The sequence below is a fragment of the Pelodiscus sinensis genome, unplaced genomic scaffold (genome assembly GCF_049634645.1).
Source record: "Pelodiscus sinensis isolate JC-2024 unplaced genomic scaffold, ASM4963464v1 ctg186, whole genome shotgun sequence".
NCBI lineage: Eukaryota > Metazoa > Chordata > Testudines > Trionychidae > Pelodiscus > Pelodiscus sinensis.
In genome coordinates, this window is record NW_027465905.1 from 1 (window position 1) to 66,805 (window position 66,805).

Sequence of the window (66,805 nt, forward strand, 5' to 3'; positions counted from 1 at the left end):
GGCCCAGCCCCCCTTCCCCGGGGAGAAAGGCCCCCAGCCAGAGCCGGCCCAGCCCCCCTTCCCCGGGGAGAAAGGCCCCCAGCCAGAGCCGGCCCAGCCCCCCTTCCCCGGGGAGAAAGGCCCCCAGCCAGAGCCGACCCAGCCCCCCTTCCCCGGGGAGAAAGGCCCCCAGCCAGAGCCGGTCCAGCCCCCCTTCCCTGGGGAGAAAGGCCCCCAGCCAGAGCCGGCCCAGCCCCCCTTCCCCGGGGAGAAAGGCCCCCAGCCAGAGCCGACCCAGCCCCTTCCCCGGGGAGAAAGGCCCCCAGCCAGAGCCGGTCCAGCCCCCCTTCCCTGGGGAGAAAGGCCCCCAGCCAGAGCCGACCCAGCCCCCTTCCCCGGGGAGAAAGGCCCCCAGCCAGAGCCGGCCCAGCCCCCCTTCCCCGGGGAGAAAGGCCCCCAGCCAGAGCCGACCTAGCCCCCTTCCCGGGGAGAAAGGCCCCCAGCCAGAGCCAGCCCAGCCCCCCTTCCCCGGGGAGAAAGGCCCCCAGCCAGAGCCGACCCAGCCCCCCTTCCCTGGGGAGAAAGGCCCCCAGCCAGAGCCGGCCCAGCCCCCCTTCCCCGGGGAGAAAGGCCCCCAGCCAGAGCCGGCCCAGCCCCCCTTCCCCGGGGAGAAAGGCCCCCAGCCAGAGCCGGCCCAGCCCCCCTTCCCCGGGGAGAAAGGCCCCCAGCCAGAGCCAGCCCAGCCCCCCTTCCCCGGGGAGAAAGGCCCCCAGCCAGAGCCGGCCCAGCCCCCCTTCCCTGGGGAGAAAGGCCCCCAGCCAGAGCCGACCCAGCCCCCCTTCCCTGGGGAGAAAGGCCCCCAGCCAGAGCCGACCCAGCCCCCCTTCCCCGGGGAGAAAGGCCCCCAGCCAGAGCCGACCCAGCCCCCCTTCCCTGGGGAGAAAGGCCCCCAGCCAGAGCCGGCCCAGCCCCCCTTCCCCGGGGAGAAAGGCCCCCAGCCAGAGCCGACCCAGCCCCCCTTCCCCGGGGAGAAAGGCCCCCAGCCAGAGCCGACCCAGCCCCCCTTCCCCGGGGAGAAAGGCCCCCAGCCAGAGCCGACCCAGCCCCCCTTCCCCGGGGAGAAAGGCCCCCAGCCAGAGCCGGCCCAGCCCCCCTTCCCCGGGGAGAAAGGCCCCCAGCCAGAGCCGGCCCAGCCCCCCTTCCCCGGGGAGAAAGGCCCCCAGCCAGAGCCGACCCAGCCCCCCTTCCCCGGGGAGAAAGGCCCCCAGCCAGAGCCGGCCCAGCCCCCCTTCCCCGGGGAGAAAGGCCCCCAGCCAGAGCCGGCCCAGCCCCCCTTCCCCGGGGAGAAAGGCCCCCAGCCAGAGCCGACCCAGCCCCCCTTCCCCGGGGAGAAAGGCCCCCAGCCAGAGCCGACCCAGCCCCCCTTCCCCGGGGAGAAAGGCCCCCAGCCAGAGCCGGCCCAGCCCCCTTCCCCGGGGAGAAAGGCCCCCAGCCAGAGCCGACCTAGCCCCCCTTCCCGGGGAGAAAGGCCCCCAGCCAGAGCCGACCCAGCCCCCCTTCCCCGGGGAGAAAGGCCCCCAGCCAGAGCCGACCCAGCCCCCCTTCCCCGGGGAGAAAGGCCCCAGCCAGAGCCGGTCCAGCCCCCCTTCCCTGGGGAGAAAGGCCCCCAGCCAGAGCCGGCCCAGCCCCCCTTCCCCGGGGAGAAAGGCCCCCAGCCAGAGCCGACCCAGCCCCCTTCCCCGGGGAGAAAGGCCCCCAGCCAGAGCCGGCCCAGCCCCCTTCCCCGGGGAGAAAGGCCCCCAGCCAGAGCCGACCTAGCCCCCCTTCCCCGGGGAGAAAGGCCCCCAGCCAGAGCCGACCCAGCCCCCCCTTCCCCGGGGAGAAAGGCCCCCAGCCAGAGCCGACCCAGCCCCCCTTCCCCGGGGAGAAAGGCCCCCAGCCAGAGCCGGTCCAGCCCCCCCTTCCCTGGGGAGAAAGGCCCCCAGCCAGAGCCGGCCCAGCCCCCCTTCCCCGGGGAGAAAGGCCCCCAGCCAGAGCCGACCCAGCCCCCTTCCCCGGGGAGAAAGGCCCCCAGCCAGTGCCGGTCCAGCCCCCCTTCCCTGGGGAGAAAGGCCCCCAGCCAGAGCCGACCCAGCCCCCCTTCCCCGGGGAGAAAGGCCCCCAGCCAGAGCCGACCCAGCCCCCCTTCCCCGGGGAGAAAGGCCCCCAGCCAGAGCCGACCCAGCCCCCCTTCCCCGGGGAGAAAGGCCCCCAGCCAGAGCCGACCCAGCCCCCCTTCCCCGGGGAGAAAGGCCCCCAGCCAGAGCCGACCCAGCCCCCCTTCCCCAGGGAGAAAGGCCCCCAGCCAGAGCCGACCCAGCCCCCCTTCCCCAGGGAGAAAGGCCCCCAGCCAGAGCCGGCCCAGCCCCCCTTCCCCCGGGGAGAAAGGCCCCCAGCCAGAGCCGACCCAGCCCCCCTTCCCCGGGGAGAAAGGCCCCCAGCCAGAGCCGACCCAGCCCCCTTCCCTGGGGAGAAAGGCCCCCAGCCAGAGCCGACCCAGCCCCCCTTCCCCGGGGAGAAAGGCCCCCAGCCAGAGCCGACCCAGCCCCCCTTCCCCGGGGAGAAAGGCCCCCAGCCAGAGCCGACCCAGCCCCCCTTCCCCGGGGAGAAAGGCCCCCAGCCAGAGCCGACCCAGCCCCCCTTCCCCGGGGAGAAAGGCCCCCAGCCAGAGCCGACCCAGCCCCCCTTCCCCGGGGAGAAAGGCCCCCAGCCAGAGCCGGCCCAGCCCCCCTTGTCTGCTAGGGCCTGGAGCTGACCCCCTTCCACGTACCACGGTGCGGTTGGGGCGGGCGAGCGGGCGGGGCAGCCGGACCTCGATGGCGACGCAGCGGGAGGAGGCGTAGGTGTGGGCCGAGAGCAGCAGGGAGCTCAGCAGGGGCCCTGGGAGACAGGAGCAAAGGGCTGTGAGTGGCGGGGGGGGGGGCGCCGGGCCGGTGCCACCCGCGCTGCCCACGGGCCCTCACCGCTGTCCAGGTGCTGCGGGGCGTCCGTCCTGGGCCCGTCTCCGATCCCCTGCCCTGCCGCCACCTCCTGGGGCCCTGGAAGAGAGAGAGCCGCTGCCCAGCTGCGCCCCACAGGCGCCCAGCCAGGCCCACTCACCCCTCTGGCACCAGGCCAGGCTGGGGGCCCAGGGCTGAAGCGGGGCGCGGACAATGCTGCCCTGGGGGCACCGCTCTGCCCAGCGGCTCTCACCCAGCACAGCCAGCTGCACCTCCACCCGCACGCAGGGCGAGCAGTCCCAGGCCTCCGCACAGCGCACCACGGTCTCCATCCTCATGCGGGTCGGCACCAGCACGGGCCCCGAGGCCGGGACCTCGGCCCCTGGGCTGCACAGCGCGTCCGCCTCTGCCAGGGAAGAGATCCCGCCTGTGGGCACGCCCAGGAACACAGCAGGGGCCCTGCGCCAGGCCTGGCACCGGCGGGGCCCTGGGCCCACGCGCCAGACACAGGGCTGGGCGTGGGCCGAGAACCCACCTTGTTAGCATCTGGGGGCAGGGACTGAGGCTGACGCACCCTCGTTCATCGTTATTTGGTCTGTCTGGCCCCCACTGCCTATTGTCTCTGGCCAGTGGGCGTGGGGGCGCCTGGCACACTCCCCCCGTGGCCCTGGGGTCGCCTGACACACTCCCCCCGTGGCCCTGGGGTCGCCTGGCCCACTCCCCCCGTGGCCCTGGGGTCACCTGACACACTCCCCCCATCGGTGTGGGGTCACCTGACACACTCCCCCCGTGGCCCTGGGGTCACCTGACACACTCCCCCTGTGGCCCTGGGGTCGCCTGGCACACTCCCCCCGTGGCCCTGGGGTCACCTGACACACTCCCCCTGTGGCCCTGGGGTCACCTGACACACTCCCCCCGTGGCCCTGGGGTCACCTGACACACTCCCCCTGTGGCCCTGGGGTCACCTGGCACACTCCCCCCGTGGCCCTGGGGTCACCTGACACACTCCCCCCGTGGCCCTGGGGTCGCCTGGCACACTCCCCCCGTGGCCCTGGGGTCGCCTGACACACTCCCCCCGTGGCCCTGGGGTCACCTGGCACACTCCCCCCATGGCCCTGGGGGCGCCTGGCACACTCCCCCCGTGGCCCTGGGGGCGCCTGGCACACTCCCCCCGTGGCCCTGGGGGCGCCTGGCACACTCCCCCCGTGGCCCTGGGGGCGCCTGGCACACTCCCCCCGTGGCCCTGGGTCACCTGGCACACTCCCCCCGTGGCCCTGGGGGCGCCTGGCACACTCCCCCCGTGGCCCTGGGGTCACCTGACACACTCCCCCCGTGGCCCTGGGGTCACCTGACACACTCCCCCCGTGGCCCTGGGGTCGCCTGGCACACTCCCCCCGTGGCCCTGGGGTCACCTGACACACTCCCCCCGTGGCCCTGGGGTCGCCTGGCACACTCCCCCCGTGGCCCTGGGGGCGCCTGGCACACTCCCCCCGTGGCCCTGGGGTCGCCTGGCACACTCCCCCCGTGGCCCTGGGGTCGCCTGACACACTCCCCCCGTGGCCCTGGGGTCGCCTGGCACACTCCCCCCGTGGCCCTGGGGGCGCCTGGCACACTCCCCCCGTGGCCCTGGGGTCACCTGACACGCTCCCCCCGTGGCCCTGGGGTCGCCTGGCACGCTCCCCCCGTGGCCCTGGGGGCGCCTGGCACGCTCCCCCCGTGGCCCTGGGGTCGCCTGGCACGCTCCCCCCGTGGCCCTGGGGTCGCCTGGCACGCTCCCCCCGTGGCCCTGGGGTCACCTGGCACGCTCCCCCCGTGGCCCTGGGGGCGCCTGGCACGCTCCCCCCGTGGCCCTGGGGTCGCCTGGCACGCTCCCCCCGTGGCCCTGGGGGCGCCTGGCACGCTCCCCCCGTGGCCCTGGGGGCGCCTGGCACGCTCCCCCGTGGCCCTGGGGTCACCTGGCACGCTCCCCCCGTGGCCCTGGGGGCGCCTGGCACGCTCCCCCCGTGGCCCTGGGGTCGCCTGGCACGCTCCCCCCCGTGGCCCTGGGGGCGCCTGGCACGCTCCCCCCGTGGCCCTGGGGTCGCCTGGCACGCTCCCCCCGTGGCCCTGGGGTCGCCTGGCACGCTCCCCCCGTGGCCCTGGGGTCGCCTGGCACGCTCCCCCCGTGGCCCTGGGGGCGCCTGGCACGCTCCCCCCGTGGCCCTGGGGGCGCCTGGCACGCTCCCCCCGTGGCCCTGGGGTCGCCTGGCACACTCTCTAGGTAGCAAAGTCTCCAAGGGACTCTGCCTGTCTGCAGGCACCGGAGCATGGAGCGGGGAGCCAGCCCCTTGCTGTGGGGCAGGAGGGGCAGACACCGGACAGGGTCCTGCCTGCCCCCGCCCCAGAGGTGGCGCTGACACAGGGCACTTACCCAGCAGCCGGCAGGACAGGCCCTGCAGCGGAAGAAGAGAAAGATCAGGAAGAAACCAGGCCCTCCCCATTGACACACTGCCTCGGCAGCATGGAGCCCCCCCGCCAGCGCCCGCTGCTGGGACCCCCCCACCAGGGCCCTGCCCCCCGCCAGTACTCACTGCTGGGACCCCCCCCCCAGGGCCCTGCCCCCCTCCAGTACTCACTGCTGGGACCCCCCCACCAGGGCCCTGCCCCCCCCGCCAGTACTCACTGCTGGACCCCCCCACCAGGGCCCTGCCCCCCTCCAGTACTCACTGCTGGGACCCCCCCCCCAGGGCCCTGCCTCCCCTCCAGTACTCACTGCTGGGGACCCCCCCACCAGGGCCCTGCCCCCCTCCAGTACTCACTGCTGGGACCCCCCCACCAGGGCCCTGCCCCCCTCCAGTACTCACTGCTGGGACCCCCCCCCAGGGCCCTGCCCCCCCGCCAGTACTCACTGCTGGGACCCCCCCACCAGGGCTCTGCCCCCCGCCAGTACTCACTGCTGGGACCCCCCCCCAGGGCCCTGCCCCCCTCCAGTACTCACTGCTGGGACCCCCCCACCAGGGCCCTGCCCCCCTCCAGTACTCACTGCTGGGACCCCCCCACCAGGGCCCTGCCCCCCTCCAGTACTCACTGCTGGGACCCCCCCCCCAGGGCCCTGCCCCCCCCGCCAGTACTCACTGCTGGGACCCCCCCACCAGGGCCCTGCCCCCCTCCAGTACTCACTGCTGGGACCCCCCCACCAGGGCCCTGCCCCCCTCCAGTACTCACTGCTGGGACCCCCCCCCAGGGCCCTGCCTCCCCTCCAGTACTCACTGCTGGGACCCCCCCACCAGGGCCCTGCCCCGCTGCTAGTACTCACTGCTGGGACCCCCCCACCAGGGCCCTGCCCCCCTCCAGTACTCACTGCTGGGACCCCCCCCCAGGGCCCTGCCTCCCCTCCAGTACTCACTGCTGGGACCCCCCCACCAGGGCCCTGCCCCCCTGCTAGTACTCACTGCTGGGACCCCCCCCACCAGGGCCCTGCCCCCCTCCAGTACTCACTGCTGGGACCCCCCCCCAGGGCCCTGCCTCCCCTCCAGTACTCACTGCTGGGACCCCCCCCACCAGGGCCCTGCCCCCCTGCTAGTACTCACTGCTGGGACCCCCCCCACCAGGGCCCTGCCCCCCTGCTAGTACTCACTGCTGGGACCCCCCCACCAGGGCCCTGCCCCCCCTGCTAGTACTCACTGCTGGGACCCCCCCACCAGGGCCCTGCCCCCCTGCTAGTACTCACTGCTGACAGCGCCCCCCCACCAGGGCCCTGCCCCCCCGCTAGTACTCACTGCTGGGACCCCCCCACCAGGGCCCTGCCCCCCCGCCAGTACTCACTGCTGGGAGCGCCCCCCAGCCAGCACCCTGCCCCCACAGCACCCCCTGCTGGGTGGGGCAGGAGCTGCAGTAGGCAATGGCTCCAGGCAGCACAGACTCTGGAGGGAGGGGGCTCCGCGGGTGCCAAAGCAGGGGTCAGCATCACCCCTGCTGCTCCCCCACAGAAGGCAACTGAGCCAGGGGTAGCCTGAGCCCCACAGCCTGGCCCTGGCCCCGCGGACTCCCCGCTCCAAGCAAGCTGCCTGCATCCGGCCCCGTCTCCATGGCCATGCTAGCAGGCCTGGCTGGATTGTCAGCTGAGCAAACAGCCCCCCCGCCCGGAGCACGCACGGCCCCCCCCGCCCAACCCCCCCGCCCAGTGCCCGCACAGCCCCCCACCCGGAGCACGCACAGCCCCCCCGCCCAGCCCCCCCGCCCAGTGCCCGCACAGCCCCCCACCCGGAGCACGCACGGCCCCCCCCGCCCAGCCCCCCCCACCCAGTGCCCGCACAGCCCCCCACCCGGAGCACGCACGGCCCCCCCCGCCCAGCCCCCCCCACCCAGTGCCCGCACAGCCCCCACCCGGAGCACGCACGGCCCCCCCCGCCCGGAGCACGCACGGCCCCCCCCCGCCCAGCCCCCCCCTCCCAGTGCCCGCACGGCCCCCCCCCGCCCAGCCCCCCCGCCCAGTGCCCGCACAGCCCCCCCCGCCCAGCCCCCCCGCCCAGTACCCGCACAGCCCCCCCCGCACAGCCCCCCCGCCCAGTGCCCGCACAGCCCCCCCGCCCAGCCCCCCCGCCCAGTGCCCGCACAGCCCCCCCGCCCAGCCCCCCGCCCAGTGCCCGCACAGCCCCCCCCGCCCAGCCCCCCCCGCCCAGTGCCCGCACAGCCCCCCCGCCCAGTGCCCGCACAGCCCCCCCGCCCAGCCCCCCCCCCGCCCAGTGCCCGCACAGCCCCCCCGCCCAGCCCCCCCGCCCAGTGCCCGCACAGCCCCCCCGCCCAGCCCCCCCGCCCAGTGCCCGCACAGCCCCCCCCGCCCAGCCCCCCGGCCCAGTGCCCGCACGGCCCCCCCCGCCCAGCCCCCCCGCCCAGTGCCCGCACGGCCCCCCCCGCCCAGCCCCCCCGCCCAGTGCCCGCACGGCCCCCCCCGCCCAGCCCCCCCCGCCCAGTGCCCGCACGGCCCCCCCCGCCCAGCCCCCCCCCGCCCAGTGCCCGCACGGCCCCCCCCGCCCAGCCCCCCCGCCCAGTGCCCGCACGGCCCCCCCGCCCAGCCCCCCCGCCCAGTGCCCGCACGGCCCCCCCCGCCCAGCCCCCCCCGCCCAGTGCCCGCACGGCCCCCCCCGCCCAGTGCCCGCACGGCCCCCCCCCGCCCAGCCCCCCCGCCCAGTGCCCGCACGGCCCCCCCCCGCCCAGCCCCCCCCGCCCAGTGCCCGCACAGCCCCCCCGCCCAGCCCCCCCCGCCCAGTGCCCGCCCAGCCCCCCCGCCCAGCCCCCCCCGCCCAGTGCCCGCCCAGCCCCCCCCGCCCAGTGCCCGCCCAGCCCCCCCCGCCCAGTGCCCGCACGGCCCCCCCCGCCCAGCCCCCCCCGCCCAGTGCCCGCACGGCCCCCCCCGCCCAGCCCCCCCCGCCCAGTGCCCGCCCAGCCCCCCCGCCCAGTGCCCGCACAGCCCCCCCCGCCCAGTGCCCCCACGGCCCCCCCCGCCCAGCCCCCCCCGCCCAGTGCCCGCACGGCCCCCCCCGCCCAGCCCCCCCCCGCCCAGTGCCCGCACGGCCCCCCCCCGCCCAGCCCCCCCCGCCCAGTGCCCGCCCAGCCCCCCCCGCCCAGTGCCCGCACAGCCCCCCCGCCCAGCCCCCCCCGCCCAGTGCCCGCACGGCCCCCCCCGCCCAGCCCCCCCCGCCCAGTGCCCGCACAGCCCCCCCGCCCAGTGTCCCCACGGACCCCCCGCCCAGCCCCCCCTGCCCAGTGCCCGCCCAGCCCCCCCGCCCAGTGTCCCCACGGCCCCCCCGCCCAGTACCTGCCCAGCCGCCGCCCGCACAGCCCCCCCCCTCAGTACCTGTCCAGTGCCTGCACAGGCCCCCCCCACACACACATAGGCCCGGGCACTCACGGGGAAGGGCTACCCGCTGACACAGACCCCCACAGGCCCGGGCACTCACGGGGAAGGGCTACCCGCTGACACAGACCCCCCCAGGTCCGGGGGTGCTCAGGCGGGGGGGCTACCCGCTGACACAGACCCCCCCAGGTCCGGGGGTGCTCAGGCGGGGGGGCTACCCGCTGACACAGACCCCCACAGGCCCAGGGGTGCTCAGGCGGGGGAGCTACCCGCTGACGCAGACCCCCCCAGGTCCGGGGGTGCTCAGGCGGGGGGGCTACCCGCTGACACAGACCCCCACAGGCCCGGGGGCGCTCAGGCGGGGGAGCTACCCGCTGACACAGACCCCCCCAGGTCCGGGGGTGCTCAGGCGGGGGGGGCTACCCGCTGACACAGACCCCCCCAGGTCCGGGGGTGCTCAGGCGGGGGGGGCTACCCGCTGACACAGACCCCCACAGGCCCGGGGGCGCTCAGGCGGGGGAGCTACCCGCTGACACAGACCCCCCCAGGTCCGGGGGTGCTCAGGCGGGGGGGGCTACCCGCTGACACAGACCCCCCCAGGTCCGGGGGTGCTCAGGCGGGGGAGCTACCCGCTGACGCAGACCCCCCCAGGTCCGGGGGTGCTCAGGCGGGGGAGCTACCCGCTGACACAGACCCCCACAGGCCCGGGGGCGCTCAGGCGGGGGGGCTACCCGCTGACACAGACCCCCACAGGCCCGGGGGCGCTCAGGCGGGGGAGCTACCCGCTGACGCAGACCCCCACAGGCCCGGGGGTGCTCAGGCGGGGGGGGCTACCAGCTGACACAGACCCCCCAGGTCCGGGGGTGCTCAGGCGGGGGGGCTACCCGCTGACACAGACCCCCACAGACCCGGGGGCGCTCAGGCGGGGGAGCTACCCGCTGACACAGACCCCCACAGACCCGGGGGTGCTCAGGCGGGGAGCTACCCGCTGACACAGACCCCCCCAGGTCCGGGGGTGCTCAGGCGGGGGAGCTACCCGCTGACACAGACCCCCACAGACCCGGGGGTGCTCAGGCGGGGAGCTACCCGCTGACACAGACCCCCACAGACCCGGGGGCGCTCAGGCGGGGGAGCTACCCGCTGACGCAGACCCCCACAGGCCCGGGGGCGCTCAGGCGGGGGGGCTACCCGCTGACACAGACCCCCACAGGCCCGGGGGCACTCACGGGGAAGGGCTACCCGCTGACACAGACCCCCACAGACCCGGGGGCGCTCAGGCGGGGGAGCTACCCGCTGACGCAGACCCCCCCAGGTCCGGGGGTGCTCAGGCAGGGGAGCTACCCGCTGACACAGACCCCCCCAGGCCCGGGGGCGCTCAGGCGGGGGAGCTGCCCGCTGACACAGACCCCCACAGGCCCGGGGGCGCTCAGGCGGGGGGGGGCTACCCACTGACGCAGACCCCCACAGGCCCGGGGGCGCTCAGGCGGGGGGGGCTACCCGCTGACGCAGACCCCCACAGGCTCGGGGGCGCTCAGGCGGGGGGGGCTACCCGCTGACGCAGACCCCCACAGGCCCGGGGGCGCTCAGGCGGGGGGGGCTACCCGCTGACGCAGACCCCCACAGGCCCGGGGGCGCTCAGGCGGGGGAGCTACCCGCTGACGCAGACCCCCACAGGCCCGGGGGCGCTCAGGCGGGGGGGGCTACCCGCTGACGCAGACCCCCACAGGCCCGGGGGCGCTCAGGCGGGGGAGCTACCAGCTGACGCAGACCCCCACAGGCCCGGGGGCGCTCAGGCGGGGGAGCTACCCGCTGACACAGACCCCCACAGGCCCGGGGGCGCTCAGGCGGGGGGGGCTACCCGCTGACGCAGACCCCCACAGACCCGGGGGCGCTCAGGCGGGGGAGCTACCCGCTGACGCAGACCCCCACAGGCCCGGGGGTGCTCAGGCGGGGGAGCTACCCGCTGACGCAGACCCCCACAGGCCCGGGGGTGCTCAGGCGGGGGAGCTACCCGCTGACGCAGACCCCCACAGGCCCGGGGGCGCTCAGGCGGGGGAGCTACCCGCTGACGCAGACCCCCACAGACCCGGGGGCGCTCAGGCGGGGGGGCTACCCGCTGACACAGACCCCCACAGGCCCGGGGGCGCTCAGGCGGGGGAGCTACCCGCTGACGCAGACCCCCACAGGCCCGGGGGCGCTCAGGCGGGGGGGGCTACCCGCTGACGCAGACCCCCACAGGCCCGGGGGCGCTCAGGCGGGGGAGCTACCCGCTGACGCAGACCCCCACAGGCCCAGGGGTGCTCAGGCGGGGGAGCTACCCGCTGACGCAGACCCCCACAGACCCGGGGGCGCTCAGGCGGGGGAGCTACCCGCTGACACAGACCCCCCCAGGTCCGGGGGCGCTCAGGCGGGGGAGCTACCCGCTGACGCAGACCCCCACAGGCTCGGGGGCGCTCAGGCGGGGGGGGCTACCCGCTGACGCAGACCCCCACAGGCCCGGGGGCGCTCAGGCGGGGGGGGCTACCCGCTGACGCAGACCCCCACAGGCCCGGGGGCGCTCAGGCGGGGGAGCTACCCGCTGACGCAGACCCCCACAGGCCCGGGGGCGCTCAGGCGGGGGGGGCTACCCGCTGACGCAGACCCCCACAGGCCCGGGGGCGCTCAGGCGGGGGAGCTACCAGCTGACGCAGACCCCCACAGGCCCGGGGGCGCTCAGGCGGGGGAGCTACCCGCTGACACAGACCCCCACAGGCCCGGGGGCGCTCAGGCGGGGGGGGCTACCCGCTGACGCAGACCCCCACAGACCCGGGGGCGCTCAGGCGGGGGAGCTACCCGCTGACGCAGACCCCCACAGGCCCGGGGGCGCTCAGGCGGGGGAGCTACCCGCTGACGCAGACCCCCACAGGCCCGGGGGCGCTCAGGCGGGGGGGGCTACCCGCTGACGCAGACCCCCACAGGCCCGGGGGCGCTCAGGCGGGGGAGCTACCCGCTGACGCAGACCCCCACAGGCCCAGGGGTGCTCAGGCGGGGGAGCTACCCGCTGACGCAGACCCCCACAGACCCGGGGGCGCTCAGGCGGGGGAGCTACCCGCTGACACAGACCCCCCCAGGTCCGGGGGCGCTCAGGCGGGGGAGCTACCCGCTGACGCAGACCCCCACAGGCCCAGGGGTGCTCAGGCGGGGGAGCTACCCGCTGACACAGACCCCCACAGGCCCAGGGGTGTTCAGGCGGGGGAGCTACCCGCTGACACAGACCCCCCCAGGTCCGGGGGCGCTCAGGCGGGGGAGCTACCCGCTGACACAGACCCCCACAGGCCCAGGGGTGCTCAGGCGGGGGAGCTACCCGCTGACACAGACCCCCCCAGGTCCGGGGGAGCTCAGGCGGGGGAGCTACCCGCTGACGCAGACCCCCACAGGCCCGGGGGCGCTCAGGCGGGGGGGCTACCCGCTGACACAGACCCCCCCAGGTCCGGGGGTGCTCAGGCGGGGGAGCTACCCGCTGACGCAGACCCCCCCAGGTCCGGGGGTGCTCAGGCAGGGGAGCTACCCGCTGACACAGACCCCCACAGGCCCGGGGGTGCTCAGGCGGGGGAGCTACCCGCTGACGCAGACCCCCACAGGCCCGGGGGCGCTCAGGCGGGGGAGCTACCCGCTGACGCAGACCCCCACAGGCCCGGGGGCGCTCAGGCGGGGGAGCTACCCGCTGACGCAGACCCCCACAGGCCCGGGGGCGCTCAGGCGGGGGGGCTACCCGCTGACGCAGACCCCCACAGGCCCGGGGGCGCTCAGGCGGGGGAGCTACCCGCTGACGCAGACCCCCACAGGCCCGGGGGCGCTCAGGCGGGGGGGGCTACCCGCTGACGCAGACCCCCACAGGCCCGGGGGCGCTCAGGCGGGGGAGCTACCCGCTGACGCAGACCCCCACAGGCCCAGGGGCGCTCAGGCGGGGGAGCTACCCGCTGACGCAGACCCCCCCAGGTCCGGGGGTGCTCAGGCGGGGGAGCTACCCGCTGACACAGACCCCCACAGGCCCAGGGGTGCTCAGGCGGGGGAGCTACCCGCTGACACAGACCCCCACAGGCCCAGGGGTGCTCAGGCGGGGGAGCTACCCGCTGACACAGACCCCCACAGGCCCAGGGGTGCTCAGGCGGGGGAGCTACCCGCTGACACAGACCCCCACAGGCCCGGGGGTGCTCAGGCGGGGGGGGCTACCAGCTGACACAGACCCCCCCAGGTCCGGGGGCACTCAGGCGGGGGAGCTACCCGCTGACACAGACCCCCACAGGCCCAGGGGTGCTCAGGCGGGGGAGCTACCCGCTGACACAGACCCCCCCAGGTCCGGGGGCGCTCAGGCGGGGGGGCTACCCGCTGACACAGACCCCCACAGGCCCGGGGGCGCTCAGGCGGGGGGGGCTACCCGCTGACACAGACCCCCCCAGGTCCGGGGGCGCTCAGGCGGGGGAGCTACCCGCTGACGCAGACCCCCACAGGCCCGGGGGCGCTCAGGCGGGGGGGCTACCCGCTGACACAGACCCCCCCAGGTCCGGGGGTGCTCAGGCAGGGGAGCTACCCGCTGACGCAGACCCCCACAGGCCCGGGGGTGCTCAGGCGGGGGGGCTACCTGCTGACACAGACCCCCACAGGCCCGGGGGTGCTCAGGCGGGGGGGCTACCCGCTGACACAGACCCCCACAGGCCCGGGGGCGCTCAGGCGGGGGGGCTACCCGCTGACACAGACCCCCCCAGGTCCGGGGGCGCTCAGGCGGGGGAGCTACCCGCTGACGCAGACCCCCACAGGCCCGGGGGCGCTCAGGCGGGGGAGCTACCCGCTGACGCAGACCCCCACAGGCCCGGGGGTGCTCAGGCGGGGGAACTACCCGCTGACGCAGACCCCCCCAGGTCCGGGGGTGCTCAGGCGGGGGAGCTACCCGCTGACACAGACCCCCACAGGCCCGGGGGTGCTCAGGCGGGGGAGCTACCCGCTGACACAGACCCCCACAGGCCCAGGGGTGCTCAGGCGGGGGAGCTACCCGCTGACACAGACCCCCCCAGGTCCGGGGGCGCTCAGGCAGGGGAGCTACCCGCTGACACAGACCCCCACAGGCCCAGGGGTGCTCAGGCGGGGGAGCTACCCGCTGACACAGACCCCCACAGGCCCGGGGGTGCTCAGGCGGGGGAGCTACCCGCTGACACAGACCCCCCCAGGTCCGGGGGAGCTCAGGCGGGGGAGCTACCCGCTGACGCAGACCCCCACAGGCCCGGGGGCGCTCAGGCGGGGGGGCTACCCGCTGACACAGACCCCCCCAGGTCCGGGGGTGCTCAGGCAGGGGAGCTACCCGCTGACGCAGACCCCCCCAGGTCCGGGAGTGCTCAGGCAGGGGAGCTACCTGCTGACACAGACCCCCACAGGCCCGGGGGCGCTCAGGCGGGGGAGCTACCCGCTGACGCAGACCCCCACAGGCCCGGGGGTGCTCAGGCGGGGGGGGCTACCAGCTGACACAGACCCCCCAGGTCCGGGGGTGCTCAGGCGGGGGGGGCTACCCGCTGACGCAGACCCCCCCAGGTCCGGGGGCACTCAGGCGGGGGAGCTACCCGCTGACACAGACCCCCACAGGCCCAGGGGTGCTCAGGCGGGGGAGCTACCCGCTGACACAGACCCCCCCAGGTCCGGGGGCGCTCAGGCGGGGGGGCTACCCGCTGACACAGACCCCCACAGGCCCGGGGGCGCTCAGGCGGGGGGGGCTACCCGCTGACACAGACCCCCCCAGGTCCGGGGGCGCTCAGGCGGGGGAGCTACCCGCTGACGCAGACCCCCACAGGCCCGGGGGCGCTCAGGCGGGGGGGCTACCCGCTGACACAGACCCCCCCAGGTCCGGGGGTGCTCAGGCAGGGGAGCTACCCGCTGACGCAGACCCCCACAGGCCCGGGGGTGCTCAGGCGGGGGGGCTACCTGCTGACACAGACCCCCACAGTCCCGGGGGTGCTCAGGCGGGGGGGCTACCCGCTGACACAGACCCCCACAGGCCCGGGGGCGCTCAGGCGGGGGGGCTACCCGCTGACACAGACCCCCCCAGGTCCGGGGGTGCTCAGGCAGGGGAGCTACCCGCTGACGCAGACCCCCACAGGCCCGGGGGTGCTCAGGCGGGGGGGCTACCCGCTGACACAGACCCCCCCAGGTCCGGGGGTGCTCAGGCGGGGGGGCTACCCGCTGACACAGACCCCCCAGGTCCGGGGGTGCTCAGGCGGGGGGGGCTACCCGCTGACACAGACCCCCCAGGTCCGGGGGTGCTCAGGCGGGGGGGGCTACCCGCTGACGCAGACCCCCCAGGTCCGGGGGTGCTCAGGCGGGGGGGCTACCAGCTGACACAGACCCCCCCAGGTCCGGGGGTGCTCAGGCGGGGGGGGCTACCCGCTGACACAGACCCCCCAGGTCCGGGCACACTCAGGCTAGGCCCGGCCCTGGGAGATAACTGGGGTGTTCTCAGGGGGGCCGGCACAGCAGCCCCAGCCCCCCGGCCCAGCCCGCACGCACCTGGGAGCAGTTGACGGAGCTGGGGGGGGCGTGGGGCCCCACTCTGGGCAGGAGCAGGAGGAAAAGCCCGACGCCCACAGCCTGCATTTCCTGGGTCTGCAAGGTCAGCGCAGCGCCAGGGGCTCCTGCCGGCTCCCTGGGCCTGGGGTCCTGCAGGGCACGGCCAGCCCCACAGCAGGGCGCCTGGCTCGGCCTGCCCCACAGCCCCAGCAGAGCCCTGGGCTCCCAGCTGGCTGCGCGGCTCCGTGCTGGGCCGGCCGCACCCTGGGCGCAGTCCCCTCCCCTGGCAAAGGGCAGGTGGGTGCACGCGCTTCCTGCTGCGGCTCCGCACACCTGGGTCCTAGTGCAGCCGGGGCCTGGCCCGCAGAACAAACGCACGTTGCCAGCTGCCAGGGCCCATCCCCGGCCTGGGGGGCAGCTGGCGGGTGACAGGCTGCTGTGGAAAGCCCCACGGGGGAGCAATGATCTCGGGGCCCCCAGCCCCAGGAGCGCCGGGCCCCGCTCGGCTTGTCACGCGCGTGGGGAGCCCTGCAGCCTGCCGGGGGCGCTGAGCCAGAGGCCCGCCCAGGTGGGCAGCGCACTCGCTGATTGCTGGTGGTGTGGCACGTGTGACCCCGGGCCTGCCTCAGTTTCCCTGGGCCCTGCGCCAGTAGCGAGGTGGGCTGGGGATGTCCTAGTGTCTCCCCCACTACACAGGGGCGTGGCCAGCCCAGGCCTTCTGCCCGGAAGCAGGACAAAGGCCAGAGGCGGGGAGGCTTGGCTGCCTATGGGGGCAGAGTGGGGGGCGGGGCCTGGGGTGCCCCACACTTCTCAGGGGGCCCACTCTCCCCTGGGGGTGCCGCCCCCCCTCTGGGACGGTGCCTCTCAGGGCCTCCAGCCGCCTGGCTCCGCCGTGAGCCCCTCGGGGGGTCCCCTCCCCTGGCTCCAGAGCCTCCCCTCCCAGGGGCCTAGCCCAGCCCTGCTCCCCAGCCAGAGCGACCCCCAGCCAGCGCCCAGCAGGAGGGCGATGGAGCTGTGAACAGCAAAGGGGCCCTCAGCCCAGCTGCTCTGAATCTCCCTGCAGCCAGCCGAGTCCTGCCTGCTCTGCTCAGCCCCCCAAGAACAGCCCCAGAACCCCCAGCAACAGCCCCTCCCCCAGCCATTATCTTCGCCCCAGGTAAGAGAGTCGCCTGGCCCCCCCTTCCCCTCCCCTCCCCGTGACCAGCTGGGCCAGCCATGTCCTCTGAGCAGGGCTGCCAGCACCAGACGCCGACTCCAGTTCTGGGCTGTTCTCTGAAACAACAAACTCCCCTCTTTGTCGCATTAACTAGTAACATCCGGGCACTGAGCCCCCCTGCATGCAGCCCCCCCAAACTCCTAAAACCCCCTCCCCCTTGTCACATTGAACCAGTAACATCCGGGCACTGAGCCCCCTGCATGCAGCCCCCCCAAACTCCTAAAACCCCCTCCCCCTCGTCACATTGAACCAGTAACATCCGGGCACTGAGCCCCCTGCATGCAGCCCCCCCAAACTCCTAAAACCCCATCCCCCTCGTCACATTGAACCAGTAACATCCGGGCACTGAGCCCCCCCGCATGCAGCCCCCCTGAACCCCCAAACCTCCCTCCCCCTCGTCACATTGAACCAGTAACATCCGGGCACTGAGCCCCCCCTGCATGCAGCCCCCCTGAGCCCCCCAAACCCCCTCCCCCTTGTCACATTGAACCAGTAACATCCGGGCACTGAGCCCCCTGCATGCAGCCCCCCTGAACCCCCAAACCCCCTCCCCCTCGTCACATTGAACCAGTAACATCCGGGCACTGAGCCCCCCCTGCATGCAGCCCCCCCAAACTCCTAAAACCCCATCCCCCTTGTCACATTGAACCAGTAACATCCGGGCACTGAGCCCCCTGCATGCAGCCCCCCCAAACTCCTAAAACCCCATCCCCCTTGTCACATTGAACCAGTAACATCCGGGCACTGAGCCCCCTGCATGCAGCCCCCCCAAACTCCTAAAACCCCATCCCCCTTGTCACATTGAACCAGTAACATCCGGGCACTGAGCCCCCTGCATGCAGCCCCCCCAAACTCCTAAAACCCCATCCCCCTTGTCACATTGAACCAGTAACATCCGGGCACTGAGCCCCCCCGCATGCAGCCCCCCTGAACCCCCAAACCTCCCTCCCCCTTGTCACATTGAACCAGTAACATCCGGGCACTGAGCACCCCCCTGCATGCAGCCCCCCCAAACTCCTAAAACCCCATCCCCCTTGTCACATTGAACCAGTAACATCCGGGCACTGAGCCCCCTGCATGCAGCCCCCCCAAACTCCTAAAACCCCATCCCCCTTGTCACATTGAACCAGTAACATCCGGGCACTGAGCCCCCCCGCATGCAGCCCCCCTGAACCCCCAAACCTCCCTCCCCCTTGTCACATTGAACCAGTAACATCCGGGCACTGAGCCCCCCTGCATGCAGCCCCCCTGAGCCCCCAAACCTCCCTCCCCCTTGTCACATTGAACCAGTAACATCCGGGCACTGAGCACCCCCCTGCATGCAGCCCCCCCAAACTCCTAAAACCCCATCCCCCTTGTCACATTGAACCAGTAACATCCGGGCACTGAGCCCCCTGCATGCAGCCCCCCCAAACTCCTAAAACCCCATCCCCCTTGTCACATTGAACCAGTAACATCCGGGCACTGAGCCCCCCTGCATGCAGCCCCCCTGAGCCCCCAAACCTCCCTCCCCCTTGTCACATTGAACCAGTAACATCCGGGCACTGAGCCCCCCTGCATGCAGCCCCCCTGAGCCCCCAAACCTCCCTCCCCCTTGTCACATTGAACCAGTAACATCCGGGCACTGAGCCCCCCCCTGCATGCAGCCCCCCTGAACCCCCAAACCTCCCTCCCCCTTGTCACATTGAACCCGTAACATCCGGGCACTGAGCACCCCCCTGCATGCAGCCCCCCTGAACCCCCAAACCTCCCTCCCCCTTGTCACATTGAACCAGTAACATCCGGGCACTGAGCCCCCCCTGCATGCAGCCCCCCTGAGCCCCCAAACCTCCCTCCCCCTTGTCACATTGAACCAGTAACATCCGGGCACTGAGCCCCCCCCTGCATGCAGCCCCCCCTGAGCCCCCAAACCTCCCTCCCCCTTGTCACATTGAACCAGTAACATCCGGGCACTGAGCCCCCCTGCATGCAGCCCCCCCCTGAACCCCCAAACCTCCCTCCCCCTTGTCACATTGAACCAGTAACATCCGGGCACTGAGCCCCCCCTGCATGCAGCCCCCCCTGAAACCCCAAACCTCCCTCCCCCTTGTCACATTGAACCAGTAACATCCGGGCACTGAGCCCCCCCCCTGCATGCAGCCCCCCCTGAACCCCCAAACCTCCCTCCCCCTTGTCACATTGAACCAGTAACATCCGGGCACTGAGCCCCCCTGCATGCAGCCCCCCCTGAACCCCCAAACCTCCCTCCCCCTTGTCACATTGAACCAGTAACATCCGGGCACTGAGCCCCCCCCTGCATGCAGCCCCCCCTGAACCCCCAAACCTCCCTCCCTCTTGTCACATTGAACCAGTAACATCCGGGCACAGAGCCCCCCTGCATGCAGCCCCCCTGAGCCCCCAAACCTCCCTCCCTCTTGTCACATTGAACCAGTAACATCCGGGCACTGAGCCCCCCCCTGCATGCAGCCCCCCTGAACCCCCAAACCTCCCTCCCTCTTGTCACATTGAACCAGTAACATCCGGGCACTGAGCCCCCCTGCATGCAGCCCCCCTGAACCCCCAAAACTCCCTCCCCCTTGTCACATTGAACCAGTAACATCCGGGCACTGAGCCCCCCCCTGCATGCAGCCCCCCTGAGCCCCCAAACCCCCTCCCCCTTGTCACATTGAACCAGTAACATCCGGGCACTGAGCCCCCCTGCATGCAGCCCCCCTGAACCCCCAAACCTCCCTCCCCCTTGTCACATTGAACCAGTAACAGCCGGGCACTGAGCCCCCCTGCATGCAGCCCCCCCTGAACCCCCAAACCTCCCTCCCCCTTGTCACATTGAACCAGTAACAGCCGGGCACTGAGCCCCCCTGCATGCAGCCCCCCTGAGCCCCCAAACCCCCTCCCCCTTGTCACATTGAACCAGTAACAGCCGGGCACTGAGCCCCCCTGCATGCAGCCCCCCTGAGCCCCCAAACCCCCTCCCCCTTGTCACATTGAACCCGTAACATCCCGGCACTGAGCCCCCCTGCATGCAGCCCCCCTGAACCCCCAAACCCCCTCCCCCTTGTCACATTGAACCAGTAACATCCGGGCACTGAGCCCCCCTGCATGCAGCCCCCCTGAACCCCCAAACCCCTCTCCCCCTTGTCACATTGAACCAGTAACATCCGGGCACTGAGCCCCCCTGCATGCAGCCCCCCTGAGCCCCCCAAACCCCCTCCCCCTTGTCACATTGAACCAGTAACATCCGGGCACTGAGCCCCCCTGCATGCAGCCCCCCTGAGCCCCCAAACCTCCCTCCCCCTCGTCACATTGAACCAGTAACATCCGGGCACTGAGCCCCCCTGCATGCAGTCCCCCTGAGCCCCCAAACCTCCCTCCCCCTTGTCACATTGAACCAGTAACATCCGGGCACTGAGCACCCCCCTGCATGCAGCCCCCCTGAGGCCCCAAACCTCCCTCCCCCTTGTCACATTGAACCAGTAACATCCGGGCACTGAGCCCCCCCTGCATGCAGCCCCCCTGAGCTCCCAAACCTCCCTCCCCCTCGTCACATTGAACCAGTAACATCCGGGCACTGAGCCCCCCCCTGCATGCAGCCCCCCTGAACCCCCAAACCCCCTCCCCCTTGTCACATTGAACCAGTAACATCCGGGCACTGAGCCCTCCTGCATGCAGCCCCCCTGAACCCCCAAACCCCCTCCCCCTTCAGTAACATCCGGGCACTGAGCCCCCCTGCATGCAGCCCCCCCTGAACCCCCAAACCTCCCTCCCCCTTGTCACATTGAACCAGTAACATCCGGGCACTGAGCCCCCTGCATGCAGCCCCCCTGAGCCCCCAAACCCCCTCCCCCTTGTCACATTGAACCAGTAACATCCGGGCACTGAGCCCCCCTGCATGCAGCCCCCCCCTGAACCCCCAAACCTCCCTCCCCCTTGTCACATTGAACCAGTAACATCCGGGCACTGAGCCCCCTGCATGCAGCCCCCTGAACCCCCAAAACTCCCTCCCCCCTCGTCACATTGAACCAGTAACAGCCGGGCACTGAGCCCCCCTGCATGCAGCCCCCCCAAGGCCCTCCCAACCTTCCCACTGCCTCACACCTCTCCCTCCGCATTGAGCGGGGTCACAGCCTGTGGCCTGGGGAAGCTCGGGCCCCCGCTCCAGGATAAGGCATCGGCGCTCCCCCTAACACGGACCCTGCTGTGAGATGCGGCCCACACAGCCGGGGCTGCGGCTTTTGAAGGGCACCCCGGGGCCAGCGCCCTGCTCTCTGGCCGTGTGGCTCTGCTCCCAGGGCAGCAGCGTTTTGCTTAGCCCCGCGCCCAGCCCCGTGTGGGAGGCTCCGTGAGCCCAGGGCGGGTTTGCTCCAGTCCGGGCTGACGGCACCGGGCCCTGGCTGAGGTCTTGCTCAGCGTCCCCAGCGCCCCCGGGTCCAGACCCCCCCCTGGCCCGGCCCTTCCTGCCCAGCCCTGGCAGGGGAGCGGCCAGGCGCTAATGTGGGGCACAAACCTCCAGTAGCACCCGGCCCTCCCAACGGAGCCTGGGCCTGCCTCTTGGTCTGGGGGGGCCGGTCCGAGATGGCTTCCACCTTGGCCGGCTCCGGCTTCAGCCAACCACTCCCCCCTTGGAGCCCAGACACCTCACCTCGGCCAGGCCCACCCTCCGGTCAGCCCGGCCCCTTCACCTGGGTCACGTGTTCCCCCCAGGACGGGCCAAAGACACCGGTATCATCAATATAAGCCAAAGCAAAGTTCTCCATCCCCCCCAGGAACTGACCCCCCAGGCGCTGGAAGGGGCCGGGCCCCTTGCGCCCAATGGCAGGACCAGGAGCTCAAAGAGCCCCAGTGGGGTGATGGAGGCCAACTTCACCCAGGCCTCTGGGTCCAAGGGCACCTGCCAGTCCCCTGTGGTCAGGTCCATGGCCCCCCCTTGTCTAGGGTCCATGAGTCCTGGCCATGGGGTCGGCACTGGGCACGGGGGGTCGCTGAGTTTCCGACAGTCCACGCAGAACCGGATTGTTCCGTCCTTCTTGGGGACCAGCACTGGGGGGCCCAGGGCTGGAGGGGGCTGGGTCGCCCCAAGAGCCAGCGTGTCCCCCACCTCCCTCTCCAGGGCCCAGGCTGCTTTCCGAGTGATCCAGAATGGGGTGCGCCGGATGGGGGATGGGCCTCGTCTCCGCCCAGTGCACTGCCGGGTAGTGAGCCCGGGCCGGGAGGAGAACAGCTGCTGGGGGACGCTGCCCCTCCCGCTCTCTGCCCGTGGGCCGGGTCAGCTGGGCCGAGAGGGGGAGTGACTCCAGCGGGGCACCAGCATGTCCATCAGATGATCCCCCCCCGCCCCACACGGCCAGCACCAGCCTCTCCCTGCCCCGTCCGGCGCCTCAGGCTGCCACGGTGTCCCGCTGGCGGTGGGCCCGGCTGGGCAGCTCCACTCCAGAGCTCACCCGTTACCTGTCTGACGCCCTGGAAGGGCCGGTCCCAGGCCTGCAGCGTGTTCTTCCTCCCTGGGATGAGGAGCGTCACTTGGTCCCCGGTGGCGTAGGCCGGCCTGCGCCGAGTGGTCGTACCAGGCTTTCTGCCTTCCTGCCTGGGCCGGGTTCTCCCTGGCCGGCCCACGAGCCCAGCGAGCCTTTCCCGGAAAGCCAGGACGTCCCCCACCAGGGGAGGCCGCCCCCTCCCACTCATCTCTCAGCAAGCCCAGGGGGCCCCTCCCCTTCTCCTGCACAATGGGGAGAACCCGGTGGGCGCTTGGGGCACCCCCTGTGCAGATAGCCGGGGGCAGGGACTCGTCCCAGTCCTGCGGGTGCCGGTGCATGAAGGTCTCCAGCGTCTGCTTCAGGGTCCCATTAAACCTCCCACCGGCCCGCTGGACTGGGGTGATACGCCGAGGCCCAGGGGTGCTGGACCATTTCTCCCACAAGCACCGGAGCGGGGCCGACGTGAAGCGGGATCCCTGGTCCCTGAGGACCCCCTGGGGGAACCCCCCTGCTGAAAAGGGCCGGCAGCGCGTCTGCCACCGTGTCTGCCTCGATGGATGGCAGAGTCCCGGCCTCGGGTCAGTGCTGGGTCTCCAACCGTTTTACACCCAAGATCACTTTTTAAATGTTAGGACAAGCCAAGATCTACCCCACCCCTTCCATGAGGCCCCGCCCTCCCTGTTCCCCTTCTCGCCATCACTTGCTATCCCCAGCCCTTACACACTCTAAGCCTGTGTCTAGACTGGCAAGTTTTTCCGCAAAAGCACTTGCTTTTGCAGAAAAACTTGCCAGCTGTCTACACTGACCACTTGAATTTCCGCAAGACACTGACTTCCTACTGTCTGAAATCAGGGCTTCTTGCGGGAATACTACGCTGCTCCCGTTCGGGCAAAGTCCTCTTGCGCCAAAGGGCCAATGCAGACAGCTCAGATTTGTTTTGTGCAAAAATGGCGATCGGGGCTTTTCTGCACAAAAGCGCATCTAGGTTGGCACGGACGCTTTTCCACAAATGCTTTTAACGGAAAACTTTTCTGTTAAAAGCATTTGCGGAAAATCCTGCCAGTCTAGACGTAGCCTCAGGGTACCGCTACACAGCCGCTTGTTTCCAATCCTTGTGCTGGAAGAGGTTTTTCCGACATCTGGCCTGTCTAGACTGGGCCAAATGTCGGAAAGCCCCTTCTTTCGGAAGCCCCCTTATTCCTCGTGGAACGGGGCATACAGGGGCTGTCAAAAGCATGTTTGCTGGAAAAACTCCTGCAGTCTAGCCGGACCCTCCCTGGGCTGAGACGGGATGTGTAGGCTCCGGGTGGGAATGAGGGATTTGGGTGCGAGAAGGGGGGAGAGGTGCAAGCTCTGGGAGGCAGTCTGGATGCAGGAGGAGGTGGAGAAGGGGACGCTGGCTCGGGGAGGGGGAGGGAGCTCCAGGCCGGGCAGTGTCGGGGTCAGGTGGAGGGTTGGGGTGCTGAGCAAGCCACAGGCTTGTGGATGTGAGGGAGCAGGAGTTTGGGCTGGGGTGTGTGGGAGGCACAGGGCAGGAGGCTGGCAGTATGATGGGCGCAGGACACACACTTGCCATGTGGATGGTGCAGGAGGGTTGTGGCAGTAGACTGGAGATGTGGGGGTGCAGGAGCCTGGGGATGCGAGAAGCTCAGGACAGGGGGTTCCAGTGTATGACAGGCTCAGATCTGGGGTCAGGGTGGGGGGTACAGGAGTGCTACGATGCTGTGGCCAGATGGGGGCTTGGCCCCAACTGGGGGTTTGTTGGCCAGGCTTCATTTTTAAATAAAATACTGTGTCAAACACACAAAGTTTCTGCATTGTCTTTATTTCTGAGGGGCGGGGGACCTGTTTGGAGTCGGGGGTCACTGACTCACTGGAAAGTCAGTCAGGGCCACAGAAAGGAGATACAAACACACAACCCCTCCAAACCCCTCAAGCTGCATTTCAGGCTCCTCAGGTCCCCGGGGGGGGGGGGTTGTCCAGGCCTGGCATTCTGGGGCCCCCCGGCTGGGCTTCCTGGAGTCCCACTTCCAGGGGTCTCCGGGTGACTCCCCTTCAGGGACCCTGCTGTGGGTCTCCCGCCTGTCCCTGATCTGCTGGCCACAATCTCGTCCGCCAGCGCCCCCGCCCTGCGCAGTCTTTGGGCTGCCGGTCGGCCAGCCGCCCCTCAAGGTCTGGGGGCAAACATCCCACAGCTGCTCCAGCCCCCCTCAGAGGTCAGGTCCTCAGTGGCGGTGGCCCCCGTCCCCGCTTGTGGGGATATTCCCCAGCACGTCGGCCACCTGGGGACGTGCGCAGGCCCCGGAACTGTGTCCGGTCGGCCTGGGGGTCAGCGCCCCTCAGCAGCAAGGCCGGTTTGAACAGCCCCCAGTCCCCGACTCCATCCCGAGGGGTCGGGCTACGGAGCGTCTGCAGGGCCGATCGGGTGCAGGTCACAAGCCCCTCCCAGGCTGGGAGGTCGGTGTCCATGTCATCCCCCCCAGACGGGAGGAGCAGCTCGGAGTCCAGCTCCCCCAGAGCCGCCATCTCGGGGCCCTTCCCCGCGTACCCCTGGACATGCCCCTTGGCCCGACTCTCCTCCAGCTCCAGCCTCCATAGCTCCCCCAGGGAGAACCCGGGTTGGGGCTCCCCTGCGCTGGCTGGGGGGTCCGACTGCCCCCTACTCCCTGGCTCTAGGTGTCCCGCTGGGACCCGGAGCCTGTAGCTCTGACTGGCCGAGCTGTCAGCTGCCCCCCCGTGAGCCCCCGCTCAGCCCCTGCCCTGCCCAGACGGACCAGGTCGCGCTGCTGGAGCTGGGCACAGGCCATTCCCGGCTGGGTCCTTCCCCACCCCTGCTTGTTGCTGCCACCCCCTCACTGCAAAGCACCTTCACCCCCAGCCAAGGGCCTGCAGGGCGCACTCCAGCCACCCGCTGCTACCCCAGAGCCCCCGGGCGGGCAGAGCCCCAGGGAGCCACCCAGTGCGACCCCTGCCCAAGGCAGGACCCACCCAACTCCATCCGCCCAGCCGGGACTTACACACCCTGGGGCTGGAGACTCCGCCCCCTGCCTCGGGCACTGTGATGGGGCGACCCAGCCCCCACTAGCCAAGGGGCGGGCAGGCCCCTCCCCCGCAGCAGGGCTGGGCATGCTCCAACTGCGGGCCAGGTATAAAGGCCAGGGAGACGGCTCAGTCGGGGCAGACGTCCGGAGGGGGAGGAACTCCTGCCTGAGCACGGGAGCAGCCGGCGCCGGAGCCACGGACACCCCACCGGTCACTGCTGCCCCGCCACCCACGGCTTGCAGCCACCCTAGCCGCTGTCACCGTGCCAACCCCAGCACCCCTGCTGCACCAGCCCCCGGACCAGCGGCCTACGCCGGCCGGGGGAACGGGGTCGGGAGCAGGGGGTGCCCCGAGGGCTCAGCGCATTCTGGGGAGGGCTCCCCGCCAAGCCAGTGGTGGGAACCACCCACTAGTGACAGGGCCCTGGGCTGGGGCCTGGTGGAGAGGGAGGGCCCGGGCCCCCCACCCACTTTTCCCAGCTCCTGGACTAGGAGCTGATCCTGAGAGACTAGGCTGCAGGGCCTGGTTGCGAGAGGCTGGGACTCAGGGCCTGACGGACAGTGACCTTGTGGGGGGGATTGCAGGGCAAGGCGCCGCCCCCCACAACAGCCCAGCCCAGCGCGTCCGCACCCGCCTAGGGAAACAGTTTTTCCTAAAATCCAACTTAGACCTCTCGCATTGCAACTGTGGTTGGTCTGCCAGCTGCCCCACTGAGAACCGTCCCCTTTGGACCCCCTGCAGGGAGTCGCAGGCTGCTCTCAAATCCCCCTCACTCTTCGCTTCTGCAGACTAAACAGACCCAAGTCCCTCAGCCTCTCCTCGTAGGCCATGTGCTCCAGCCCCCTCGGCATTTTGGTTGTCCAATGCTGGACCCTCTCCAATGTGTCCACATCCTTTCTGTAGTGGGGGGCCCAGAACTGGACACAGTACTCCAGACGTGGCCTCACCAAAGCCGAATAAAGGGGAATAATGACATCTCTGGATCTGCTGGCAATGCTCCTCCTAATGCACCCTAATATGCCATTAGCCTTCTTGGCTACAAGGGCCCCCTGTTGACTCATATCCAGCTCCTCATCCACTGGAACCCCCAGGTCCTTTTCTGCAGAACTGCTACTTAGCCAGTCTGTCCCCAGCCTGTACCAATGTTTGGGATTCTTCCGTCCCGAGTGCAGGACTCTGCACTTGTCCTTGTTGAACCTCATCAGATTTCTTGTGGCCCAACCCTCCAATTTGTCTAAGTCACTCTGGACCCTTCCCTGCCCTCCAGTGTATCTACCTCTCCCCCCAGCTTAGTGTCATCCGCAAACTTGCTGAGGGTGCAATCCATCCCCTCAATCCATCCCCTCCTCCAGATCATGATGGTGCACAAAACCGGCCGTAGAACTGATCCTTGGGACACTCTGCTAGAAACTGACCGCCAACCTGACATGGAGCCGTTGATCACTACCCGCTGGGCCCGGCCTTCTAGCCAGCTTTCTATCCATCTTACCGTCCATTTATCCAATCCACATTCCTTTAACTTGCTGGCAAGAATATCATGGGAGACGTATCAAAAGCCTTGCTAAAGTCAGGGTCTATCACATCCACTGACTTCCCCATGTCCACCGAGCCAGTTACCTCATCGTAGAAGCTAATCAGATTGGTCAGGCACGACTTGCCCTTTGTGAATCCCGACTATTCCTGATCACTTTCCCCTCTTCCAAGTGCTTCAAAATGGATTCCTTGAGGATCCCCTCCATGATTTTTCCAGGGACTGAGGTAAGGCTGATTGGTCTGTAGTTCCCTGGATTGTCCGTCTCCCCTTTTTTGAAGATGGGCACGACATTTGCCTTTTTCCAATCAGCCGGGATCTCTCCCAATCTCCATGAGTTTTCAAAGATAATGGCCAAAGGCTCCTCAATGACATTTGCCAACTCCCTCAGTACCCTTGGATGCATTAAATCCGGGCCCATGGATTTGTGCATGTCTAACGTTTCTAAATAGTTCCTAACTTGTTCTCCACGAAGGGCTGCCCACCTCCTTCCCATCCTGCATTGCCTGGTGCATTAGTCTGCGAGCTGACCTTGTCTGTGAATACAGAGGCAAAGAAAGCATTGAGTACTTCAGCTTTTCCCACATCATCTGTCACTAGGTTACCGCCCTCATTCAGTAAGGGCTCCACACCCTCTCCGATCACCCTCTTATTGCTAACATGCCTGTAGAAACCTTTGTTCCCCTTCACATCCCTTGCTAGCTGCAATTCTAATTGTGCTTTCACCTTCCTGATAACTCCCCTGCATTCTCGAGCAATTTATTTATCCTCCTCCCTAGTCATCTGGCCAAGTTTCCACTTCTTGTAGCTTCCTTTTTGTGTTTAAGCTCACCAAGCATTTCCCCAGTAAGCCAATCTGGTTGCCTACTATATTTACTTTTCTTACCGCACATCAGGATGGTTTCTTCCTGTGCCTTCAATAAGGCTTCTTTAAAATACTGCCAGCTCTCCTGGACTCCTTTCCCCTTCATGTTAGCATCCCGGGGAATCCTGCCCATCAGTTCTCCGAGGGAGTCACTGGCTGCTTTTCTGAAGTCCAGGGTGTGTATTTTGCGACTCTCCTTTCTTCCTTTGTTCAGGAGCCTGAACTCAACTATCCCATGATCACTGCTGCCCAGGTTGTCACCCACCTCCACTTCTCCTACTAGCTCCTCCCTGTTTGCAAGCGCAGGTCAAGCTGCGCACGGCCCCGGTCGGATCCTTCAGCACCTGTACCAGGAAGTTATCCCCAACATTCTCCACACACTTCCTGGATTGCCTGTGTCCTGCCGTATTGGTTTCCCAACAGATGTCAGGGTGATTAAATTCCCCCCCCCCCCCCGACAACCAGGGCCTGCGATCTGGAAGCTTCGCTCAGTTGTCCGAAGAAAGCCTCATCTACCTCATGCACCTGATCCGGTGCCTGTAGCAGACACCAGCCACAACATCACCCCTGTTGCTTCCACCTCTAAACTTAACCCATAGACTCTCAACAGGCTAAATACAGGAGCTCCAAACAGTCACACTGCTCTCTCACACAGGAGCGGCCTGAGGCCGGCTGCGGCAGCTGGTGCCCCAGGCAGAAGGCGCGATCGACGCCCCTGCCTGTACGGCTGTCAATGGCCGTGACGTCATCATCGGGCGCCCGGGCCGGTGGCGCCCTAGGCAACTGCCTTGTTTGCCTAGGCTCACGGGCCACCCCTGTTCTCACATACAGCGCAACTCCTCCGCCTCTTCTCCCCCGCCTGTTCTCACATACAGCGCAACTCCTCCGCCTCTTCTCGCCCGCCTGTTCTCACATACAGCGCAACTCCTCCGCCTCTTCTCGCCCGCCTGTTCTCACATACAGCGCAACTCCTCCGCCTCTTCTCCCCCGCCTGTTCTCACATACAGCGCAACTCCTCCGCCTCTTCTCCCCCGCCTGTTCTCACATACAGCGCAACTCCTCCGCCTCTTCTCCCCCGCCTGTTCTCACATACAGCGCAACTCCTCCGCCTCTTCTCCCCCGCCTGTTCTCACATACAGCGCAACTCCTCCGCCTCTTCTCCCCCGCCTGTTCTCACATACAGCGCAACTCCTCCGCCTCTTCTCGCCCGCCTGTTCTCACATACAGCGCAACTCCTCCGCCTCTTCTCCCCCGCCTGTTCTCACATACAGCGCAACTCTTCCGCCTCTTCTCCCCCGCCTGTTCTCACATACAGCGCAACTCCTCCGCCTCTTCTCCCCCGCCTGTTCTCACATACAGCGCAACTCCTCCGCCTCTTCTCCCCCGCCTGTTCTCATACAGCGCAACTCCTCCGCCTCTTCTCCCCCGCCTGTTCTCACATACAGCGCAACTCCTCCGCCTCTTCTCCCCCGCCTGTTCTCACATACAGCGCAACTCCTCCGCCTCTTCTCGCCCGCCTGTTCTCACATACAGCGCAACTCCTCCGCCTCTTCTCCCCCGCCTGTTCTCACATACAGCGCAACTCCTCCGCCTCTTCTCCCCCGCCTGTTCTCACATACAGCGCAACTCCTCCGCCTCTTCTCCCCCGCCTGTTCTCACATACAGCGCAACTCCTCCGCCTCTTCTCCCCCGCCTGTTCTCATACAGCGCAACTCCTCCGCCTCTTCTCCCCCGCCTGTTCTCACATACAGCGCAACTCCTCCGCCTCTTCTCCCCCGCCTGTTCTCACATACAGCGCAACTCCTCCGCCTCTTCTCCCCCGCCTGTTCTCACATACAGCGCAACTCCTCCGCCTCTTCTCCCCCGCCTGTTCTCACATACAGCGCAACTCCTCCGCCTCTTCTCCCCCGCCTGTTCTTCCTGAACAGTCTATACCCTTCCATGACCCCTTCCGTTATTCCAATCAAATCCTAGTTCTTTGACTGGGCAGGGCTTCTAATTCTTCCGCTTTGTTTCCCAGGCTTCGCGCACTGGTGTACAAGTACCTTAGATAGCCAGTTGATTGCCCGACCTTCTCCATTCGAGTTGGGGTCCTCCTTTGTTGCTCCTTCCTCCGTGTGTTTCTTCCCAGTGTCTGACTTCCTCACTTGCCTCAGGGCTTTGGTCTCTGTCCCCCAATGAACCTAGTTTAAAGCCTCCCCACGAGGTTTGCCAGCCTGCCCGCGGAGATGCTCTTTCCTCTCTTGGTTAGGTGGATCCCATCTCTTCCTAACACTCCTTGTGCCCGGAACAGAGTCCCATGGTCAGAGAAACCAAAGCCCTCTCTGCGACACCACCTGCGCAACCTCGCACTGACGTCCTCAATTCGACGATCCCTGCCCGGACCTTTTCCTTCAACCGGAAGGATGGACGAGAACAGCACTTGCGCTTCAAATTCCCTGATCCTTCTTCCCAGCCCTACATAATCTGCAGCGACCCGCTCTGCACTGCCCTGCAACACCTGGCTCTTCGTCACCTGTGCTGGGCTGGGCCGGGTCTGGGCACCGCTCAGGGCGAATTGCTCAAACCAGGGCTCCTTACAGCCCCAGACCGGAGACCTTCCCAAACAGGCCACACACCAGTCATGCCGAGCGCTCCAGCTGCCTGCCTGGCCAGCAGGAAGCCTAATGAGCAAAACCCCTCACTAGCTCTGCCTGTGCCTCAATCAGCCCCGGGCCTGCCCACAGGTGAGGGGTCTAGAACCCGGCCCCACCTACCCCAATGGGTTTGTCTGGTTCCAAAGAACCAGCCCCAGATCCCAGGTCAATTTACCCTTGGATCACACCGGGCCGATCCTTTAGAGTCTAACATCTGAGGGTTATTAACGAAAGAAAGAGAAAGGCGGCGAGTGAGCTTGGTAAGGGGAATACGTCAGTCACCAAGGTCTTGGGGCAGGCTCTCAGCAGTGACTTGGCTGCTCACTTTAACATCCAATAATGACACACCCCGCTCTGGGTCACCCCATGCTGCCCCGCCCTGCCCTCGCTCACCCTGCTCTGCTCTGGTACTCCTCTTTGCATCACCCTGCTCTACACCACCCCACCCTCCGTCAGCCGGCTCTGCACCGCCCCAATGTGTCACCCGCTCTGCACCCCCCTGCTCTGCACCACCCCACCCTCCGTCAGCCGGCTCTGCACCGCCCCGCTGTGTCACCCGCTCTGCACCACCCTGCTCTACACCACCCCACCCTCCATCAGCCGGCTCTGCACCACCCCAATGTGTCACCCGCTCTGCACCCCCCTGCTCTGCACCACCCCACCCTCCGTCAGCCGGCTCTGCACCGCCCCGCTGTGTCACCCGCTCTGCACCCCCCTGCTCTGCACCACCCCACCCTCCGTCAGCCGGCTCTGCACCGCCCCGCTGTGTCACCCGCTCTGCACCCCCCTGCTCTGCACCACCCCACCCTCCATCAGCCGGCTCTGCACCGCCCCGCTGTGTCACCCGCTTTGCACCCCCCTGCTCTGCACCACCCCACCCTCCATCAGCCAGCTCTGCACCGCCCCGCTGTGTCACCCGCTTTGCACCCCCCCTGCTCTGCACCACTCCACCCTCCATCAGCCGGCTCTGCACCGCCCCCCCTGTCTCACCCGCTTTGCACCCCCCCTGCTCTGCACCACCCCACCCTCCGTCAGCCGGCTCTGCACCGCCCCGCTGTGTCACCCGCTTTGCACCCCCCTGCTCTGCACCACCCCACCCTCCGTCAGCCGGCTCTGCACCACCCTGCTGTCACCCTGGAAAGGAGGCTCTGATGTCGTTGAGGCCGTGAGCTGAGACACCTGCCGGCCCCGGGGCAGGCGTGACTCACAGGGAGACGTGAGAGACGAGGGCCCCTGAGGGACCAGCTGCCTCATCCAGGAGAATCGGCCCAGGCCCCTCAGGCCCCACGTGGAGCCCTGGGCCTGGCTGTGCTGGATGGAGGCAGCCCAGGACAACAGGTGCAGAGGCCACTGCGGGCTGAAGACCCCTTTGAAGTGATCAGAGTGACCCCTCTTCCACCAGGCGCCGGCTCCCTGCGGCCAGGCCGAGGCGGCAGCGCCCATGGCGGGAACGTGGCCTGGCTGCGAGACGCGGCGGCTCCCGGCTGCCACGCTGAAGGGGGCCGTAGGGCAGTCAGGGCTGCGTCTCCGGCCGCCTGGCAGAGCAGGAGCTGGGGCGCCAGGGTCGCTCTGAGCACGGGGCCGAGGCGCGGAGGCAGGAAGCAAAGCCCAGCCTGGTGCAGAAGGGAGCAGAGGCTCGGCCGAGCTGTGGGAGGGGGCAGAAGCGCCGCAGCGGGGAGAGGAGCGAGCCCCCCCCGGCAGAACACGGCCGTGGCACTGCTACCCGAGCGCCTTCGCCCTGCAGGCGGGAGCTGCCCCCTCTCGGCGGCTGGCGAGCCCAGGGAGGCCCAGGGAGGCCCGAGCTCGCACCCAGCCCACCGCTGGCGGCAAGGACGGGCCCAGACCCCGGCGACTGGGCCGGGGCCAAGGCTGGTGCCATGTGCCCCAGGCGTTGGGGGCAGCTCCTGGCGGGGGGCTGAGGGGGGCCTTGCTTGCAGGGGTCTAGCTGAGCCACGCGAACTCCCCTCCACGGTGGCTTGATGGACCCAGCTGGCCATGCACAGCACCCATGGTCCCCCCTTGGGCCTGCCCTCTGCCCTTGAGCAGCCAACTGGCCCCCCAGGGGGCCCCCGGGGCCCCAGAAAGGCGCGGGGGGGCAGCCGGCCGGGACTTACACCCCTCTAGGGAGGAGACTTCCCTGCCCCCGGGAACCCAGCCGGCAGAGCCCCCTTGCTATGGGCATCGTGCAGCCCCCGTCCGGTAACACCCTGGGATCCAACAGGCGGCGGGAGGACGGGCCTGCCCACGAGAGCTGCTTGCCTCCTGCGGCCTAGGACTCAGCCCTGCTCCCAGCTGCCAGGGATGCAGTGCGGGGAGCAGCCCCGAGCCGGCTGTGCCAAGCCCTCCCAGGCACTCGGCACTCAGGCCGCCGGAGGGCCAGGCGCGGGGCGGCCAGGGTCCGCGGTGCAGGCGGGACGTGCCCAGCTGGGAGCGCTGGCCCGGCCGGCGAGCTGGTGGGTGACGGAGGGCGACTGGCGGCTCGGCGCGGGACACGGAGGCCAGGCAGAGACGTTCCAGCTGGTTTATTTTACAGCCGGCTGGATTCCTCGGAGCAGGCGCGGGGCAGCCCGGAGGCCAGGAGCCAGGGCGCTCGGCTGGCCCAGGGCCCCGCCGCCCCCGCCCTGGTGGAGACAGAGGGCAGGGGGCAAATCCACCACCTCTGGGCCCCACTCCCGCAGCCGCGTGGGCGGGTGGAGGGGGCAGGGGACAGTTTGCTTGGAGCGGCCACCTGCCTCGCTGCCTGCGTCCTGCTGGGGCCTGCCCCCCGCCGTGTCTCAGCCAGCCGGGGCGCCCACCGGGGGGGTCAGCGAGAGCAGGCTCAGCCAGCGCCCGGCCCCGGGGATTCCCACCTCGGGCGCAAGCAGGGCCAGGGCCAGGGCCAGCCTGCCCCAGGGGCCCACCCTCTGGGCTGAACTGCCCCGGCCGACTCCCCCTCCGAGCCGTGGCCACTGACCCCAAGGCGGTGTCCAGAGGGCGACTCCCAGCCCAGCTCCACGGGGCCCCTGGGGCCCCCCCCGCCCAGTCGCCTGGCTGCAGCCGCTCACCTGGGCCTCAGCGAGGGCAGTTTGGCTGGAGGGCTGGGCCCCCCGTCCCCCGCCCGGGGCCCCAGCAGGCGGGGCAGCCATGGCCGGGGCGGGGCCGGGCGCCCTGCAGCCGGCGGGCCAGGCCGGGCAGCTCCCGCGGCAGGCAGTAGCAGGGCAGCAGGCGCAGCGCGGGCGGCACGTCTGGCCGGCGGCACGCCTCGCCGAAGTAGGCCAGCGCCCAGCCGCCCTGCCCCGCCCCCACGCCGCCCAGCTCGCTCTGCAGGCAGGCCAGGGCTGCCCCGAACAGGCCGTGGGGGTCCGCGGAGCCGCTGCTGCCTGCGCCCGCCCCCTGCCACAGCTGGTAGAGCCGGGCACTGCCGGGGCTCCACACGAGCAGCACCGTGCCCTGCTCCCGGGCCACCAGCTCCCGCTGGGCGTAGAGCCAGGGCAGCGCCCCCAGCCGCCCCACGCTGCCCGCCTCCCACAGCGCCAGCCGCACGCTGCAGCCCAGCGCCGCACGCAGCGCCTGCGCCAGGCCGCACACCCGAGCCGCGTGCTCCTCCGAGTCCGGCGAGCAGAGCAGCAGGACGGGCCGGCAGCCCCAGGGCCCTGCGGGAGAGAGGGGGTGAGTGCACCAGCTGGCCCAGCCCTTCGCCCGCCCAGCACCCGACCCCTGGGAACCCAGCCCCCCGGGATCGCAGCCCCTCAGCCCCCGGGAACCTAGCCCCCCGGGATCCCAGCCCCTCTTCCCCCCTCCCCCCGTTCCTGGGAACCCAGCCCCTCTGTCCCCGGGAACCCAGCCCCTCTGCCCCCCCACCCTTCTGCGCCCCAGGATCCCAGCCCCCCGGGAACCCAGCCCCTCTGCCCCCCCCCCCCGTTCCTGGGAACCCAGCCCCTCTGCCCCCGGGAACCCAGCCCCTCTGCCCCCCCACCCTTCTGCGCCCCAGGATCCCAGCCCCCCGGGAACCCAGCCCCTCTGCCCCCCCCCCCCCGTTCCTGGGAACCCAGCCCCTCTGCCCCCGGGAACCCAGCCCCTCTGCCCCCCCACCCTTCTGCGCCCCAGGATCCCAGCCCCCCGGGAACCCAGCCCCTGCCCCTCACCTGTGCTGAGCGTGTGGAGGCTCCTACAGCGCAGCAGCAGGACGGTCCCCAGCAGCCCCAAGGCGAGGGCCAGCCCCAGGGCAAGCAGGCCGACGCGCCGGCGAGACACTGGAAGGGCAGTGGAGAGGGGCTGAGCCTTCTGGCCTCCAGCGCAGGCCCCACGCCCTAGGCCTTGGCAGGGCTCCCCTCCGGCTCTGGGCTAAGGGGCTGGAGGGGCGGTGGCCACGGGGCTTTCGCCTCCCTCCCTGGGCCCCGTTCCCGGCCCGGGGCTCTGCGGCTGGGTCCGTGCGCGGGGCCAAGCGCCCTGCCGGGCCACACTCACCGTCTGGGCACAGGAGCTGCTTCCGGGCAAACTGCACGTCGGAGCGCCACACCTGCCGGGACAGAGCGCGTGGGTGTCCGGCCCCGGGGCGGGGGCAGGGGCTCTGGCAGGGCCCAGGGCAGGGGCAGGAGGCTGGGCAATGGGGCAGAGGTTCTGACAAGCAGCCAAGGAGGGGGGCAGGGCTACAGGGCAGGGGAGGGGCATCGGGGTGACCTAATGGGGAGACAGGAGAGGGGTGGTGGAGTGACGGGGTGGAGCTATGGGGTGAGGCGATGGGGGGCTACAGGGCAGGAGGGGCTATGGGGTGAGGTGACGGGGGACTACGGAGCAGGGGGGGTGGCGGGTGATGGAGGGGCTATGGGGTGGGGTGATGGGGGGCTACAGGGCAGGAGGAGCTATGGGGTGAGGTGACGGGGGGCTACCGGGCAGGAGAGGGGTGGTGGGGCGATGGGGGGGTACCGGGTGAGGTGACGGGGGGCTACCGGGCAGGGGAGGGGTGGCAGGGTGATGGGGGGGTACAGGGTGAGGTGACGGGGGGGCTATGGGGCAGGGGAGGGGTGACAGGGGAATGGGGGGGCTATAGGGCAAGGGAGGGGTGGCGGGGCGATGGGGGGTACAGGGTGAGGTGACGGGGGGCTATGGGGCAGGGGAGGGGTGGCAGGGGGATGGGGGTACAGGGTGAGGTGACGGGGCGATGGGGGGTACAGGGTGAGGTGACGGGGGGCTATGGGGCAGGGGAGGGGTGGCAGGGGGATGGGGGTACAGGGTGAGGTGACGGGGCGATGGGGGGTACAGGGTGAGGTGACGGGGGGCTATGGGGCAGGGGAGGGGTGGCAGGGGGATGGGGGTACAGGGTGAGGTGACGGGGCGATGGGGGGTACAGGGTGAGGTGACGGGGGGGCTACGGGGCAGGGGAGGGGTGGCGGGGTGATGGGGGGGTACCGGGTGAGGTGACGGGGGGGCTACGGGGCAGGGGTGGCGGGGCGATGCGGGGGTACCTGGTGAGGTGACGGGGGGGCTATGGGGCAGGGGAGGGGTGGCAGGGGGATGGGGGCTACGGGGCAGGGGAGGGGTGGCAGGGGGATGGGGGGGCTACGGGGCAGGGGAGGGGTGGCAGGGCAGCAGGGTGATGCGATGGGGCAGGGCCACGGGGCGGGGGCGGGGCACAGGGAGGACTTACCAGCACGCAGCCCCCCAGGACCCGCATGGGCAGCAGCAGGCTGAGCTCCCCGGGGCGGCCGCTGTCGGGCTGCAAGGCAGGAAGGAGGCCGTTAGGCGCGCGCCCGGCCCTGTGCCCCGCGGGGAGCGCCCGCCGGCTGACACTCACGCCGGTGACGGTGTAGACGGGCGCCTGTGGCTCGCACCCGCGGCCCTGCTGCCGGCACAGGGCTGCGCTGAAGGAGGCCGGCACGGCAGACGCGATGTCCAGCCGCAGCTGCGCGAAGCCGACGCTCACGGACACGTTCCAGGCGGTGTCTGCAGGGAGGAAGCCAGCGGGGTCACCCCTGGGGCCGCAGCCGCCAGCTCCGTCTTCGCTGCCGAGCTCCCAGCATGCTCTGCGCTCGCCCCTGTGCACGGCCCTGCTCCGCGCTGCGTGCGCACCGGGGCGCAGCGAGGGGGCCGGCCTGGAGCGCCACCCTCATGGGGCTCGTCCCCTCGCGGAGCCAGGGCTCTGGGCCGCCTGGGAGCTGCCCGGCCCTTCCCCGGGCTGGGTGAAGCATCACGCCCCCCACTTCCCACCCCTGCCCTGCCCCCAAATCCCCCACCCTGCCCTGCTCACCACCCCACTGATCCGATTCCTGCCCCTGCCCCGCCCCCCACACCCTGCCCCACCCCCAGCCCACTTCCTGCCCCTGCCCTGCCCCCCATTCTCCGCAACCCCACTGCCTGCCCCTGCCCCGCCCCCCATCCCCCACACCCGCCCCTGCCCCTCTGCTGTCCGCCCCAAGGCAGGCTGTGGGGCAAGGCCCAGCTGGGGGCACGCTCCCCGGGCAGCTCACCTGGGCGGTGCGGGCACTCCACGTGGCTGCTGTTGCCGTAGGAGAACTGGGGAGAAAGGGGGCAAGTCACAAGGCGCGGCTGGGCTCCCCCCAGACACGGCCCCGCGGGGCGGGGCGAGGGCCCAGCCGCTCAGCTGGCAAGGGGCCGGGCAGACGGCCTGGGCCAGCACTGGGCCGAAGGGGTTCCCCGGGGGCTCACCTGGAAGCAGAGCAGGGGGTGCACGTCCACCTTCTCCACCATGTAGGCCTAGAGCAGGGCACAGAGCAGGTCACTACTGGGGCTGACCCTCGCTGCCGGGCCCCCAGCCCGTCCCCGCCCCCGGGGGCCCGCAAACCACCTGTCCCGGGCCGGCCCTGGGAGCAGCAGCCCTACCCCCGGAGCTGCCAAGGCAGGGGGGTCTGGGGGGCCCTGGTCGCCGCCCAGGTGGGGCAGCTGTGCAGGAGCCCCCCGATGTGCCTGGATGGACAGATCCAGGGGGCTGCCGCCCACGGCTCTGGGGAGGGACCCGGCCAGAGACCTGCAGAGCAGCTAGCACCCTCTGCCCCCGAGCGCCCCCAGCTCCCCGGACCCCAGCCCAGCTTGGCCAGGCAGAGCCCCACAGCCCCTTCTGGGAATCTGGGGCTGTGACGGGGGGGAGGGGCTGGCTGCTCTGTAGCCCCGTGCCCCCCCCGGCTGCGCTGTGCGATTCCCACGGCCTCACCCTCGTGCAGCAGCCCAGGAGGCTCTGCCCGGGGCAGACACAGGGAGGCAGGTGGGGACAGCCCCGGGCCGGGGGCTGGGCAGTCTGGGCGGGGGAAGCACGAAGGGAGCAGACTAGTCCAGACGGGGGGGTCAGGGGCCGGTGGACCCTCCCCCCAGGAGGACTAAGGCTCTGCCCTGGCTCCTCTGTCAGCGTGGAGCCCGCGCCGCGTCTCGGAGAACCAGGAAAGTCTCCTCGGCCGGCGGAGTCACGTCTGGCTGCGGACGGGGTGCAGGGTCGGGGGCCCCCAACTCGCCGTCACAGCATGTTGCAAAACAAACCCACCTCTGCCCAGCGGCAGCTCCTGTCCCGCAGGCTGGCCCAGGCCCCTGCGCCTGGCACCGCGACGGGGGACAGCCAGGCCAGAACTGCCTGGAGAGGGCCCCCCCTCCCGCGGGGGCTGGGGCTGACTTCCTGGCTACGTCTACACTGGCCCCCTTTTCCAGAAATGCTTAAAACAGAACAGTTTTCCGTTATAAGTATTTCTGGAAAAAGCGCGTCTACCCTGGCAGGATGCTTCTCCAGAAAAGCCCTTTTTCCAGAAAAGCGTCCATGCCAATGTAGACGCGCTTTTCTGGAAAAAAGCCCCATTCGTCATTTTCGCGATCGGGGCTTTTTTGCGGAAAAGAAATCTGTGCTGTCTACACTGGCCCTTTTCCGGAACAGTTTTTCCAGAAAAGGACTTTTGCCCGAACGGGAGCAGCATAGTTTTTCCGGAAAAACACTGACAATTTTACAGTAGATCGTCAGTGCTTTTCTGGAAATTCAAGGGGCCAGTGTAGACAGCTGGCAAGTTATTCCGGAAAAGCGGCTGCTTTTCCAGAATAAGTGACCCAGTGTAGACACAGCCTGTGTCTAGTTGCAAAGCCCCAGGCACCAGCCCGGCTGACGCCTCATTAGCAGCAGAGCCGCATGCTGCAGAGACCTCTCCACCTGCCGTGTGCCGGGCCCCCCGCAGCTTTCCAGCCCAGAGCCATGCGGTGCCAGGGCAACCCGGAGCAGCGGGAGGGCCGGGCTGCCTGGCATTGCGGCTGGGCAAGAATTCGGGAAGCCCAGCTACGTGCACCAGCGCCTGCCCGGCTGGGGAGCATCTATGCTGCGCTGGAGGAGTGGACGCACCGTGGTCCACCGGCTGCTTCCTGCCCTCCCCCGCCTCCCTCTGCCCTCGCCCCAAGGGGCTCGCTGGCAGGAGCAGTCACCACCCTGAACTCACTAGCAACCAGCTGCTGGCCAGGCTGGCGGCCGCGAGCACACAGGCACCTGTTCCCCCTTTTCAGAGACGGGCCGACATGAGCTTTCTCCCAGCCGCGGGAAACTCCCCAGTGTTCCTAGACCCACCGAAAGGCACCGAGCTGCCAGGAGCTCTAGGGCCGGTTTAAACTCATGGGTGTTCGCTAGCGAGACCTGCTGGCTAACAGGGTCTAACTTCAGTAGCTGCTCTGCAGCACCCAGGTCGCTAGGGAAATGGAAACGTGCTACGACCACAACGGAAAGGGGCACCGAGCACCTCTGCCTTCTGCACATTGCCGAGAGTTCTACCATGGCCACATAGTAGCGGACAAAGCCCATTGTTAAAACTCTGTTACTCCTCACACTCTTCTTCTCAGCATCCTTAACACTGCCGGCCAGAGAGTTCGCCTCGTGTCCCTTTGCTTCCCTTATCGATTTTCTACAGTTCCCAGCTTTTAATTTCTATTCCTTACTGGCAACATGCTCATTCTCCCACTGCAATTTCTTTTGTAGCGGCCATCACTTCCCTTCTAAACCAAGTCCGTTTTTTAACCAACAAGACCAAAAGAGCATCTAGTAAAACTCCCACCTGTCATTTCCAGCTTTCGAATCGTTCTTCCTCTCAGCTGATTTGGTTCACAACTGTTTTCAGCTTTGAGAAATTAGCCCTTTTCAAGTGAGAAGTGTCTCCCGCTGGTCTGGACTGCGTTGTGTGTGCACACCCTAGAGGTGGCCAGGCGATGTTCACTTGTACCTAGCTAGCAGTAATGCTTAGTTCTCTGACCCACTCTTGGGGTCTGTGGACGCCCAGGGGAAGACGGCTCTGCCCCAGCTGGAGGCACGACTCTGCTAAGTGCTCTAACCCCTGCCAGGTCCTGGGGCAGGGCTCCCCTTGAGCCCCCAGCAGTGTGCCGTGGCCTTACCCACTCCGACTCGGTGGCTGTGGAGTTGGGGATGCCGTGGCAGGCCCTGCCCTCGCTCTCCTTCCAGCACAGCGTGGCGGCCGGGCGCAGGGGGCAGCGGGCACTCAGCACCATAGCCATGTGGGCCTCGCCACTGGCACTGTGGTCGTGGAAGTGCATGGAGGCCCACAGCTCAGCACCATCTGTGGGGCAGAGAGGTGTCAGCCGAGGCAGTGCCCCTCCCCCTCCCCAGTGGTGAGAGGCCCACGGGCCCTGGCGTGGCCGCTCCAGAGCAGCGTGCCCCTGGGCACATGCACGGCCTGTTCCGAAGCCAGGGGCCCCCTGCTGCTCTCAGCCCCCCAGGGGCCGGCGGGGGATGGGGCCGGAGAGCCGGGTATTTGCTGAGCCCACGGACGGGCAACCCGCAGCGCGGCCCCCCCAGGCCAGCCCTGGGTGGCCAAGGGCATCGCCGCTCAGCCTGGTGCCCCTGCCTGGGGACCCCTGGGCCCGGCATTCCTCTTCCACGCAGCTCCCTGAGCAGGGCCGGGGCCATGGCCAGGAGCTGGGGGCCCTGCGAAGCCGGCCAGGGCCACAGGCTGGGGACGAGCAGCACATGGGGCTCCCGCCCAGCGCCCAGAGCTCACCCCCCGCTGCCCCGCCCCCGCCACTCACGCGCTGCGGGCTGGTCTCGGAAGGGGCACCGCTTGGTGCGGAGGCTGTCGCGGGGCGGGTAGGAGGCCTGCGGAGAGAGGGACGAATGGCTGAGCGAGCAAGACCCCAACCCTCCCCCTCCCCACCCTCCCCAGCCCCCAGGACCCCACCCGCCCCGGATCGCTGCCCCAGCCCCACCCCCCGGGAACCCCTCCGGGCGCAGTCAGACCTCGATGCACAGGCAGGGCAGCAGGAACTCGTAGGGCAGCACGACGCTGCGCCCCCCGGAAACCAGCGCCTGCAGGCAGGGGAGGAAGCAGCCGAGAGTGAGGGCGGCCCTGGGCCCTGGGCCCCACGGGGCATGCAAGGATGGGGTGGGGGAGGGGACCCAGGGGGCCAGCATGGGGGCATGTGGGGGATGGGGGAGAGGCCCCATGGGGCTGGCATGGGGGGATTGGGGGAGGGGGCCAATGGGGCCGGCATGGGGGGATTGGGGGAGGGGGCCAATGGGGCTGGCATGGGGGGGATGGGGGAGAGGCCCCATGGGGATGGCATGCGGGGATTGGGGGAGGGGGCCAATGGGGCCGGCATGGGGGGGATGGGAGGGGGACAATGGGGCTGGCATGGGGGGGATGGGGGAGAGGCCCCATGGGGATGGCATGCGGGGATTGGGGGAGGGGGACAATGGGGCCGGCATGGGGGGGGTGGGGAGGGGGCCAATGGGGATGGGATGGGGGAGGGGGCCAATGGGGCTGGCATGGGGGGGATGGCATGCGGGGATTGGGGGAGGGGGCCAATGGGGCCGGCATGGGGGGGGGTGGGGGAGGGGGCCAATGGGGCTGGGATGGGGGAGGGGCCACAGGGGGCCGGCATGGGGGGATGGGGGAGGGCTGCTCACCTGGCGGTGGAAGGGGCTGGGCAGCTCCTCACACTCCAGGGCCAGCTGGTGGCAGAGCCGCACGGTGAGGGCGGGGCCCCTGGGTACCGACACCTGGATGGCCCGGGCTGCAGGGAGCCAGGCGTAGCTGAACTCAGGGCCTGCAGAGACAGAGGCGGCCGGGGATGGGCAGGCCGGGCACCGCGCCCGCATGCTGGCCCCTTGCCTGGGCCCGGCGGGGCAACACGAGCCCGCAGCCCCCAGGAAGGGCTACGGCAGCAGCTGGGTGTGACGGCGCATGGGGGCCCCGACCTGCACCCCCCTCGGCAGCCAGAGGGGACTCTCGGGCGGCCGGTAGAGTAGAAGGGTGTGACGTAGGGGGTGCTCGCTGGGCTGGGGTGACCCCTGCTGTCTGGAGCAAGACCCAGCAGGGAAACCTCACTAGGCAAAGGTGACTCCGTACCGGTTGAACCAGACACCCCCCATAGAGAGGAACAAAGGAAGGGGGAGGCTGCCCTGGCTGTGGGCAGGGCTGGAGGAGGGTGAGTTTAGTGGCGGGCTGGGAGCATGGAGGAGACAGCCTAGGGAAAGGGGCTGGAGTTTAGGGGCCCAGTCTCCCCCATCTCAAGGGGGCCTGAGGCATCCTAGCCCAGCTCTGTGACCAGACTACATCTGTGCTGTGCTGTATCCTGGAGAGGCAATAAACTTCCTCTATTCCACCGGCTGGTGCAGTCTGTTTGTGCCATTTCGGGGTGCAGGAGACGGGGGACCCCAACGCGCTGTCACAAAGGGTCACTGGTTCCCAGCGTGGGGCCGATGTGGGCGCAGGCAGCCTCCTTGGGGGGACTCCCGGGCCCTGACCCCCCCTCTCCTGCTCCCAGCCCGCTCGCCTCACCCTACCCCGCCAAGTCGGACCCCTCTCCCAGGCCCCACCCCCCGGGGGGCCAGTCCCGCCGATATCCTCCATCCCCTGGGAACAGGGTCGTTCTGTGCTCCGCCTGGCCCTGGGTGTCTCCGGCCAACGCCGGCTCGGAGCGAGTCACCGGGACCCCCAGCGCACAGCACAGAGCAGCACAAACAAGGTTACAAAGCAGACCCCCCCCCACACACACACCACACTGGGGCATGTGCGCAGGGCAGGCCAGGCCAAGCTCCCCTGAGCCCCAAGACACAGCCTGCAGGCCCAGCCAACACCCCTCATCCCCACAGCCTGCCACGACCCCCCGAGATCCCCACAGCCCCCCACAGCCTGCCACGACCCCCCGAGATCCCCACAGCCTGCCACGACCCCCCGTGATCCCCACAGCCCCACACAGCCTGCCACGACCCCCCGACATCCCCACAGCCTGCCACGACCCCCAGTGATCCCCACAGCCCCACACAGCCTGCCACGACCCCCCGAGATCCCCACAGCCTGCCACGACCTCCCGAGATCCCCACAGCCCCCCACAGCCTGCCACGACCCCCCGAGATCCCCACAGCCTGCCACGACCCCCCGAGATCCCCACAGCCCCACACAGCCTGCCACGACCCCCCGAGATCCCCACAGCCTGCCACGACCCCCCGACATCCCCACAGCCTGCCACGACCCCCAGTGATCCCCACAGCCCCACACAGCCTGCCACGACCCCCCGAGATCCCCACAGCCTGCCACGACCCCCCGAGATCCCCACAGCCCCCCACAGCCTGCCACGACCCCCCGACAGCCCCCCACAGCCCCCCACAGCCTGCCACGACCCCCCGACATCCCCACAGCCTGCCACGACCCCCCGTGATCCCCACAGCCCCACACAGCCTGCCACGACCCCCCGAGATCCCCACAGCCTGCCACGACCCCCCGACATCCCCACAGCCTGCCACGACCCCCAGTGATCCCCACAGCCCCACACAGCCTGCCACGACCCCCCGAGATCCCCACAGCCTGCCACGACCCCCCGAGATCCCCACAGCCCCCCACAGCCTGCCACGACCCCCCGACATCCCCACAGCCCCACACAGCCTGCCACGACCCCCCGAGATCCCCACAGCCTGCCACGACCCCCCGAGATCCCCACAGCCCCCCACAGCCTGCCACGACCCTCCGTGATCCCCACAGCCCCACACAGCCTGCCACGACCCCCCGAGATCCCCACAGCCTGCCACGACCCCCCATGATCCCCACAGCCCCACACAGCCTGCCACGACCCCCCGAGATCCCCACAGCCCCACACAGCCTGCCACGACCCCCCGACAGCCCCCCACAGCCCCACACAGCCTGCCACGACCCCCCGAGATCCCCACAGCCCCACACAGCCTGCCACGACCCCCCGAGATTGCCACAGCCCCCCACAGCCTGCCACGACCCCCCGACATCCCCACACAGCCTGCCACGACCCCCTGAGATCGCCACAGCCCCCCACAGCCTGCCACGGCCCCCCATGATCCCCACAGCCCCACACAGCCTGCCACGACCCCCCGAGATCGCCACAGCCCCACACAGCCTGCCACAACCCCCCGAGATCCCCACAGCCCCACACAGCCTGCCACGACCCCCCGAGATCCCCACAGCCCCCCACAGCCTGCCACGACCCCCCGAGATCGCCACAGCCCCCCACAGCCTGCCACGACCCCCTGAGATCCCCACAGCCCCACACAGCCTGCCACGACCCCCTGAGATCCCCACAGCCCCACACAGCCTGCCACGACCCTCCGTGATCCCCACAGCCCCACACAGCCTGCCACGACCCCCCGAGATCCCCACAGCCCCACACAGCCTGCCACGATCCCCCATGATCCCCACAGCCCCACACAGCCTGCCACGACCCCCCGAGATCCCCACAGCCCCACAAAGCCTGCCACGACCCCCTATGATTCCCACAGCCCCACACAGACTGCCACGACCCCCCAAGATCCCCACAGCCCCACAAAGCCTGCCACGACCCCCCATGATCCCCACACAGACTGCCACGACCCCCCGAGATCCCCACAGCCCCACAAAGCCTGCCACGACCCACCGAGATCCCCACAGCCCCCCACAGCCTGCCACGACCCCCTGAGATCCCCACAGCCCCACACAGCCTGCCACGACCCTCCGTGATCCCCACAGCCCCACACAGCCTGCCACGACCCCCCATGATCCCCACAGCCCCACACAGCCTGCCACGACCCCCCGAGATCCCCACAGCCCCACAAAGCCTGCCACGACCCCCCATGATTCCCACAGCCCCACACAGACTGCCACGACCCCCCGAGATCCCCACAGCCCCACAAAGCCTGCCACGACCCCCCATGATTCCCACAGCCCCACACAGACTGCCACGACCCCCCGAGATCCCCACAGCCCCACACAGCCTGCCACGACCCCCCCGTGATCCCCAAAGCCCCACACAGCCTGCCACGACCCCCCGAGATCGCCACAGCCTGCCACGACCCCCCCGTGATCCCCACAGCCCCCCACAGCCTGCCACGACCCCCCGAGATCCCCGCAGCCCCCCACAGCCTGCCACGACCCCCGAGATCCCCGCAGCCCCCCACAGCCTGCCACGACCCCCCCGTGATCCCCAAAGCCCGCCACGACCCCCCGAGATCCCCACAGCCTGCCACGACCCTCCGTGATCCCCACAGCCCCCCACAGCCTGCCACGACCCCCCGACATCCCCACAGCCCCACACGGCCTGCCACAACCCTCCGTGATCCCCACAGCCCCACACAGCCTGCCTCGACCCCCCCGACATCCCCACAAAGCCTGCCACGACCCCCCGAGATCCCCACAGCCCCACACAGCCTGCCACAACCCTCCGTGATCCCCACAGCCCCACAAAGCCTGCCACGACCCCCCGTGATCCCCACAGCCCCACACAGCCTGCCACGACCCCCCGAGATCCCTACAGCCCCACACAGCCTGCCATGACCCTCCGTCATCCCCACAGCCCCACACAGCCTGCCACGACCTCCCGTGATCCCCACAACCCCACACAGCCTGCCACGACCCCTCCGTGATCCTCACAGCCCCACACAGCCTGCCACGACCCCCCGAGATCCCCACAGCCCCCCACAGCCTGCCACGACCCCCCGAGATCCCCACAGCCCCACACAGCCTGCCACGACCCCCCCGTGATCCTCACACCCAGTAAGGAGGGACTGGGGGGCACAGTGAGCACTGGGGTGTCTGAGGGGAGGTGGGGGATGGGTTATCACCTCTCCCCTGTGTGAGGGGGCTGGGGGGGCACAGGGAGCACTGGGGTGTGTGAGGGGAGGTGGGGGATGGGTTATAACCTCTCCCCTGTGTAAGAGGGGCTGGGGGGGCACAGGGAGCACTGGGGTGTCTGAGGGGAGGTGGGGGATGGGTTACAACCTCTCCCCTGTTTGAGGGGCTGGGGGGCGCAGGGAGCACTGGGGTGTCTGAGGGGAGGGGGGATGGGTTATAACCTCTCCCCTGTGTGAGGGGGGGCTGGGGGGTTGGGGGGCACTGGGGTGTCTGAGGGGAGGGGGGGATGGGTTATAACCTCTCCCCTGTGTAAGGGGGGGCTGGGGGGCACTGGGGTGTCGAGGGGAGGTGGGGGATGGGTTATAACCTCTCCCCTGTGTGAGGGGGCTGGGGGGCGCAGGGAGCACTGGGGTGTCTGAGGGGAGGGGGGATGGGTTATCACCTCTCCCCTGTGTAAGGGGGGGCTGGGGGGCGCAGGGAGCACTGGGGTGTCTGAGGAGAGGGAGGATGGGTTATCACCTCTCCCCTGTGTAAGGGGGGCCTGGGGGGCGCAGGGAGCACTGGGGTGTCTGAAGGGAGGGGGGATGGGTTATCACCTCTCCCCTGTGTAAGGGGGGGCTGGGGGGCACTGGGGTGTCTGAGGAGAGGGAGGATGGGTTATCACCTCTCCCCTGTGTAAGGGGGGGCTGGGGGGCACAGGGAGCACTGGGGTGTCTGAGGGGAGGTGGGGGATGGGTTATCACCTCTCCCCTGTGTAAGGGGGGGCTGGGGGGCGCAGGGAGCACTGGGGTGTCTGAGGGGAGGGGGGATGGGTTATCACCTCTCCGCTGTGTAAGGGGGGCCTGGGGGGCACTGGGGTGTCGAGGGGAGGTGGGGGATGGGTTATCACCTCTCCCCTGTGTAAGGGGGGGCTGGGGGGCACTGGGGTGTCGAGGGGAGGTGGGGGATGGGTTATCACCTCTCCCCTGTGTAAGGGGGGGCTGGGGGGCACTGGGGTGTCGAGGGGAGGTGGGGGATGGGTTATCACCTCTCCCCTGTGTAAGGGGCGGCTGGGGGGCGCAGGGAGCACTGGGGTGTCTGAGGGGAGGGGGGGGATGGGTTATCACCTCTCCCCTGTGTGAGGGGGTTGGGGGGGCACAGGGAGCACTGGGGTGTCTGAGGGGAGGTGGGGGATGGGTTATCACCTCTCCCCTGTGTAAGGGGGGGCTGGGGGCACTGGGGTGTCGAGGGGAGGTGGGGGATGGGTTATCACCTCTCCCCTGTGTGAGGGGGTTGGGGGGGCACAGGGAGCACTGGGGTGTCTGAGGGGAGGGAGGGTGGGTTATCACCTCTCCCCTGTGTGAGGGGGTTGGGGGGGCACAGGGAGCACTGGGGTGTCTGAGGGGAGGGGGGGTGGGTTATCACCTCTCCCCTGTGTGAGGGGGTTGGGGGGGCACAGGGAGCACTGGGGTGTCTGAGGGGAGGTGGGGGATGGGTTATCACCTCTCCCCTGTGTAAGGGGCGGCTGGGGGGCACAGGGAGCACTGGGGTGTCTGAGGGGAGGCGGGATGGGTTATCCCCTCTCCCCAGTGTGAGGGGGGGCTGGGGGGCACTGGGGTGTCTGAGGGGAGGGGGGATGGGTTATCACCTCTCCCCTGTGTAAGGGGCGGCTGGGGGGCACAGGGAGCACTGGGGTGTCTGAGGGGAGGCAGGATGGGTTATCCCCTCTCCCCTGTGTGAGGGGGGGCTGGGGGGCACTGGGGTGTCTGAGGGGAGGGGGGATGGGTTATCACCTCTCCCCTGTGTAAGGGGGGGCTGGGGGGCACTGGGGTGTCGAGGGGACTCGCTGGGGGGTCCTAGCTGGCGGGGGGGAGCTGACGCGCTCGGTGGGGCGTCTGGTGCGGAGCAGCGGGACCCCAGGCTCGGGCCGTAGGTAGCTCTGGGGCTGACCCCCCCGTGTCTCACCTGCCTGCTCTGGGGCGACCAGGTGGCTCTGGCTGAGGCTCAGCCCCCTCTCCGGGATGGTGCCCAGCGAGACCAGCACCCGGTGCCCGCTCTCCACCGGGAAGCAGTCAAACCGCACCTGCCACTGGAGGAGAAGCCAGGGTGAGAGCCCGCGAGAGCCCCCCCCCCCCCCGTCCCCGGGGCAGAGCCCACGACAGGCACAGGCCAGGAGCCCGGCACGGGCCGCGCCGACTCACCAGGGAGCTGCCGGCCTCGGGGTCCTTCCTCCAGACCTTCAGCCAGCTGGCCCGGTTGGAGCCCAGCACCAGGAAATGCAGGTGCAGGCCGCGGATCCTCCCGAGCCCTGCAGGAGACACCGGCCAAGGCCCAGGTCACAGCAGGCCCAGCAAGGGGCCCAGGAAGCACCCGCCAGGGGGACCCCCCCCTCCGGGCTGCAGCGCCCAGGCCCCGCGAGGCAGCGCCGTACCAGCAGTGTGCAGGACCACGCGCACGCGCACGCAGGGCTGGCAGGCGTGGGCGGCCGGGCACAGCCGGGCCGTGCTCAGGGCCAGGGCTGGCGGGGTCAGGGCTGCATCGTCAGGCTCCTTCTGGTGGCACCGGGGCCTGCGGAGGGCGCTCTCCGCTGGAGGAGAGAAGAGGCATTAGAGGGGGGCAGCACCCGCCGCTCCCTGACCCCCAAGCCCGCCGGCCACGCCCCCAGCGCTCACACCCTGTGCTGCAGTGTCAGGCCCTGGCTGGCTGCTGCGCTGGGGGACCCCTGGGGCTGTCTGGAGCACGGCCCGGGGGGGGACCCTGCCGCTCCCAGGGTGCTAGCAAGTTAAGGGAAGAGAGGGGCAGAGGACTGGGGGCGGGGGAAGCACGAGGCGGGGCCGGGGGGCGATGGGCCCTGCCCCCGCTGGCTACCTCCCGTCTGTGCTGGGCTGTATCCCGGACGAGCAGTAGCCCCCTCGTTCTACTGCTGGGGAGTCTGTTCTGGCTGCTCCGGGGGTGCAGGTCGGGGAACCCCAACGCGCCGTCACGCCCCCGCCCAGCAGGGCCCCCGGGGCAGGGCAGGCGCAGGCCTGCCCCACGAGCAGCGCGCATTGACTTACCCCTGACTCTGCAGGCCTGGGGGCAAAGGACAGGGAGACGTGTTAGTGCGGGAGGCCTTGGCCCAAGGTGCCACAGCGCACCCCGGGCGGCACCCCCTCCCCCAGGGCAGTCCCCTCCCCCCGGTGATCCACGCCCCCCTGCGCTTCCCCCCCAGGTGGTACCCCCCATGATGTGTGCCCCCCCGCCTCCTCCCCCGGGGCAGTCCCCTCCCCCCGGTGATCCATGCCCCCCTGTGCTTCCCCCCCAGGTGGTACCCCCCATGATGTGTGCCCCCCCACCTCCTCCCCCGGGCAGTCCCCTCCCCCTGTGGTTCCTGCCCCCCCCGCATCTCCCCCAGGAGGCACCCCTATGCCTCCTTCCCCGGGGCAGTCCCCTCCCCCCATTATCTGTGCCCCCCTGCCTCCTCCCCCAGGCAGTCCCTGCACCTCCTTTCCCCGCCCCCGTGATCCCCGCCCCTCTTCACCTCCCCCCAGGCAGTCCCCTCCCCCCTGCACTCCCAGCCTCCCAGTGATCCCTGCTCCCCTGAGCCTCCTCCCCCCCATGATCCCTGCTCCCCTACACCTCCTCCTGAGCATCCCCTCCACTCGCAGCTTCTTCCCCCCCAGTGATCCCTACTCTTCTGCGCCTCCCCCCCCCGTGGTCCTCCTCACAGCTCCCCCAGGGCTGTCCTCTCCCCCCTGAGCAGAGCCTGGTACCCAGAGCCAGCCCGCTCCCCGCCAGCGCCCTGTGCTCCCATAGGCGTTATGCTCAGAGAAGCGGCAGGGCTGAGAGGGGTGGGGGTCACGGCCCCCCTGCCCCAAGTGGGGGAGCTTCCCACTCGGCCCATGTGCAACGGGTCATGCCAGGCCTGGGACATCCATGGGAGTGAGGCCCCAGCGCAGCGCTGAGAAGCCAGGGGAGCAGGGCTGGTTCAGCCAGGTGTGGCGAGGGAGGGGTCCCTCTGCCGGGCCCTCACCCGGGGCAGCGCCAGCCCAGCGTAGCGCCCGGCTGCACAAGCTGCTTTGCCAGCAACTCACGCTCCATGTGGGCAGCAGAGCCAAGGAAGGGGCTGGTTCCATCACCACAGGGCAAAGCAGGACCCTGCCGGGCTGTAAGGCCAAGACTGGAGCTGGCCAAAGCCAGGCCTGGCACTTCACCTGGGGAACTCCTTGCCAGAGGATGCTGTAAGACCAGGACTTCCGCAGGGCTCAGAAGGGAGCTGGACAAATGCAGGAGGGCAGGCCCATGGGTGGCTGCAGCCAGGCTGGGCAGGGGGCCTGGGGCTGGGCGGCAGGGGAGGGGTCACTGGATGATTCCTGGTTCGGGACACGCCCTCGGGGGACGGGCCGGTGCGCTGACCCGGCCTGGCCGCTCTCATAGAACCATAGAATCATAGGACTGGAAGGGACCTCGAGAGGTCATCGAGTCCAGCCCCCCGCCCTCAACGCAGGACCAAGCTCCGTCTACACCATCCCTGACAGATGTCTATCTAACCTGTTCTTAAATATCTCCAGAGAGGGAGATTCCACCACCTCCCTTGGCAATTTATTCCAATATTTGACCACCCTGACAGTTAGGAATTTTTTCCTAATGTCCAACCTAAACCTCCCCTGCTGCACTTTAAGCCCATTACTCCTTGTCCTGTCCTCAGAAACCAAGAGGAACAAATTTTCGCCTTCCTCCTTGTGACACCCTTTTAGATATTTGAAAACCGCTATCATGTCCCCCCTTAATCTTCTTTTTTCCAAACTAAACAAGCCCAGTTCATGAAGCCTGGCTTCATAGGTCATGTTCTCTAGACCTTTAATCATTCTTGTCGCTCTTCTCTGTACCCTTTCCAATTTCTCCACATCTTTCTTGAAATGTGGCGCCCAGAACTGGACACAGTACTCCAGCTGAGGCCTAACTAGTGCAGAGTAGAGCGGCAGAATGACGTCACGAGTTTTGCTTACAACACACCTGTTGATACAACCTAGAATCATATTTGCTTTTTTGGCAACAGCATCACACTGTTGACTCACATTCAACTTGTGGTCCACTAGGACCCCTAGATCCCTCATGCCATCCCCTCCCCCGCGCAGAACCCAGCACCGGCCGCCTGCCCCGCCTCTCCCGGCCCCCCGCCCGCCCGGCAGCCCCCGGGCCCCTTGGCCCCCCGCGGGCGACTCACGGGAAGGCGCCCGGTGCCTCCCCCCGGCCAGTGCAGCGCCCCGCGGAGCCCCCCGCCAGGCCCGGGCCCTGCAGCCGCCCGGCGGAGGCTCGGAGGGGCCGGACCCCCCCGCTGCTTACGAAGTTGGCGGTGACGCGGGGCCGGGGCGCTCCGGGCGCGGCCAGCAGCAGAGCGGCGGCGAGCAGCAGGGCGCTGGGGGGGCGCCCCATCGGCGGGCTCAGCGGGGCTGGCGCATGGTGCGCAGCGCACACGGCCCGGCAGCGCAGCGCAGCGCAGCGCCCGCCCCCCGGCTCCGCCCGCCCGGCCGGCTCCGCCGCATTCCTGGCCGCGCGGGGCGGGGCCCCCCCGCTCTGTCCGGCCCCCGCCTGGCCCGCCCCCGCCTGGCACCGGCCCCCCCCTCGCCCTGTCCGGCCCCCGCCTGGCCCCCCCCCGCCTGGCACCGGCCCCCCCCCGCCCTCTCCGGCCCCCGCCTGGCCCCCCCCCGCCTGGCACCGGCCCCCCCCCGCCCTCTCCGGCCCCCGCCTGGCCCCCCCCCGCCTGGCACCGGCCCCCCCCCCCCGCCCTCTCCGGCCCCCGCCTGGCACCGGCCCCCCCCGCCCTCTCCGGCCCCCGCCTGGCCCCCCCCCCGCCTGGCACCGGCCCCCCCCCGCCCTGCCCGGCCCCCGCCTGGCCCCCCCCCGCCTGGCACCGACCCCCCCCCCGCCCTGTCCGGCCCCCGCCTGGCACCGGCCCCCCCCTCGCCCTGTCCGGCCCCCGCCTGGCCCCCCCCCGCCTGGCACCGGCCCCCCCCCGCCCTCTCCGGCCCCCGCCTGGCCCCCCCCCGCCTGGCACCGGCCCCCCCCCGCCCTCTCCGGCCCCCGCCTGGCCCCCCCCCGCCTGGCACCGGCCCCCCCCCCCCGCCCTCTCCGGCCCCCGCCTGGCACCGGCCCCCCCCGCCCTCTCCGGCCCCCGCCTGGCCCCCCCCCCGCCTGGCACCGGCCCCCCCCCGCCCTGCCCGGCCCCCGCCTGGCCCCCCCCCGCCTGGCACCGACCCCCCCCCCGCCCTGTCCGGCCCCCGCCTGTCACCGGCCCCCCCCGCCCTCTCCGGCCCCCGCCTGGCCCCCCCCCGCCTGGCACCGGCCCCCCCCCCGCCCTGCCCGGCCCCCGCCTGGCACCCCCCCCCCCGCCCTGTCCGGCCCCCCCCGCCTGGCACCGGCCCCCCCCCCCGCCCTGTCCGGCCCCCGCCTGGCACCGGCCCCCCCGCCCTGTCCGGCCCCCGCCTGGCACCGGCCCCCCCGCCCTGTCTGGCCCCCGCCTGGCACCCCCCCCCCGTTCTGTCCGGCCCCCGCCTGGCACCCCCCCCGCCTGGCACCGGCCCCCCCCTCGCCCTGTCCGGCCCCCGCCTGGCACCCCCCCCCGCCCTGTCCGGCCCCCGCCTGGCACCCCCCCCGCCTGGCACCGGCCCCCCCCGCTCTGTCCGGCCCCCGCCTGGCACCCCCCCCACCTGGCACCGGCCCCCCCCCGCTCTGTCCGGCCCCCGCCTGGCACCGGCCCCCCCCCGCCCTGTCCGGCCCCCGCCTGGCACCTCCCCCCTGCCCTGTCCGGCCCCCGCTTGGCACCGGCCCCCCCCCGCCCTGTCCGGCCCCCACCTGGCACCGGCCCCTCCCCCCGCCCTGTCCGGCCCCCGCCTGGCACCTCCCCCCTGCCCTGTCCGGCCCCCGCTTGGCACCGGCCCCCCCCCGCCCTGTCCGGCCCCCACCTGGCACCGGCCCCTCCCCCCGCCCTGTCCGGCCCCCGCCTGGCACCGCCCCCCCGCCCTGTCCGGCCCCCGCCTGGCACCGGCACCCCCCCCCGCCCTGTCCGGCCCCCGCCTGGCACCGCCCCCCCGCCCTGTCCGGCCCCCACCTGGCACCGGCCCCTCCCCCCGCCCTGTCCGGCCCCCGCCTGGCACCTCCCCCCTGCCCTGTCCGGCCCCCGCTTGGCACCGGCCCCCCCCCGCCCTGTCCGGCCCCCACCTGGCACCGGCCCCTCCCCCCGCCCTGTCCGGCCCCCGCCTGGCACCGCCCCCCCGCCCTGTCCGGCCCCCGCCTGGCACCGGCACCCCCCCCCCGCCCTGTCCGGCCCCCGCCTGGCACCGCCCCCCCGCCCTGTCCGGCCCCCGCCTGGCACCCCCCCCGCAGCTGTGCCAGGGCCCAGGCAGGTGCCCAGGTGCTGCGGGAGGGGCACAGGGGGCTCCGGGCAGGGTCTGGCACTGAGGGGCCAGGTAACTCGCCATCAGGACGCGGGGGGACCCGGCTGAGGGCGGGCCCTGGGGGCCCTGGGGGCGCCCGTGTCCTCCCAGGCCCAGCGGCTCCGAGCCAGGGCGCAGGGCGCCGGCCGCCCCCAGACTGTGCCCCAGAAAGCTCCCCCGCCGCCGCAGGGCTGCGTACGAGCCGCCCACGGGAGCGGGACACGGCGGTTGACCTGATTCTCTCCGGCTTCCTGTGAGACTGTGGCAGCCTGCACACAACCCACAGCGGGCGGCACGTGCGGCGGCAGCCGGAGCCCCTGGGCCCGGTGACAGCCGTGCTGCGTGGGACAGAGCTGGCAGCAGGGCCCCTTGCTTGGCAGCAAACAGCGCAGCTCCTGCATCCCGGGCCTGGGACAAAGTGGGATGCGGCCCGTGCCTCAGTTTCCCCTCTGCTGCATTGTTGCGGGGCCGGGGGAGCATGTGCTCTGGGCGCTGGGGGAGCCAGGGTGGCTCTGAGCTGGTGGAGACCCAGGGGAATCCAGCCCCGAGGGACTGGGCTCCACTTCCCAGCCAGGGATCCGGCAGAGAGGCAAAGCGCTGGGCTCTGCCTGGGCTCCCCCCGCTGGCTGAAGCCGCACGGCTCGTGCTGGAGGGAGAACCAGAGCCCAGGGGCTGAGGGGGGGCTGCAGAGCAGCCTCCTGGCGGGAAAGGGCCCCTGCAAAGGCAGCAGCAGCCACAGGACCGGATCCTGCTCCCAAGGCGCCTAAGCAGAACCCCGCTCGATGGGGCCCCAAGACGCAGCCCCCGAGCTGTCACTGCCACCTCGGTGGGCTTAGAAGCAGGCAGAGCAGCGCTGCCCCAGAGCTGGGCGTGCCCGGGGTCCCGCGAGGAGTCTCAGGCAGAGCAGCGCCGCCCCAGAGCTGGGCGTGCCCAGGGCCCCGCGAGGAGTCTCAGGCAGAGCAGCGCCGCCCCAGAGCTGGGCGTGCCCGGGGCCCCGCGAGGAGTCTCAGGCAGAGCAGCGCCGCCCCAGAGCTGGGCGTGCCCGGGGCCCCGCGAGGAGTCTCAGGCAGAGCAGCGCCGCCCCAGAGCTGGGCGTGCCCCGTGCCCCGCGAGGAGTCTCAGGCAGAGCAGCGCCGCCCCAGAGCTGGGCGTGCCCCGTGCCCAGGGCCCCGCGAGGAGTCTCAGGCAGAGCAGCGCCGCCCCAGAGCTGGGCGTGCCCCGTGCCCAGGGCCCCGCGAGGAGTCTCAGGCAGAGCAGCGCCGCCCCAGAGCTGGGCGTGCCCGGGGCCCCGCGAGGAGTCTCAGGCAGAGCAGCACCGCCCCAGAGCTGGGCGTGCCCAGGGCGCCGCGAGGAGTCTCAGGCAGAGCAGCGCCGCCCCAGAGCTGGGCGTGCCCAGGGCCCCGCGAGGAGTCTCAGGCAGAGCAGCACCGCCCCAGAGCTGGGCGTGCCCAGGGCCCCGCGAGGAGTCTCAGGCAGAGCAGCGCTGCCCCAGAGCTAGGCGTGCCCAGGGCCCCGCGAGGAGTCTCAGGCAGAGCAGCACCGCCCCAGAGCTGGGCGTGCCCGGGGCCCCGCGAGGAGTCTCAGGCAGAGCAGCACCGCCCCAGAGCTGGGCGTGCCCGGGGCCCCGCGAGGAGTCTCAGGCAGAGCAGCACCGCCCCAGAGCTGGGCGTGCCCCGTGCCCAGGGCCCCGCGAGGAGTCTCAGGCAGAGCAGCTCCGCCCCAGAGCTGGGCGTGCCCAGGGCCCCGCGAGGAGTCTCAGGCAGAGCAGCGCCGCCCCAGAGCTGGGCGTGCCCCGTGCCCAGGGCCCCGCGAGGAGTCTCAGGCAGAGCAGCGCCGCCCCAGAGCTGGGCGTGCCCGGGGCCCCGCGAGGAGTCTCAGGCAGAGCAGCGCCGCCCCAGAGCTGGGCGTGCCCAGGGCCCCGCGAGGAGTCTCAGGCAGAGCAGCGCCGCCCCAGAGCTGGGCGTGCCCCGTGCCCAGGGCCCCGCGAGGAGTCTCAGGCAGAGCAGCGCCGCCCCAGAGCTGGGCGTGCCCAGGGCCCCGCGAGGAGTCTCAGGCAGAGCAGCGCCGCCCCAGAGCTAGGCGTGCCCAGGGCCCCGCGAGGAGTCTCAGGCAGAGCAGCGCCGCCCCAGAGCTAGGCGTGCCCAGGGCCCCGCGAGGAGTCTCAGGCAGAGCAGCGCCGCCCCAGAGCTGGGCGTGCCCGGGGCCCCGCGAGGAGTCTCAGGCAGAGCAGCACCGCCCCAGAGCTGGGCGTGCCCAGGGCCCCGCGAGGAGTCTCAGGCAGAGCAGCGCCGCCCCAGAGCTGGGCGTGCCCCGTGCCCAGGGCGCCGCGAGGAGTCTCAGGCAGAGCAGCGCCGCCCCAGAGCTGGGCGTGCCCAGGGCCCCGCGAGGAGTCTCAGGCAGAGCAGCACCGCCCCAGAGCTGGGCGTGCCCCGTGCCCCGCGAGGAGTCTCAGGCAGAGCAGCGCCGCCCCAGAGCTGGGCGTGCCCCGTGCCCGGGGCCCCGCGAGGAGTCTCAGGCAGAGCAGCGCCGCCCCAGAGCTGGGCGTGCCCGGGGCCCCGCGAGGAGTCTCAGGCAGAGCAGCGCCGCCCCAGAGCTGGGCGTGCCCGGGGCCCCGCGAGGAGTCTCAGGCAGAGCAGCGCCGCCCCAGAGCTGGGCGTGCCCGGGGCCCCGCGAGGAGTCTCAGGCAGAGCAGCGCTGCCCCAGAGCTGGGCGTGCCCGGGGCCCCGCGAGGAGTCTCAGGCAGAGCAGCGCCGCCCCAGAGCTGGGCGTGCCCGGGGCCCCGCGAGGAGTCTCAGGCAGAGCAGCGCCGCCCCAGAGCTGGGCGTGCCCAGGGCCCCGCGAGGAGTCTCAGGCAGAGCAGCACCGCCCCAGAGCTGGGCGTGCCCCGTGCCCAGGGCCCCGCGAGGAGTCTCAGGCAGAGCAGCGCCGCCCCAGAGCTGGGCGTGCCCAGGGCCCCGCGAGGAGTCTCAGGCAGAGCAGCGCCGCCCCAGAGCTGGGCGTGCCCGGGGCCCCGCGAGGAGTCTCAGGCAGAGCAGCACCGCCCCAGAGCTGGGCGTGCCCCGTGCCCGGGGCCCCGCGAGGAGTCTCAGGCAGAGCAGCGCCGCCCCAGAGCTGGGCGTGCCCGGGGCCCCGCGAGGAGTCTCAGGCAGAGCAGCGCCGCCCCAGAGCTGGGCGTGCCCCGTGCCCGGGGCCCCGCGAGGAGTCTCAGGCAGAGCAGCGCCGCCCCAGAGCTGGGCGTGCCCGGGGCCCCGCGAGGAGTCTCAGGCAGAGCAGCGCCGCCCCAGAGCTGGGCGTGCCCCGTGCCCCGCGAGGAGTCTCAGGCAGAGCAGCGCCGCCCCAGAGCTGGGCGTGCCCGGGGCCCCGCGAGGAGTCTCAGGCAGAGCAGCGCCGCCCCAGAGCTGGGCGTGCCCGGGGCCCCGCGAGGAGTCTCAGGCAGAGCAGCGCCGCCCCAGAGCTGGGCGTGCCCCGTGCCCCGCGAGGAGTCTCAGGCAGAGCAGCGCCGCCCCAGAGCTGGGCGTGCCCGGGGCCCCGCGAGGAGTCTCAGGCAGAGCAGCGCCGCCCCAGAGCTGGGCGTGCCCAGGGCCCCGCGAGGAGTCTCAGGCAGAGCAGCGCCGCCCCAGAGCTGGGCGTGCCCAGGGCCCCGCGAGGAGTCTCAGGCAGAGCAGCGCCGCCCCAGAGCTGGGCGTGCCCCGTGCCCAGGGCCCCGCGAGGAGTCTCAGGCAGGCTGGTGCTGCCGGCGCCGCTCTCAGCCCGTGCGGTTGAAGAACATAAGAACATGTTGCATGGGACTCGGTGACTTGCAGCACTGCACGGACAAGGCCCTGAAGTGCTGCCTTTAAACACCGCAGGGATTCTGCTGGGAACCTGCAGACCAGCAGGGACCCAGGTCGCTTGCTCATGGGACGCACTCCAGTTCGGGAGGTACCGTCCCACAGGAGAACAATGGGATTCCCCCCCCGTGGGCAAGATTCTAAAAGGACCCTGGGGATTCCTCCATTGGCCTGGCCTCCTGCTCTCGCGACAGAGGGCCCGGAGGCGCAGTGGGAGCTTCTGTGTTTGCCACACGAGTGTAGCATCAGGCAAACTGCCTGTATCGGTGTCTGGTGGGAAGGGCGAGAACGGAGCCCTCGGGCTGGCACTGGGCCCCAGGCTTGAGAGGAAAGGTGTTAAACCGGTGAGGGGACAGCCGTGTCCAAATGCGGACATTGCGTGTACGTTAACGAGAAAGGCACAGTCAGGAGAGGAGCAGGAAGGCCACCCCCGGAGAGTCTAGGGAGGGACTAGGACAGTCGAAAAGGCAATGGGACAAGTGCAAAGCCTCATGCAAGTGTGAGAAGGGGGCACACTGAGGCAGGGCAGGAGGGAGATAGGCAGTGATCAGTCAAGACAAGATACCAGCATGAAGAGCCAATGGATAAGGGTTGGGAACACAGGCACTCCTCAGGACAGCCGGGGTGCAAAGCCCACCGGTCCCAATGCAAGGAAGCAGCAGCCGCTTTGCCACAGACTTTGGGCTGTCTGCCACTCGCACTGCGATCTCAGCCTCGTACTTCACTGGCTTGGCTGACTAGTGGAGGTGAGAACAGACCGGTACTAACAACCATCAACCGGCAAGACGCGTGTGTGATTCTCAATAAACGAGGCATGTTACCGTGTCCCCTGGAAAAGAGCCGTGTGCTGCTTAGAACCACGCCGCGGATGGGGAGCGCAGGCACGGTACTGCCAGTATTTACCAGCCTGGCGGTGCCAGGGGGAAAGGATGCCGTTAGTGTTAGCAGGAAATGGACGGGCTCAAGACCAGAGAGCGGGCCTGTACGCAGGCAGGCCCAAGCCGATGAAGTCAGCTGTTCATTCCTCACTCTAGAGGTGTGAAAGGAAGTTGGCCTTTGGCAACAGAGAGCTGTTGTGAAAAGCCTTCTAGGAGGGGAAGACAATGAATGGCCTGGTGGAGTGGAAGGGTCTGAGGACCCACCCTGCCATAGCGCATGCTGCAGACTTTGAACCTGGCAGTTTATCACCTCTGCTGAGAGCCTGCGTCCAGAACTCGACTGCTGTGTGCAGCGCTTTCCTGACCCGCCCTACGCACCAAGTCTTCTCTCTCTCAATAAACAGTTACATGGTAGACGGGCCCAGCAGGCTCTTTGGGTGAGATCTGAGGTATAAATTGATCTGGAACTGTGGTTGGCCCTTTGGGACTGGGAGAACCTGTTTGGCATTGGTGAGATGGGTTAGAACCTCTCGCCTGTGTGGGGTGGGGCTGGGGGGCACAGGGAGCACTGGGGTGTCTGAGGGGAGGTGGGGGATGGGTTATCACCTCTCCCCTGTGTGAGGGGGTCTGGGGGGCACAGGGAGCACTGGGGTGTCTGAGGGGAGGTGGGGGATGGGTTATCACCTCTCCCCTGTGTGAGGGGGTCTGGGGGGCACAGGCGTGTGTGAGGGGAGGGGGGGATGGGTTATCACCTCTCCCCTGTGTAAGGAGGGGCTGGGGGGCACTGGGTGTGTGAGGGGAGGTGGGGGATGGCTTATCACCTCTCCCCTGTGTAAGGAGGGGCTGGGGGGCACTGGGTGTGTGAGGGGAGGTGGGGGATGGCTTATCACCTCTCCCCTGTGTAAGGGGGGCTGGGGGGGCACAGGGGTATCTGAGGGGAGGTGGGGGCTGGGTTATCACCTCTCCCCTGTGTAAGGGGGGCTGGGGGGGCACAGGGGTATCTGAGGGGAGGTGGGGGATGGGTTATCACCTCTCCCCTGTGTAACAGGGGGCGCAGGGAGCACTGGGGTGTCTGAGGGGAGGTGGGGGATGGGTTATCACCTCTCCCCTGTGTAAGGGGGGCTGGGGGGGCACAGGGGTGTCTGAGGGGAGGTGGGGGATGGGTTATCACCTCTCCCCTGTGTAACAGGGGGCGCAGGGAGCACTGGGGTGTCCGAAGGTAGGTGGGGGATGGGTTATCACCTCTCCTCTGTGTAATGGTGGCTGGGTGGGCACAGGGAGCATTGGGGTATCTGAGGGGAGGGGGCTGGGTTATCACCTCTCCCCTGTGTAAGGGGAGCTGGGGGGCGCAGGGAGCACTGGGGTGTCTGAGGGTAGGTGGGGGATGGGTTATCACCTCTCCTCTGTGTAATGGTGGCTGGGTGGGCACAGGGAGCACTGGGGTGTCTGAGGGGAGGGGGCTGGGTTATCACCTCTCCCCTGTGTGAGGGGGGGCTGGGTGCTGCGCAGGGAGCACTGGGGGGTCCTAGCTGGCGGGGGGTAGCTGACGCGCTCGGTGGGGCCGGCTGGAGCGGTACAGCAGGACCCCCCAGACTTGGGCTGCAGGTAGCTCTGGGGCTGAGCATTTCGCCCTGGTTTGAGCGCCCAGCGGTGCCCCAGACTTCCTAGTTTATTACAGTGACCCCCAGCCCCCGGTCGGTGCCTCTGGCCGTGTTGGTCTGTCACTGGGTGCCCCGCCCGCTTACGGCAGCTTCCCCCCACAGTCCAGGCTCAGGGCTGCTGAAACAGGATGGGCAGGGCCCCAGCAATGGGGCAGGAGCAAGTAGCCTTGGATGCTGCGTCTCCACTTGCACGCGAAGAAACCAGTGGCTCAGCCAAGCGCCCTTCTCAGGGCGAACCAGCCTGTGCCCGCCCTGCCCTACAGCCAGGGCCAGCGGGGGGGGGAGAGGCCAGAGGCTCCTGTCAGGGCGGGGGGGGCCCACTCGGCTCCAGGGCTGGCAGGGGGGAGGCCAGAGGCTCCTGTCAGGGTGGGGGGGGCCACTCGGCTCCAGGGCCGGCAGGGGGGAGGCCAGAGGCTCCTGTCAGGGCGGGGGGGGCCCACTCGGCTCCAGGGCCGGCAGGGGGGAGGCCAGAGGCTCCTGTCAGGGCGGGGGGGGCCCACTCGGCTCCAGGGCCGGCAGGGGGGAGGCCAGAGGCTCCTGTCAGGGTGGGGGGGGCCACTCGGCTCCAGGGCCGGCAGGGGGGAGGCCAGAGGCCTGTCAGGGCGGGGGGGGCCCACTCGGCTCCAGGGCCGGCGGGGGGGAGGCCAGAGGCTCCTGTCAGGGTGGGGGGGGCCACTCGGCTCCAGGGCCGGCAGGGGGGAGGCCAGAGGCTCCTGTCAGGGCGGGGGGGGGCCCACTCGGCTCCAGGGCTGGCAGGGGGGAGGCCAGAGGCTCCTGTCAGGGCGGGGGGGGCCCACTCGGCTCCAGGGCTGGCAGGGGGGAGGCCAGAGGCTCCTGTCAGGGCGGGGGGGGCCCACTCGGCTCCAGGGCTGGCAGGGGGGAGGCCAGTGGCTCCTGTCGGGGCGGGGGGGGGGCCACTCGGCTCCAGGGCCGGCGGGCGGGAGGCCAGAGGCTCCTGTCGGGGCGGGGGGGCACTCGGCTCCAGGGCCGGCGGGGGGGAGGCCAGAGGCTCCTGTCGGGGCAGGGGGGCACTCGGCTCCAGGGCCGGCGGGGGGGAGGCCAGAGGCTCCTGTCGGGGCGGGGGGCACTCGGCTCCAGGGCCGGCGGGGGGGAGGCCAGAGGCTCCTGTCGGGGCGGGGGGAGGCCAGAGGCTCCTGTCGGGGCGGGGGGGCACTCGGCTCCAGGGCCGGCGGGGGGGAGGCCAGAGGCTCCTGTCGGGGCGGGGGGGCACTCGGCTCCAGGGCCGGCGGGGGGGAGGCCAGAGGCTCCTGTCGGGGCGGGGGGGCACTCGGCTCCAGGGCCGGCGGGGGGGAGGCCAGAGGCTCCTGTCGGGGCGGGGGGGCACTCGGCTCCAGGGCCGGCGGGGGGGAGGCCAGAGGCTCCTGTCGGGGCGGGGGGGCACTCGGCTCCAGGGCCGGCAGGGGGGAGGCCAGAGGCTCCTGTCGGGGCGGGGGGGGGGGCCACTCGGCTCCAGGGCCGGCGGGGGGGAGGCAGAGGCTCCTGTCGGGGCGGGGGGGAGGCCAGAGGCTCCTGTCGGGGCGGGGGGGCACTCGGCTCCAGGGCCGGCGGGGGGGAGGCCAGAGGCTCCTGTCGGGGCGGGGGGGCACTCGGCTCCAGGGCCGGCGGGGGGGAGGCCAGAGGCTCCTGTCGGGGCGGGGGGGAGGCCAGAGGCTCCTGTCGGGGCGGGGGGGCACTCGGCTCCAGGGCCGGCGGGGGGGAGGCCAGAGGCTCCTGTCGGGGCGGGGGGGCACTCGGCTCCAGGGCCGGCGGGGGGGAGGCCAGAGGCTCCTGTCGGGGCGGGGGGGCACTCGGCTCCAGGGCCGGCGGGGGGGAGGCCAGAGGCTCCTGTCGGGGCGGGGGGGCACTCGGCTCCAGGGCCGGCGGGGGGGAGGCCAGAGGCTCCTGTCGGGGCGGGGGGGCACCTCGGCTCCAGGGCCGGCAGGGGGGAGGCCAGAGGCTCCTGTCGGGGCGGGGGGGGGGGGGCCACTCGGCTCCAGGGCCGGCGGGGGGGAGGCCAGAGGCTCCTGTCGGGGCGGGGGGGCACTCGGCTCCAGGGCCGGCGGGGGGGAGGCCAGAGGCTCCTGTCGGGGCGGGGGGGCACTCGGCTCCAGGGCCGGCAGGGGGGAGGCCAGAGGCTCCTGTCGGGGCGGGGGGGGGGGGCCACTCGGCTCCAGGGCCGGCGGGGGGGAGGCCAGAGGCTCCTGTCGGGGCGGGGGGGAGGCCAGAGGCTCCTGTCGGGGGGGACGGGCACACTCACAGGGCCAGGCCCTGCCAGCCCAGGGTCCTGGGGAGCAGGCAGCAGGGCCCGCAGGGCAGCGGCTGCGAGACAGATGCGGAGGCTGCCTGCTCTACAAGGCTGCTCTTTATTCACCCTTTCTGGTGGCTCTGGGAGAGGCCGGCCCAGGGAATCAGGCTGACTTCCCTGCCCCCCGGGGGAGGGCGGGCCTGGCCCGCGGCTCTCCGGAGGCCTGGCGCTGCACATTCCCAGGTGGGGGCAGGCTGAGCTCACTGCAGGCAGGAGGCAGCCCAGGGCTCCCGCCCCGCCCGGACACAGGCCCAGCACTGCGTGGGCTGCCACCAGGTGTGCAGGGGGCTTTCAGCATTTGCCGGCAGAGCTGCTGGAACACGGAGCCCCAGCGAGCGGCACAGCAGGCCCCTTCCCTCCCTGCTCCCAGTCACGCGGCCCCCGCCCTGCTTCATTTCCTCTTCTTCTCCTGTGTGCTCGTGAACCAGGAGTCCAGAAGCTTCTTGCTGTAGTAGAGCTGCCAGCCATGCACCTGCACCGCCACCACCACCAGCAGGTACAGGACGGAGACGGCGGAGAAGCCGAAGATGAAGCGGTAGGCCTTGCCGTGCCGGTACAGCTGCTGCGCCATGGGGAACATCTCCATGCTGCCGTAGATGAGGGGGGCCACTGAGAACAGGCCCGTGCTGATCATGGACAGCACCAGGTAGCTGATGTTGTTGCGGGGAAAGGAGAGCAGGCCGAAGAGCGAGGGGATGATGCTGAGGAGGTAGGGGTACTCCCACTGGTAGGGCATGGCCACCTGGTCATGGGGCAGCAGCTTCAGGTGGCTCACACAGATCTGGGCCACGAGCAGCAGCCAGAGGGCCAACTGCATATAGATCAGCTTCTTTATCTCACACTTCAGGGCCACGCTGCAGAGAGAGAAAGCAAGGCCCAGGCTAGCACTTCCGGAAGAACAGGATGGCCGAACCCAGGGCCCGTCCAGCCCAGCGTCCTGTCTGCAGACAGGGGCTGATGCCAGGTGTCCCCAGGGGACTGAACACAACAGGGAATCCTCACATGACCCTACCCCGTCGCCCATTCCTAGCTTCTGACAAACAGAGGCCAGGGACACCATTCCAGCCCAGCCCGGCTAAGAGCCATTGACGGACCTAACTTCTACGCATTTATCTAGTTCTTTTTTGAACCTGTTAAAGTCCTGGCCTTTACAACATCCTCTGGCAAGGAGTTCCACAGGTTGACAGTGCGCTGTGTGAAGAAATACTGCCTTTTGCTTGTTTTAAAGCTGCCGACTATGAATTTCATTGTGTGACCCCTAGTTCTTGCATTATGAGAACAAGTACATAACTTTTCCTTATTCACTGTCTCCACACCTGACCTGATTTTATTGGCCTCTCTCTTAGGCTGTGTCTACACTGGGAAGCTTTGACAACACAAGTGCTGGCAAAAGGGAAAACCAGTCCAACTGTTTTCTCTGTCTCCCATGCATGGCATGTCAACAGGAGCGCTAGCAAAGCCGTGTGGGTTAGCATTCCGCTGTGCGGGGTTGTAGGACGGCAGAGCTGATCCCTGCGCTTCTCGGGATCTTTCAGAGTTCTCCCCCGCGTTCTCAGCTGCTGGGAGCAGCATCATGAGTAGCTTTGGGAGCTCCATGAGCTGAGACGTGTCCAAGCAGCACAGTCATCTCTCCAGCCCTCCCCCTGCAGCAGCAGCCAGCCTGCCGCTGGGTTCCTAGCAGGCAGAACAGGAGCATCCCAATGATTTGCTCTTTCTTTGTTCCCCAAGCAGAGCAGCTCCCTCAGCTGCCAGACACTTCCCAGAGCTCTGGAAGGGGAGGGGCACAGGCCCGCAGAGCAGCAGAGATCACAACACACAGAGCACAGCCAGCAGGGCAGGCGTTGTGGAACCTGGCAGAAGCCAGTTCTCTGGACAAAACAAACAGCAGAGTCCACCTGGCTCTTTATCAACAGTAAGGGGAGGGGAAAAGATAAAAGTGTCTCAGAGCGATGGAAGTTTCTTGTTGCCAAAACTGGGTGTTTTTTCTGACAAAAATTGCATTGTAGTGTAAATACTCTCTCTGTTCTGTCAACAAAAGGCAGTTTCTGGCAAAAAAAAATGTGCCAGTGTAGACAAGGCCTCCGCCTCCTCTTTTCTATGCTGAAAAGTCCCAGTTTTATTACTCTCTCCTCCTCTGGCAGCTGTTCCAAACCCCTCATCATTTCTGTTGCCCTTTTCTGAAGATTTTCCAATACCAAGGTATCTTTTTGAGATGAGGGGAAATTGCAGAACTATTAACTGTGGTTTGTAACCTATGCTTCCGTACCTAATGACTGGAAGGCAGCTAATGTGACACCAATATTTTAAAAGGGCTCTAGAGGTGATCCTGGCAATTACAGACCGGTAAGTCTACTCTAACGTCAGTACTGGGCAAGTTAGTTGAAACTATAGTAAAGAATAAAATTGTCAGACACGTGGATGAACAGTTTGTTGGGGGAAAGTCAACGTGGTTTCTGTAAAGGGAAATCCTGCCTTGCTAATCTGCTAGAGCTCTTTGAGCAAGTCAACAAACATGTGAACAAGGGGGAATCCAGTGGATGTGGTATACTTAGATTTCCAGAAAGCCTTTGACAAGGTCCCTCCCCAAAGGCTCTTAACTAAGTTGTCAGGGATAAGAGGGAAGGTCCTTTCAGGGACTGATAACTGATTAAAAGACAAGAAACAAAGAGTAGGAATAAATGGCCAGTTTTCAGAGTGGAGAGAGGTAACTAGTGGGGTCCCCCATGGGTTGTCCTGGGACCAATCCTATTCAACCTATTTATAAATGATCTGGAGAAAAGGGTAAACAGGGAGGTGGCAACATTTGCAGTTGATACTAAACTGCTCAAGATAGTTAAGACCAAAGCAGATGGTGAAGAGCTTCAAAAAGATCTCACCAAACTAAGTGATTGGGAAACAGTAATTGTCAACTGTAATTTAATGTTGATAAATGCAAAGAAATGCACATTGGAAAACATAATCCCAACTATCCATACAATACGATGAGAACAACGTGGGGCCTGTTGCAGTCTGGCTCTCATGATGAAATAGAGGAGCCTTTAGCCCCCCGCTGCGATCTGTTTGCAAAGCATTTTGCTAATAAGATCGCCCGCAGCCGGCTGGATTTGGACTCTGGTTGCTGTGTAAGTGGGGCACAGAATGTGTAGAGCGTACCACCCAGTCTTTTTTCTCTGGATCAATTTCAGCGACTGCAGACTGAGGATGTGGACATGGTGCTTGGCAGAGTGCGACCGACCACGTGCTCTCTTGACCCCTGCCCTTCATGACTTATTAAATCTAGCCAGGAAGGGATGACTGGCTGGGTCCAGGGGATTATTAATGCGTCTTTTAGATCTGGTATGGTTCCTGCTGCCTTGAAAGAGGCAGTGATAAAACCGTTACTCAAGAAGACCTCCCTGGACCCACATGACTTATCACCCAATTGCTAATATTCCCTTCTTGGGGAAGGTACTCGAGAGGGCGGTGGCACTGCAACTCCAAGCTTTCTTGGAAGAAACAGACTACTTAGCTCCATTTCAGTCTGGCTTTAGCCCTGGTTTTGGAACTGAAACAGCCTTGGTCGCCCTGGTAGACGATTTACGCCGGGAGATACAGGGGAGTGCATCCCTGTTGATTCGCCTAGACCTCTCAGCGGCTTTTGATACCATTGACCATGATATCCTTCTGGGACGCCTGGCGGAGTTGGGTATTGCAGGCACTGTTTTGCAATGGTTCCGGTCCTACCTGTCAGGACGCTTTCAGAAGGTGGAGCTAGGGGGCTGCTATTCGACCTCGTGGCGATTGTGCTGTGGGGTCCCACAAGGTTCCATCTTGTCCCCTATGCTGTTTAATATCTACATGAAGCCGCTGGGCGAGGTCATAAGCAGTTTTGGAGGACGGTGCCATCAATATGCAGATGACACCCAACTATTTCCCTGTGACATTAGAACCAGGTGGCAGTGACTGATCTAAATCGGTGTCTGGAGGCAGTGATGGTTTGGATGAAGTCAAAGAAGCTGAAGTTGAACCCAGATAAGACTGAGGTCCTGTGGATCAGGAGGCCAACTGTGCGTGAATGTGGCGTGGCACCTGTTCTAGACGCGGTTACTCTCCCCTGAAAGAACAGGTGCGCAGCTTGGGAGTCCTGCTGGACCCTTTTTTAACATTTGAAAATCAGATTTCATTGGTGGCCAGGAGGGCCTTTGGGCAACATTGTTTGATCCACCAGCTGCGACCCTTCCTGAACAAACATGACTTGGCCACAGTGATCCATGCGCTTGGTACATCCCGACTGGATTGCTGTCATGCACTTTGTGAGGCTGCCTCTAAAGAGCCTTCGGAAACTTCAACTGGTCCAGAATGTGGCTGCTCGAGTTTTAACCAACACTAGTTATACAGAGCACATTATGCCAGGGCTTCAGCAGCTGCACTGGCTTCTGGTACGTTTCCAGGCACAATTTAAGGTTTTAGTTCTGACCTATAAAGCCTTCCAGGAGTTGGGTCCGGGGTATCTGAAGGACCTTCTTCTCCCATATGAACCTACCCAGGGATCGAGGTCAGCTGGGGAGGCTTTGCTTTGTCTTCCCCTACTTGTGGAGATAAGATTAACATCTACGCGGAACAGGGCCTTCTCAGCTTTTGCTTCCAGGCTGTGGAATTCTCTTCCTCGGGATATTCACCTGGCGCCAACGCTAGCATTGTTTCAGCGTCAGGCTAAAGTCACCCTTTTTACTTGCGCTTTTATTAATGTTGGAGTCTGTATGTGCATGTTCCTCCTCTCTATGTGTTTTTAGCTGGTTATGTCCCTCTGGGGTTTCATATTTTAAATTTTGATATATATTTGTATTTGTTTGTTTTTGTAAGCCGCCTTGAATATTTTAAATAGAAAGGTGGGGTAAAAATATTTAAATAATAACTAATTTGGCTATAATTACTCAAGAGAGATCTTGGAGTCACTGTGGATAGTTCTCTGAAAACATCCACTCTGTGCAGCGGCAGTCAAAAAACCAAATTGAATGTTAGGAATCATTAAAAAAGGGAGAGAGAATAAGAGAAAAAAAAATCTTATTGCTCCTCTATAAAACCATGGGACGCCCACATCTGGAATACTGCGGACAGATGTGGGCGCCTCATCTCAGAAAAGATCTCTTGGCATTGGAAAAGGTTCAGAAAAGGGCAACACAAATGATTAGGAGTTTGGAATGGGTCCCATCTGAAGAGAGGTTAAAAAGATTTGGACTTTTCAGCTCGGAAAAGAGGAGACTGATGGCGGATCTGACAGAGGCCTGTACAATCGTGAGTGGTGTGGGAAAAGTGAATAAGGAAAAGTTCTTTACACATTCCCATAATCAGGGCTCAACAAACCGCTGATGGGCGAGTCGCTCCGTGCACCCCATTCACCGGCACTGCGCGCATGCACGGTGCGGGGCTCTCGCCGTGGTTTGTCAAGCCCTGCCCATAATATAAGAACTAGGGGTCACTAAATGAAACGAATGGGGCAACAGGTTTAAAAGAAACCAAAGGGAGTTTTTCTTCACTCAGTGCACAGTTAACCTGTGGAACTCCTCGCCAGGGGATGTGTGAAGGCAAGAACTTTAACAGGGTTCAAAAAAGGGTTAGCTAGATTCCTGGAGGTTAGGTC

The 66,805-nt window shown here is 68.9% G+C and overlaps 3 protein-coding genes across 9 annotated transcripts in view; all 3 read right to left on the reverse strand.

Annotated features, from left to right (window-relative positions):
- Nucleotides 1-2,739: 2,739 nt before the first annotated feature.
- On the reverse strand, nt 2,740-15,600 carry LOC142824415 (interleukin-17 receptor C-like; the record flags this gene model as incomplete). The annotated part of the gene is made up of 5 exons (XM_075916337.1): nt 15,325-15,600; nt 5,368-5,389; nt 3,211-3,363; nt 2,982-3,056; nt 2,740-2,898 (listed from the first exon to the last, which is right to left on the reverse strand). Coding segments are annotated over exons 1-5 (496 nt in total), but the record flags the coding sequence as incomplete, so codon positions are not given.
- A 16,992-nt stretch (nt 15,601-32,592) lies between these two features.
- IL17RE (interleukin 17 receptor E) lies at nt 32,593-50,604 on the reverse strand. Its single transcript, XM_075916336.1, has 16 exons — nt 50,422-50,604; nt 48,153-48,168; nt 47,528-47,683; nt 47,298-47,404; nt 47,062-47,185; nt 40,953-41,092; nt 40,284-40,352; nt 40,076-40,142; nt 39,425-39,606; nt 36,731-36,778; nt 36,532-36,577; nt 35,859-36,007; nt 35,712-35,780; nt 34,532-34,583; nt 34,210-34,317; nt 32,593-33,717 (listed from the first exon to the last, which is right to left on the reverse strand). Exons 1-16 carry the CDS (start codon nt 50,509-50,511, stop codon nt 33,137-33,139), a joined length of 2,004 nt encoding a protein of 667 aa, XP_075772451.1. The 5' UTR covers nt 50,512-50,604; the 3' UTR covers nt 32,593-33,136.
- Nucleotides 50,605-61,224: 10,620 nt separating this feature from the next.
- Nucleotides 61,225-66,805, reverse strand: part of JAGN1 (jagunal vesicle mediated transporter 1) — a 9,980-nt gene continuing 4,399 nt past the window's right edge. For all 7 annotated transcript variants that reach the window (XM_075916344.1, XM_075916347.1, XM_075916345.1 and 4 more), the window contains one exon: nt 61,225-62,039. In XM_075916344.1, the coding sequence (XP_075772459.1) occupies nt 61,577-62,039 (463 nt within the window). In that variant the 3' untranslated portion in view covers nt 61,225-61,576. The remainder of the gene's footprint in view (nt 62,040-66,805) is intronic.

What these genes read in the sequence shown, in the direction of transcription:
- IL17RE (XM_075916336.1), bottom strand. Translation starts at nt 50,511, where the DNA reads ATGGGGCGCCCCCCCAGCGCCCTGCTGCTCGCCGCCGCTCTGCTGCTG. An exon ending in CCAGCCCCTTCCACCGCCAG is followed by an intron (nt 40,353 to 40,952) that starts GTGAGCAGCCCT and finishes CCCTGCCTGCAG; the next exon opens with GCGCTGGTTTCCGGGGGGCG. An exon ending in CAGCCACCGAGTCGGAGTGG is followed by an intron (nt 36,779 to 39,424) that starts GTAAGGCCACGG and finishes GCCCTGCTCTAG; the next exon opens with GCCTACATGGTGGAGAAGGT.